The sequence below is a fragment of the Larus michahellis genome, chromosome 1 (genome assembly GCF_964199755.1).
Source record: "Larus michahellis chromosome 1, bLarMic1.1, whole genome shotgun sequence".
NCBI lineage: Eukaryota > Metazoa > Chordata > Aves > Charadriiformes > Laridae > Larus > Larus michahellis.
Genome location: NC_133896.1, coordinates 57,132,510 through 57,183,831, shown reverse-complemented (window position 1 = coordinate 57,183,831; position 51,322 = coordinate 57,132,510). Strand labels below are relative to the sequence as shown.

The 51,322-nt window shown below is 56.0% G+C and overlaps 3 protein-coding genes across 6 annotated transcripts; 2 read left to right on the top strand and 1 right to left on the bottom strand.

The window, feature by feature from the left end:
- The first annotated feature begins 14,438 nt into the window (after positions 1–14,438).
- Positions 14,439–22,457, top strand: CDC42EP1 (CDC42 effector protein 1). Its single transcript, XM_074579528.1, has 3 exons — positions 14,439–14,652; positions 18,075–18,960; positions 20,004–22,457. The coding sequence occupies exons 2-3, from the start codon at positions 18,519–18,521 to the stop codon at positions 20,795–20,797; spliced, it is 1,236 nt and encodes a 411-aa protein (XP_074435629.1). The 5' UTR covers positions 14,439–14,652; positions 18,075–18,518; the 3' UTR covers positions 20,798–22,457.
- A 1,241-nt stretch (positions 22,458–23,698) lies between these two features.
- On the bottom strand, positions 23,699–39,919 carry LGALS2 (galectin 2). Of its 3 annotated transcripts, XM_074579516.1 has the most exons (6): positions 39,777–39,890; positions 32,463–32,564; positions 28,216–28,442; positions 25,437–25,519; positions 25,013–25,169; positions 23,699–23,924 (listed from the first exon to the last, which is right to left on the bottom strand). In XM_074579516.1, the coding sequence occupies exons 4-6, from the start codon at positions 25,490–25,492 to the stop codon at positions 23,778–23,780; spliced, it is 360 nt and encodes a 119-aa protein (XP_074435617.1). In that variant the 5' UTR covers positions 25,493–25,519; positions 28,216–28,442; positions 32,463–32,564; positions 39,777–39,890; the 3' UTR covers positions 23,699–23,777. The 3 variants fall into 3 exon arrangements, with proteins under 3 accessions (XP_074435617.1, XP_074435611.1, XP_074435600.1); XM_074579510.1 differs by lacking the exon at positions 32,463–32,564 and having other exon boundaries at positions 39,777–39,919; XM_074579499.1 differs by lacking the exons at positions 28,216–28,442; positions 32,463–32,564; positions 39,777–39,890 and adding an exon at positions 25,988–26,063.
- GGA1 (golgi associated, gamma adaptin ear containing, ARF binding protein 1) lies at positions 39,758–51,023 on the top strand. Of its 2 annotated transcripts, XM_074579480.1 has the most exons (17): positions 39,758–40,182; positions 40,759–40,843; positions 41,136–41,211; positions 41,724–41,822; positions 43,092–43,215; positions 43,733–43,833; positions 44,883–44,963; positions 45,383–45,520; positions 45,661–45,742; positions 46,161–46,268; positions 46,568–46,723; positions 47,493–47,557; positions 47,701–47,879; positions 47,989–48,272; positions 48,486–48,655; positions 48,903–49,013; positions 49,188–51,023. In XM_074579480.1, the coding sequence occupies exons 1-17, from the start codon at positions 40,014–40,016 to the stop codon at positions 49,296–49,298; spliced, it is 2,139 nt and encodes a 712-aa protein (XP_074435581.1). In that variant the 5' UTR covers positions 39,758–40,013; the 3' UTR covers positions 49,299–51,023. The 2 variants fall into 2 exon arrangements, with proteins under 2 accessions (XP_074435581.1, XP_074435589.1); XM_074579488.1 differs by lacking the exons at positions 39,758–40,182; positions 40,759–40,843; positions 41,136–41,211; positions 41,724–41,822 and adding an exon at positions 42,063–42,257.
- The last annotated feature ends 299 nt before the right edge of the window (positions 51,024–51,322 follow it).

Below are 51,322 nucleotides of genomic sequence, written 5' to 3'. Positions count from 1 at the left end.
AGGTGTAGGACTGGTTCTGGACTGGGGCGGCGGGGTGGGGGGGATATTAAGCAAGGGCAGAAAATGTGGGTGGTGAAAATAAGCCCTGTCCAGGCCGAGAATAGCTCCCCCAGGCTTAATTTTGGCCCCCAGTCCTGTGTAGTGTCTGTGGGTGGAGCTGGGCGTGGAAGAACCCCCGGGGCAGCCTGGCTGAGCTGTACCCAAGGGCATGCAGAGGCTTGCACTAGCCCGCCTGACCAGGCACTGAGTCCCCTGGGCCAGGGGCAGATGCCAAGACGCCTTCCTCCCCCAGTCCAAGTGGCCACAGCAATTCCAGGAGCAGATCTATCTGTCCACGCAGCATCCCAAAGAGCTCACACAGGGTAACCCCTACCAAATCTGTGCATATCGCTGGGACGAGGAGGGGTCTGTGAGAGATGGAACTAGAGACCATGACTGGGTCCTAACATCATACGCCTCCCCCTCCAAGGCTAAGGTGCTTTTCATTTTCTCTAGCAACCCCATTTCACTCTCATTTCTTGACTCTTAACCGTGTCAAACCTCAGACCTCAGTGGTCAGGATAGACAGCACAGACTCTGTGCAAGATATTCCCAATGCAATATCAAGCTCATAAGTAAATGGGAGTTCACCTAATTCCCCCCACCCTTGGGATCAAACCACAGGGTAGCCCAAAGTAGTGCTGTGCATCCCTCCAGGGCTCTGGACACAACAGGAAGGAGACCTACATTGTTCCTGCCCCTGCCAACATGTTCCCAAAAGGGAGATGCCCTCAGCATCCCGCCACTGCAGCTTCTAGGCCCCACCTCTGCATGGAAACCTTTCTCTCCTCCTTTGGGTAAGTGAAGAAACCAAAGCGGGGGGAGTATGAAACAATCTTGAGGTATGAACTGGGCTCCATGCCCTCAAGGATTCCCGCTGCACCCAAAATGAACATCTTAATTTGTTTCTTCTCCAGGGCCAATGGCAGATGCATCCCCTCTGGATCCCACAGGGCTCCTGCACCGGCTTCAGCAAGGTGGTTTGAGGGAAGGGAGGCTTTAGCAAGACCCTTTCCCCATGCTGCTATGTTCTTTTCAAGATCAGATGCAACTCCCATCTGGGAATTGAGACTGTCTCTGTGTGATGCACAGAGCATCTCACAGATACATAGCCTTTTTGTTGCAAAACACACACAGGTATTGAGCAAACACCAGGCACACGGGCGCACACGGGGCTTTCAGCAGACACCACCTCCTCTCGCATGGCATCCGTCCCAACAGGCACCGGTTTGACACCCTGAGTGTATGAATTTGCTGCTGACTCACCCTCCCTGCATGGGGTCCCGACGGCCGCCTTCTCCTCCCTTGTGAGCCCAGCTCTGCACAGCTCCCTCCCAAAGGTATGTGCTGACCCAGGACCACCAGCAGCAGGGCGCAGCTCTGGCCTCAAGTCCTTACCTCCAGCCAGAGGCGTCCAGTTGAGTGATCAAAAGCAAGTACAAGCAAGGCTGCCTGCAGGGAACCCATTCTGACTCAACCTGTGTCAATTTTTGCCTGCTAGTTATTCTCTTGCAAAAAAGCCAGGTCTCTCTCTCTGTCTAGTGAAAAGATTTCCTGAGCAGGATATTTTGTGGTGATAGCAGATAAGATCTTCACAGTCACGATAAAAGCCCCAAAACAAGGGTTGGTTTCTCTCATTCACCCAGAGAGATGAACTCAAGGCTGATGTCAAGGAAACCTCTCCTTCCACCCGCCCTGACCCCATGGGCAATGGCTGCGGTGTTTCGTGACTCAGAGCGCGCAGACATCAGACAGAGCAGGTCCCACATCAAGCACCATCAGTCGCTCTCCTTCAGGGAGGGTGTCTTCTGAGATCAGCAGGTACCCCAGGAGCAGGCAGACCACCCCTGAAAGCTCTGAGCTGGGCGGATGATCCCAACAGATCAGACAGACGGCTCCTGAGAGGAAGGAGATGGTCTGTCCCTCATTTTTGGCCAGGGTATGGAGGCACAGAGATGAAGAGCTCGCCCTTTGGAGGGAAGCTGCAGTCGTACAAGACAATCCCAGTTTGTCTGAGATGCGCTATCCCACCAAACCGCACGTGCTCAAAGCCAGGTATTACATTTCCAAAATAGCTTTACTGGTAGCAGCTACTTTTGTGCTGGCACACTTGAGTTCACACTAGGAATGACATTGGGGTGTTTGGGTGGAGTTTTTTTGTGGTGGGTTGTTGGCTCGGTTGTGCTTTATTGTTTTTTTTTCAAATCCTAACCAAAATAGTCGCACTGGTAAAACTTTCCAAGCCACGCCGGCTCACACAGGAAATCTATGACAGGCCAGCAAGTGGTGAGCCACGTGTTGTTTCCATCGCCAGAGGAAGGGCACACATGGCCCACAGAGTGTGACAAGCAGCTGGGTCTTCTGCAGGACCTTGCGGTGTGGATCCCACCAACCACTAAGAGGTCGGCAGGATCCCTCCGGGGCGAGGGAGCCCATGCTGTGCTGGGGGGAGCAGGGCTGGGTATGCCATTAGGAAGGTCTGAGGCGTGGAAGGAATTCATTACATTCCTGATCGTGTGGCTAAAAAGCCGTGAGTGTAAAGCTCAAGCTGTGGTTACAGATGGTGACCTTAGATGCTTTGTAAAGTGCTGCCCTGTGTTTTGGGAAGCGTGGTATCTTTACAAACCTGCCCTGAAACCTCCTACCCACACAGTGTCCTTAATGGGAGCTGGTCAGAATGTCTTCAATAATATATTTCTTGCTTGGTCCTCTTTTTTTTTCACCAATCAAAATATGCAGCCCAGTGATTTGCAAAGACCTACAGCTTCCAGTGAAGTTTTAGGGGGGAGGTTTGCTAAGGTCCAGGGTGGTGGTCTCCCTCGACAGGTCGTGGAAAAGAGTTTGAAATACCCCCCTAGTAACAACTTTCACTCTGCAAGAGCTCTCACAACACGATTTGGTGTCATGAAAAATCTCTCCGCGGTTTTTGTTCCTGTGTGGAACAAAAACAAATGCTGAAAAGGCAAAAGAGGTTGTGAAACAGAATTATCGGCTCCAGCCTGATCTAATCCGCTCATACGCTGGTTCGCACCAGATTAGTTAACACGTACAGAAAAAAAAGCAAACCAAACCACTTTTATTTTCCTAATGACACTCATCAAACTCGGTGTTTATATTAACAGCCTTTGCAAGGACTTTGACTACCTGCTCATCTTCCCCAACACTTTTCACAGCCGACGTAAGACTGCCCCAGCACACTGACGGCGTTTGTTCCCTTCATGGTAATGGCAATGACTGCAGAAGGGGAGGAGGAACGAGGGCCCCCCCCAAAAAAAAGGGACAAGCGGCTTTCATGGCAGGAAGGAAATGCATGTTATCTGTGTGTGGGGATAGCAAAACAAGCAAATATTTCCTTCAGCATTCCTCCCCCTCACGAACACACCCATTGCCTGGAGCTACGGGGAGGCAAAAGTGTGTGGGAGCCTTTTGGTAAGGTATTGGCAACACATCTCCGTCCTCTTTAGCGTGTTGAGGTGCGCAGGGTGGCAAGGAAGACCTGAATTAGAGCAGGCTGACGGGATTCGAGTCACTGGGATGAGTTTCCTCGCTCCAAAGCTGCCCGTGGCAAAGGGGATCCACCTCAACAGGGCTGAGCCTGGAAATCTCCTGCTTGGCTCCCACCTCAGCCTTGCTCGCAGTTGCCTACTCTTAAAGCATTATCCCTGTGGGATCAGTCCCAGCTTTTTTTTTTCCCCTCACTCTCCACGAAATGCCCCAACTGAGGGTCCGTCTCGCTGCTCATTGTGAATCCAATTTGGGGCTGCTTCTGCAGCAGGCTTTGCAAAGGGACTATTAAAATCTGCCCTCCGTGGCATAAGAAGGGTCCGAACACTTACCATACAGAGGTCACAGTGACTTCAGGGGACCAATATCTGCTCTCCCCAGTATGACCCACTCTGTCTAGAAACTGGGAATGAATTCAGCTCTCCAACAAAGGATCCACCTCTGGTTTTTAGCACTGTGCATGCAAAGAGAATTTGACTCTAAGGGAGGAGAACCACATGGACTGAAGATGTACACACAAAGAGGGGGTAGATCACACCTGCTTCGGGCAGAGAAGAAATGACTGTCCAAGAGGAAAGGCGATGGGGGAGGGAGCCCAGAGAAGAAACAAACTCAACTGCATTTTAATTGCAGCAGGCAACAGCTCACCAAACCCACCCGCTTTCCCTTAGTGCTTTCCTTGCACGCTGAGGCTGCAGCCACCAGAGGTCAATGTGACCACGTCAACCTCCGCCAGCTGTTGCTTGGTGCTGCACAGAGCCCTTTTGAAACTCTGGGACGACAGAAACATGAAGTAGCTAGCATTTTCCACCTCTCAGAACATAACTTTGGAGTAGATTTGCATGTAAAGTGACATTCAAAGCATTAATTCCAATGTGACCTCAGCACTATCCTGGAAAAAAGGGCTTGAGAATGACAATGTCCCCAGTTAGCATCCTGCAAACACTATGAATTGAGACCCTGTTACTTGACCATGGTCCTACAGGACCCCACAAGTTCTCCAGTCACTCCAGGCATGTCTCATACTGCTGGTTTCAGTGTCACTCCAGTGTTTTCATTAGTTTCCATGTTAGCAACAGGTGGAAATGGGCTATCTGTCCTTCCCAGAGTCCCACTTCTTCTCCCTGGGGCGTAAGGTCCATCACAGTGAATGAGGTCTGCCACAGATCCAGGCTGGCTGAACAAAAGGAGTAGCTGACCTGCAGCCAGAGGAAGGCAAATGGGTTAAACGAGCAGGGTCATTAGCCTGGATTAGAAGTCAGACAGGGAAGACGGCACTGTGCAGAACAGAAATCAGTATGCCTAGATAGCTCTGTAGCATCCAGCCATTCCTCTGTACTCCCACGCATACCAGTCACCTCTTCTCCATCCCACCTATGTCCTCATCTAGACCTCCTCAAACAGTCACAGAGAGGCCATTTCCATCCTAGCCTCCCAACCCCTTTATCATCTATGTGGACACCCACCTAGTCAGAGCAAAAAAAATACTCCTATTCCTGCTCCAGCAGAGCTCCAGCCTCATCTCCAGCCTTGTGGGATGTCAGGTTTCCCTAAACAAGAGACATCTTCTTCTCCAAGAAGACTCCACTGGACTACAGGATCATCAGCGGTCCTCTGCCCAAAGCTGGCCAAGCATGTTTCCACCATCTCATGTGAGCTCTAGCTTAGGATGGGAACAAAGATAGACCAGATGGTAAACTCTGCCTTGTGTTTGCAGGGCAGCTGAAGTCGAAGACAGGAAGACAGTGAGAATCACCATCACCAGCTCAGATGCTATCATGCAGATGAGCAAGCTGACTGAGCAGTTTGAAATCAGAAGAACAAAGTGTCACCAGGAGATTAGCTACTTCACTGAGAGCGCTCTCTGCCCACTTTAGAAGTGCCCTGGTCCCCCATGCAGCTTTGACAGTAGGGAAGGAAGGAGCTTAGGTGGAAAACATCATTTCCATCTTCCCTTCCTCCTCCCGGAGATGACCAGTCCCATATGGCTCCTCTGCTGAGCTGGTACACAAGCATGGCCTAGGATCTCTGGCAGCCAGAGTCCCTAAGAGTCACTGTCAGGCTGAGGCTGGCCAGATGCTGATGGAGGAGGAGCAGGAGGGGGCGATACCATCCCGTAACACCCATGACAATGAACATGTGCCGTGTCAGGGAAAGGGATAGGGTTCATGTGTTGAGGAAAGAAGATGCTGCCCACCAGCAAATTTGCTCCATAAAGCAACAGAGAACATAAATTAAGTACCCAAAATGCCTCTTCTGCTGCAACAGTTGGGGCTTTGAGGGCACAGGCTGGTAATGTACCTGGGAAGGCATGTTGGCATTTCAGCCTGCAACCCATCGGAGCTCCAAGAGCATCTGTCGGAGGACAGATCCTGGTTCACCCGTGCACCTGGCATTGCAGTTCATGGTTTGGGCCACAAACCCCAGCCTGGTGGTTTTCTAGCCCCAGAAGTACCTGACTGTCCTAGGGCCATCAATGCAGCTGCAAGAGAGGGAGGCATGCTGAGACTTTGCTGGGATTTCAGTAGGCCAGGACCAGGCCAGAACCTTTTTTCCATGGCTGGAGAGCAAACTTGCTGAGGACACAGACAGGAAAAAGAGCTGAGCTCATGCAAAGTCTCTCTGGAGAGGGCAATGAACAGCCGTTGTTGCCAGCACTTGTAACACTGCTGCAGAGCCATAGGGTGGCACCAGCCCACCATCCAACCCTTGGGCAATGAGGTGGCTGGGGAAGTTCCAGGGCAAGGCCCAGAAGCCGTGGGTCAGCGTGGCCTTCGGCTGGAGCCCATGCGAAGGGAAGGATGTGGGAAGCCAAGGGCTGTGCTTGTTCCTGCTGCAGGTCCACACCAGACCCAGCTACTCTTGTCCTACAGTTGATTGGAGATCACTGCTGCCCTGAGCAAGGCCCAGGCTTACCTGGAGGACAGCAAAGGGGCCGTAACTCCCCTCTGCTGCCATGAACGCTGCCTAATGGCGTATACTCCAGGGAATCTGTCAGAGGTGGGTCTGCACAGAGTACCCCTCAACCCACCTTCAGCATGGGCCAAGGGCTGCAAACCAGAGCTGAGACCCAACAAGCTTGGTACAGATGTGACCTCAGCCAGAGCAGTTAGGTGCCAGAGGTGAAGGCAAGGGCACAACATCTTGGGCCTCATTTCCTTCTCCGCATACCACCATGACCACACCAGATGCCCTGCAGGATGTGACCCTAGATAACACCGGAGGTCTTGCAGCCCTTCTGCCTGCTGCCCAGGCTCTGGGCTGGAGCCGCCGTGGCTGAGCGTGATGTGATTTGTAACCTTCCCTTAAGCTCTCCTCCGTGCCTGGTGTTCCCAGAGCTCCCCATTTCTGTGTCCCAAAGCCAATATACCCAGCTACCTCCTTGGCTTGGCCCTTTCCCCTTCAGACCGTCCCACAATCAGCCAAAGCCGGAGACAACCGTGGGAGGAATCAAAGCCTGGGGTGCAGCAGGAGCCGTGCCTCACTTTCCAGGAAGCTGACTCCAGCCTCCCCGCTAGACCAGACCTTCGCAAGCACCGGGAACGTAAACCCAGCCCCCTCCCTGGGAGCTGGATGCCCATTTTCCCCCCCGGGAAGGAGTCGCGCCCTACCCCAGGGATGCGTTCCTGGGGCTGGAGAGCCACAGACGGACGCTAGCTGGAGCCCGCCCAAGAGCTATGAGCTTTCCAAGTCCTTTCCCTTTCTTGGGGGGTCTGGTAGTCACATAAACAGGAAAAGCCTGGCCCTCTCCCCCCTCTTCCACAGCTCTGCCTCCCTCCCCTCCTCTCTAGCGTGATAGGAGCCGCAGCTTGGGCTGCTTGTCCCCCACGGGAGGAGCTGCCGGCTGGCCCCTGACCTCCAGGCTCCGCATTTCCTGTGGCAGCCGAGGAGGGAGACGAGGCCCCTTCTTCCAGACGCTGGGGCTGGGCGTAGAGGGGCCTCTGCGGGCCAGCCCGGGGTGGGGAGGAAAGGTCGTGGTGGTCCTTTGACAGTAACCCGAGGTCCAAGGAGGCAAAGATGCCAGCTGCCCCGGGAGAGGTGGGAACATCGATGGGACAAGGAGCCTCGGGCCGAAATGACAGGGCGAGGGCCACTCTCCCGCCCCGGCCCTGCAGCCAGCTCTGCAAACCCTTCTTTATCTCCTGGCACCTATTTTTAAAAGCTTTGTGGCCTTCCCTCCTAAAACCAAAGGCGGCCACACCAGGTCGGGGTGGCTTCCCAGGAGGAACCAGAGCTGGTGCCTGCAGGAGAAGGGTACAGCTCCTCCTCCAGCTCACACAGTCGCCCTTGCGGAACCCAATGCTGTTAACCCTCGGCAAGCTAAGCCCAGCCACAGGAATAGGCGCCCATCCTAAGATGAAAAAGCTGGGACGACTCCCTAGGAGGGTGTTACCCCTTTCCCCCAGGTCCCTCTAGGGATGACTAAGCTAAGACAGGCATCCCCTGCTGCTCCGCACATCTCCCATGGGTCAACACGGGGCGCAGGACTGAGATCTCCGGAGGGGAGCGGGGAGAAGAACTGAGCCTTGATGAAGGCACTTGGCTTGAGAGGCAGATCCCTGTCCCCGGGGTCCCGGTCCATGTCTGGGCTCTGTGCCAGCCCTGGCTTGTAAAAGCCCAGGACGCTGGCCAGATGTGGTGCCCGCTCTTCACAGCCTGGCAAGAGGTGCCGGATGCCTGAGGAGAGCAGGGAGGAGGGGGGGGATGGCATCCTGGATGGAAACCTCTGGCATGCCTCTGCGCTGATCTCCACTCTGCCCTGGAATGCGCCCGCCAGCAGCATGTGGGAAAGTGGAGTCAGCAGAGACCTTGGATGTGTCAGCTCCCCGGCTGAGTAAACAAGAGGAGCCCTGGCAAGCATTCAGCCCCAAGCATCTGAGACCTTGAAAAAAGGGGGCTGGAGACGGGGAGGTTCTTCTGTCCCCTCCTTGCTCAACCCCTGAAAAATGTCTCCTAACCTCTCCCCTACCTCAGGTGCTAACGCCACCTCCTCTCACCCTTACCACGTCTGAAGAAGCGTGGGGAGAGACTCTCCCTTTGGCGTTTCCAGCACCCGGCTGTCAGATCTAACATCCCAGGAGGAAAAGGCCCCTGGGAGAGACCCTGCCACAAAAGGAGAGTCTGGAGAAGAAAGAGGTGGGATAAAAGGATTTATCACTTTCCAATCCCCGCCATGCACACCCATCCATGCTCCTTGGCCGTCTCCCAGGCAGCGGGGAGCACAGTGCATGGAGAGACAGCTTCCACCGGCGGTACTGGCACTGCCTCGGTGAGTGCAGTGATGGCCGGGACAGAGAGGCATGGTACAGCTCCCAAATAAATACCTCCCTGGCCCCAGCTGGGGACATTCCCACCGGGGGATGCCAGCTCCAGCCACCCTCCCCGCGGGTTTCACAGGCTCAAGGAGAGGCTGCGAAACAACAGGTTTCCCCAGCGCTGGTTGGAGACATGCTCCCACCGCTCTTCAGGTTGCCAGCGTTTCCTCCCTCATCTCCTCCACAAAGTGCGCCCACGTGAGACGGCCCCTCATCCATTCTCCACCTGGGCCCGGGAGCCTGGTTTCGGATCTGGGGAAGAGGGATGGGCTGGAGGAGGTCCCCCCGCATCCCACCGATGGACCCCATCGTCTCCTGGGGGGGCGAGCTCCCGTGGCGGCGGCAGCGCTGGGAGGCTGTGCCTGCCTTCTGGCCACCGTCCCGTGTCCCCTATCGCTCCTCGGCAGGCGCGGACTCCCAGAGAATGAGCCATTGTTCCCCAGCCCCGCGGCCTCTTCCTGTCCCCGTAGGGCTGCGAGACAAACAAAAGCAGAGCCAGACGCCATGGGGAGGAGGCTGGGCTTGCTCCCCTCCTCCAGATCCCGCAGCAACCCCGCAGGCAGGCAGGCAGACAGACGGATGCCCGCCTTGGGGGAATGGGCAGGGACACCCCTATTTTTAGCTGCCTCTGCATCCCCACCCCCTTCCTTCCGTGGGCCAAAAATACGCTGGATGGACAGGCAAAATCATTATGATAAAAGAGTTGTCCAGGCCTTGTGTCCAACCGCTCCCCTGGCTTTCACCGCTTCCCTTTGACCAGGACAGGTTCCTCGCTCATGGTCTCCCTCTACCCCCATGGGTCACTTACCTCTTCATCCCCATCCCTTGCTCCTTATATCCCCACATCCTCCCTCCGTACATCTCACCCTTCCTCATCCCCACATCCCGATCCCCATCTGCTCCATGGATGCATCCCCCATCCCTTGAGAGTCCTCTCTCCCATACCATGCCAACCATGGGGACCTACTCCCTTCTCTTGAGACCCTCCAGCTTTCCCCAAAGCACCTGCCTCCACCTCCTCACGAAATTCGTCTCCAAAAGGCTCTTTGGCCCCTAAGTCCCCAGAGTTTCCTGCTCCTCTCCCCCATCCCCTGTGCACCCTCTCTCCCTGCTGCATCTCTCCTACTCTCACCATCTCCCCTTTTCTCTCCTCACCCCAGCAACCTCCATCCCACCTCCCTCCCACCCGCACAGGCTGTAAACTCCTGCAGATGTGCTCCCCTCCCTTATCCTGCTGAGAGAATGTATTTGGGGTAGGGCAAACAGACCCCCAGATGCCCCCCGACACAGAGAGCAGCAAATTGATATCTGAGCCCCCCAGGTCCCTCCTGCACCTCCTTAAGGTCTATGAAAAGGAACCGGAGAATCATGTGGTGTTTGAGGGGGTTGTTCTGGGGAGACGTAATGTACATACATACATATAAATATATATATTTACATCTCCTTTTCCAGTGCCCGGAATCGCAGAGGTGTTTCCAGGCCACAGGCAGCTCTTCCTGGATTGCTTCTGGTTTATGCAACATCCTCTCCTCATTCCCAGTCATGTCCCAAGTCCCCCCTTCCATCTCCTCTGCGCCTGGGGGAAAGTCAGAGGGAGAGCACAGATCAGGGTCTGTCTCGGGGTCTTTCCCTCCATCCTCCCTCCCACAACACCCCCCCAACATGCCTACAGCACCCCACATACCCGTCCCTTGAACAGGACAAGCATAGGAAGCGGAAGCCAGGGAGGGTGGGGGGAGGAAGAAAGATGAAAACATTTGGGATAGGAGGAGATGGGCAGAAGGAGGGAGGCAGCCCGCCAGCAAGCCTGGGAACACATCTCTACCGCCTCCTGGGCTTTGGCAAACCCTGAGGCTTTAAGTTCCCAGCACAGCTCCTCGGGGAAAAGCACCCCCACCCCACTTTTGCAAACCCCACAAGTGGGACGTGGTCAATCCCATTCCTTCGGCCTCCCACTGATCCAGGGAGGGGAGCTGGAGGAATCATCAGGGAAAATGAGAAATGGGCTTTTTACAGAGGTCAACCCACCCTCTTCTAGTAGGAGTGAGTATAACCCGGTGCTGCTGCCTCCCCGGTGGTGCTCACTGCAACCCACCTGCTTTCCTTTCCCAGTGCAGCAAAAGGATGCCGGGAACCACACTGGTCTCATCCCTCTCCCCAGTTATCACAAAGGGTACAGGCACAGAGTGGGGGACCCGCAGCACAGCCCCGAAAATGGGCTGAGCCTGGCACAGTACATCCCTGGAGGCGCCATCGGTGGAGAAATCCTCCCCGTGAAGAAATTACAGGGCATGAGGGATCCAGTGCCCACAAAGCCAGCACTGGCATCAAACCAGGGATGTGCTGGGCAAGCGCTGGGTGCCTCACACCTACCCCTCGCCCTGGGGTGTCACCTCATGCCACCACCCCAGCTTGCTCATCCTGAAACCGGCTCTGTCTCCAGCTCAACCCCAGGGCTGCGAGACGCAGGCTGGAGGCAGCACTGAGGGCCACCGGAGGAGAGCCCTGGAGTCACCAGGGTGATGGGGTGCTGGATGAGGCCATGTTGGGATGTGTGGTGGGGCAGGGGGCCCTATGGACCCCCTTCCCCTTCATGGCAGGGGTCTGTCCCCGACTCCGCTGCCGGCAGTAATTCCCATACCCGTGTGGTATGCGCCCTTGCGGCCGCTGTGAGTAGAATGGAAACATCTGGAAGTCACCCGCAAACGAGCGGCGCTCCCAGTTAATGAGGAAATATGAGCCAGAGACCCTGGGCAGCAACAGGATATCTGCTTCTTGTGCGCCGAGCGAGGCACCCCCTTCCCACCTAGCCACCCGCCTGCCCTCCTTCTCCAGGATATTTCCAGGGATGGGGCTCCAGGAGCACTGCCCCATCCCTGGAAATTTCCCAGGGAAGCAGGGTGGACGGGAATGCAGCAAATAGAAAAGGCAAGGAATAGAAATCCAGGTGTGAGCACCCCATCTCCAAACTGGGCTGCCCCCATCACCCTCCCTCAGCTCCCCCCAGGTGCTGGGGAAAGGGAGAAGTGGGTTTTTCTTCTCCAGAGGAGAGTCCTGCATCAGCCACCTTCAGGCATCGGGTCTGTGAGCAGCAGGGGCTGCAAAGCAAGGTGGGAGGAAGGGCCAAGGACCTGGAGGTGTGAGGCAGAGACCTCAACCCCACGCCCAGCACCCTCCATCCCTGTTGTACTCAGCCACCCATAAGACCTTGGCCCCATGCTGGAGGGATGAGTGCCGGGAAGAAGGTGGGGGGCACAATTTGCACAGCCCGGTCTTTGATGTTGCAGGAATCAAAGCAAATCCTCAGCCAGGAAGGCTGCAGGGCCACTTGTCTGCTCCCATGGTAAGCCCAATGGCCGGTCTCTCTGTAATGGTGAGGCTGGTACCGCTGCCTGGGGCACAGGGTTACGGATGGGATGAAAGCTTGGGGTGACTGAAGGTAAATGAGGTAGCCAGGCGTCTGTAGTGATGGGGCTGGGAGGGGTGCGGGTATTAGCTCCCGCCCAAGGCACCCACGGGTGGTACAGTGGCTCTGCAGCACCGTCCAGGCCCACAGCCACCTCTCATTTATCAGCCGAGATGGATAAACAGGCTGGGAGGCAGGATTGTATGGATTTGCATTCCAGGCAGCTGTATATGAAAGAAGGGGGTCTCAGGAGGGTGCAACCCCTCCTAGGGAACAGCCGGAGGGGCCGCACCACCTCTGCCCCTACCCAGGCAGCCAGAGGCCAGGATGGGTACTGAGTCGTGGAGCTGGCACGTACCCTGGAGGTCTGGGGCACCAGCCCCAGAAAGACAGAAGTCACAGCCCAGCTGGCATGGCCGCAAGACCACAAGGTTTGGGAAGGGGTGCTGAAAAGGGGGGATTTCCAACAGCTTCCTGGAAGCAGAGCCCATCCTGGCCCGGAGCACAGAGATGCTTGGAGCAGGGGTGAGGAGGAGGAGGAGGAGGAGGTGGTGGAGAGCCGGCTGCCCCATGAGGAGTGGAGCGTGGCCCCTGTCCCATCTGGAAGAGATTTGTTCTGCATTCCCCGGCGGAGGCAGTTGCCGTCGCCCAGGCTCTGCTCCCTGCCGCAGCCCCTGCTGCAGGGCACAGGGATGGGGGTGAGGGGAGTGAGGGGGAGCCCCTCAGGCCGTGGGGGGACATGCTCTGGAAGGCCATCCAGAGGGAGGAGACCCAAAGAAAGGGCCTTTTCCTGCTTCTCCCACCACCCTCTTGGCTTCCTCTGAGCAGGAAGTGGGGGAACCATACCTCTGGCAAGCAGGGAGGATGCCGGTAACAATTTGTCCTCCTTTCCCTGCTAGTGGCACATCCCACCCCACCTCAGACCTAAGCTCCCATCTCCCTCCATGATATATATTCACTTAGAAGTACCACTGAAATACATGGTCCATGTACTCTTAATCCCTAATGGAAAAGACCTCCACAGAAGGCAGAAAACCCAAGTATCCCATGTCACAGAGGAAAAGCCTGAGGCCGAGGGTGCCAAAATCCTACTGCTGCTTGGCAAACCTCTGAGCAATGAGGTGTTCCTGCCTGGGCACCCCAGCATGGGCCACCTGAGCCTAGCAAGAGGCCAGGCTCCATTTTGACATCTCCTCTGCAGACATCTTGTCATCCCTTCAGCCAGGCCCTGCTTAACCCCAACAAGTCTTGTCTCGTCTTTGCCAGCAGAGACACCTCCCTTCTCCTCCACAGGGCCCTGAATAGCTGCTTGTGCCTGGCCAAGTGCTCCCCAGCAGAGCCACCAAGTCTCACCTGGAGGTCGTGAGGGTGACCGATGGCACTGGTGATGCCGTACCCACCAGCAGGTTGCCCCTCCTTGGCACTGATAGGGTCTTCTGCCCTGTGACCATCAAGGGACAAAGCAACAAAGCGTGATACCAGAGGCTTGCGGTGTCCCATATGTGGGCACAAACCCTCCCTGGTGCCACTAAGGAGCACCTCCTTGAATTTACCCAGTGCCACCCCCTCACCCTGGTCTGATGCTGTGCCGCTGATATGACGCTTGCCCTGACCTCGTAATTCTTGTCCTGACCCCGTAACTCCCATGGGGCCTACGCAGCCTTCAAGGAGGCTGTTATCCCACGGCTAACGCTCAACCCAATGCTACCCACATGTCCTGGCATAACCGCCCACCCCCAGACCCCATTCCTTGTTGGTACTACTACATCACAGGCACCATGGACTTCCCATCCAAGGCGGGATGGCATGACTCCGTGTGATATGCAAGGGGGTCACATACAGGGAGCAAACTCCTTTCCTTTGCCCCCCGGCCAGGCTTCCCTAACCAGGTTAGCCGATGACATGGGCTTCCCCCTTCCCCCAAACTCATTGGAGCAGGCGCCCGGGAGCAGGAGGCAGCCGATGCTGGAGGACGGGAAATGGCACTGGGGAAGCAGGGCGGGGGGGGTTGGGGGGAAGCGGCAAAGAAGTTCCTGAAGTTTTCTGTCCTGGATAGTTGGAATAAATCTCATTTTCTCTGGTCTCCTTGCCGAGGCGAGGATTGGCTCGGCGGTGCTGCAGCCCGCCCTCCTCCTTCCCACGTCCCCTCCCCGCCAGCTTCGCTCCCTCTCTCCTGTGGCATCGGGGCGTCAGCCTGGGAGAGCCAGCCTTGGGGGGACAGCCGTGGGAAAAGGGGGGGGTGGGGGGCACGCCTCCCCTTTCTCCCCTCCCTGCTTCAGGACACAGAGCTGATAACCCTCGGAGCAAGTTACAGGGGCCCACGGAGAGCGGCTCCCAACTTTTCGGCTGGAGGACGGGAGAAAAAAAAATAACCCCGGTTCAGAAGAGGTAAATCCTGAAAGTTTTGATTCTTCTGTGTGGAGAGCTGGGGGGATTTCGGGAGCAGAAGGAAAAGGATGGAGAGGGTGGTAGGAGAGGGGAGAAGCAGGAGGGGTGGCAAGGCGATGGAGACAGGGAGGATGGCAAAAAAGAAAGGGAGAAGAAGGCAGGAATGCAACAGGAAACTGGGAGGAAGGAAAGCGGGAGCGAGGAGAGGGGAGACAGGCCGGGGGCCAAGGAGGGGGGGCTGGTGTCAGGAGAGAAAGGGGACGAGGAGGGGGTCACAAGGATGGGGGAAAGTAGCAGAGCACCCCCGTCTCCCACCCTGCTCTGGATACACCTCGAAGCCCCACAGGCTTTCGGGCGCCTCGATTTTGGGGGTTTGGAGGAAGAAAAGGAGCACTTTTGGGCAAGGGGGCAGGGAGGGGATGGCTGGAAACCGCCCACCTTTGGAGCCCCAGCCTCCCTCCACGTCCCAGCGTGTCTGCTTGGAAAAATACCCTTGTTAGACAGAGAGATATAACTATATATATATATAGCAGCCGGCAGCACAGGAGTTGAACTTAGGCTTGTCCGCCTACTGCCCGGCACTGCTCCAGGGAAGCTGGAAGAGGCCCAGCCCGGCCAGCCGAGCCCCTTTCTCCCTTCCCCAAAACCCTGTCCTTGCTGGCTTTCCCCATCCCAGAACAAAGTGACCCAACGGGGGAGCCTCTGCCTCCCTTCCTTTGGGGAAAAGGGAGGTTTTTCGGCACTTGGGAAGGCTGGGAAAGCCTTCCCGGCCGCCCACAGCCGTTTCCACCCGCTCTTCCCCCTGTTGAGACCACCCCAGACATGTCCTCGCCCTCTTTCGGAGTATGTCCCCTTTGGGGGGGGGGGGGGGTGTAAGAAGAGGAGGAGGGAAGAGGCTGCTTTCAGCAGCTCCAGCCAACTAGACATCTGGATTATTTTCCCCCCCTTTCTGGTTTCCGCTCTTCCCAGCAAGCAGAACAGCTCTGGCCATTCCTGGCGAGTGGAAAACCAGTGGAAACCAGCTGAACTCGGGGGGGAAACAGGGGAGGCCAGGCTGGGAGGAGGAGGAGGAGGAGGTGCTGGCAGCTGGTCTTGGAGGGCAGGGGGCTTCCCGGAGGAGGTGATGAGGGAGCCGGGGAAAGGGAGGTCGGGACGAGCCGCGGGCTCTTCGTACCAGGGCTGGTGAATGCGGTGGGCTGCTGGACAGAAGTGGCATGATGACAGACGGGGGGGTCCCCATGCCCAGTGGAGGAAAGGAGAGCGCACGGGTCACCCTTTGCCCGCAGAATCACGAGTTTCCCTGGCATGGAGGAGTCCGCTTGGGCAGAGGGGAGGGCTCAAAGGGGCACAGCCAGCAGGGAGACACACCGGGGCAGAGGGAAGGAGGAAAAACGGGGAAATTGGAGGGAGAAAAAGCCCAAAAGGCCTGCCAGAAACCTGCCATCCAGGTAGGGTTGGGCCTCCTTCCCTCCCTCCCTCCCTGCTCTCCCGGTGCCTGCTGCCTGCCAGCAGGCAGGGAGAGCCGGAGGCCAGGAGGTGCTGGCTCGTGTCCCTGTGGTGGCCAAGGGACAAGGAAAGGGAAACACTTTCCTCCTCCTGGCTCCCAGCTCAATAATTCTGCAGGCAGGGAGCAGGGGGATGCTCTCCTCTAGCATCCCCCTTTCCCTTGCCTCCCCACCCCGTTCCCAGGGTGATGTCAGGGGTCTGCAGGGCAGCTACGCTCTGCGGGGGACCTGGGGAGGGTGTGGAGTCCACCTCTCAGATTAGCCCTGGATGGTGCCGCACGTGCCCCACGTCATGCAGGTGCCACCGCTGAAGGACACAGTCCCAGCTTTGGGCCCCGAGCCCCCCATTGTGCTACAGGGACCACCCCAGTGGCTTTCCTTGTGCCCCGGGAGTGCCCTGACCCAGTGTCTATGGGTGGGCTTCTGACAGAGAGAGGCAATTGCTCCCCGGTTGTCGTCCAAGCCCGGTTGTCCTCCCACCCCAAATCTGCCACATGCCTGGCCCATCCCAGCTGCAAGGCAGCACCGCACCAGCCTTCGTGAGCAGGAGGCAGACGCGGGCAGCGCAAGCCAGAGAGCTGGGGGCCAGCAGGAAGCCAACCTGTCACTGTCCCAGCTGCCACCAGCCACTGCCACCCCAGGAGGTAGCCAATGGTGCTGGGAGCCTCAGGGGAGGTTTGTTTTCCCTTCCCCGGGCATTAACCCCTGGCAGATAAGAGGGGCCCTGGGTGAGTAAACATGGTCAGGGCAAGGCAAAAACACGTGTAGCCAGCCAGGAGAGCAGCTCCATGCCCAGGGCTCCCCCTCACCAGAGGATTTGCCTCCCTGGCACCACCTGCCTGCTCCGAGGTGACCTGGGGACAGGCAGGGCAGGCAGGAAGCAGCGAGGAGACCCACGTAGAGATGGAGGTCCCAGCACACCAGGAGCAAGGGATGTGAGGCTTCTGCATGGCCTCTTGGCACGCTGCCCTCCGCAGCTGGCCCTGCTGACGGGACCCAGCTCCATCCTCTTCCCCTAGCCCCTGAGTGGGGACTGAGCCCAGGGGGGCACATGTCCCCAGAGGGGCACCCAGACCACTGACGCTCTGAGCTGCCCCGCACCCCAATTCCTCTCCTTTCCCCAACCCACCCTCTCCCTCTTGCCACACACCCCGATGGGGCATCTGCTGATTTAAGTGTCCTCCCCACTGACTGGGAAGGTCATCACCGTGCCATTTTGTGCCCAGCCGCTGCCTCCCCACTTGCCCCCCAGCGCTTCCAGGACCTGCCTGAGCGCAGGGACCCATCCCACCTTCTCCTCCGACCTTGAGCCATCACCTCTCTTGGCCTGCCTCAGTTTCCCCTGCCTGCAAAGCAGCTGGCCTCCCCGCACCCCCAGCTCCCTGCTGCTCCAACGCCTCTGCTCAGCGCCTGGGGACCCAGCCAAGGGAGGACAAACCAACCAATATATAAATATTGCATTTTCCCTCCCTGCTTTCCTTCCCTCCCCAAGAAGCACGCAGTCCCCAGGCCTCACCCTCTCCCCAAGGGTTCATCTGAATAGCAAAAAGAAGGGAGAGGTTTCTCGCCCCGGGAGCCCGGACAGCCGGGCAGGGCACCGCTCCGGGAGGAGGTGCTGCCTGGGAGGGAAATCCTCAGCCGGGGTTGCAGCATGGGTCTGGCAAAGTTGCTCTGCAGGCAGGGGAAACTGAGGCACGCCGAGGGAGGTCAGAGGGGTGAGGGAGAGCACATGTTTTAGGGGGAAATCCTTTTTCTTCCTCCCCAAGAGGAGGGCCAGGCAAGGGGGACAGCCGGTAGCAACCTCCTCACCGTTGCTCATGCACCGCCTTTAACCTCCACAGCCGGTCCCAGCGGTACAGCCGGTGTGGTCGGGAAAATCCTCTCCAAGAGCTTCACTGTTCCTCTTGTCTTGTTTAGGTGGCCAACGAGGGGTCCTGCCAGCCCACCCCAAGCTTCCGTTACCCCCTGCTCCATCTGTGACCGGCTCCCACTCACTTAGCAGCAGAAGACGGTGGATTAACCCCTAAACCCACGGCCAGACGCAGCTTCCAGCAGCCGCCATAGCACCGGGAGCGACCCCCAATCCTCCCCAGGGACACCTCCGCTCTGCCACCATCCTCACCACCGGGGACGTACCCACTGCGGGTGATTTCATGAGCACAACGTAGTGCAGGGAAGCAGGGGGACAGGCACCGCTCCCACCCGCTGAAAGCCAAGGTGACGTGAGCTGTTCCTCCAAGACCATCGTAGCAGGAGCGATGGGGAGGCCAGGGATGTGACAGGCCACTCCAGTGTTGGAAGCCCAGCAAGGGCTGTTTTGGGGGGCTTTTTCAGAGGTGGGGGTGAGGTGAGGGGTGCAACATGAGCCTGGGGAAGCTGCCGGTGCTCAGCTGGGTGTCAGGCTCCCATGGCAAGCGGCGGCTGAAGTCGGAGCTGACGCCGGACATGATCAGCCCACCGCTGGGGGACTTTCGGCACACCATGCATGTGGGGCGCGGGGGCGACGTCTTTGGGGACACCTCCTTCCTCAGCAACCACGGCGGCACCGACACAGCCAAAGCCAACAACTTCTTCACCCGGACGCTGCGGCACGTCCGCCGGACGCCGCTGAGGAGCCGGGGCAGCGGGGGCCAAGGAGGATCATCACCTGCCCCCCCAGCCATCTCGCCCATCATCAAGAACGCTGTCTCACTGCCCCAGCTCAATGAGGGGATGTACGATGGCAGCAGTGGCCGGGGCTTGACCAGCAAGTTCTCCTTCAAAAGTGCCTCCAACAGCTTCTCCAAAACGCACCAGGCCTACGGTGAGTGAAGCGCGGGGCAGGGGCTGGCACCCAGGCACAGCGCTTCCTCTGCAGCCACTCTCCATTGCTCTGTGCCTCAGTTTCCCCACTGAGGGGCTTTAGGCTCTCAGCAGAGATAGGACATTTAAGAGTTCCCGTGAGGAGATAACCCTAACCTTGCTTTCAACTGCTGTCCTTCCTCTTGCACTTGGAGGGTCTCCTCCCAGGGTACCCCCCAAAGTGGGGCAGGGGTGGTTTCTCCTCCACTCCCTCCCCCATAGACCTACACAACTGGCAACCTGCTTGGAGCAGTTGTAAGGGGATGCCCCCCATCTCCCCCCAGCTCTATTGCCTTCCCCATGAGCAGCCTCCCTGAGGAAGCCAAGAGGGTGCTGGGACAGGGGTGCAATGCCCATGCCAAGGTAGCAAGGTCAAGGGGACCCAGGACACGGCCTTCCCCACGTCCATGCAGATGCCCCAATCCTGTCCCTAGCTGTGCCAAGCCCTCCATCTCCATGTGGTCCTCAAGGGACTCCATCCCCCCTCCCCTTTCCCATTGTGCCCAGATCCCTCCCTGCCGACCAGGGTCCTGGAGGGACCTTTGGGGCAGGGGTGTGGGAAGGACAGGACGGGACAGCTGAGTGGCTCTTCTCCGGCCCCGCAGCACCGGGCTATGGCTCAGCTTTTCCCCGGGGAGGTCTGGAGCAGAGGGTCCCGGCAGGGGAGGGATCTGGGGAGGATGCAGCGACGGGGGGGGGAGGTGGCTGGGCTCAGAGGGAAAGGCAAGCTGAGGCAATGCTGCCATCTCCTGGTCCCACCTGCCTGGCTCAGCCCCCACCGGCATCTTACCAAGCCCAGAGCCCACCTGGAGACCCTCCGCTGTAACTCTGGGCTTTGGAGATGTCCACACAGACACTGGCCTGTCCTCTAGAGATCAGTGCCGCCGATGGGAGCATGACGTGCCCCACCGCGGTGGCAGTGTCCCTTGTCCCTCGCAGATGTAAGGCAGGCTTCCTCCCACCTAGTTGTACCCCCCCTCACCAGCCATCTCTTCTGTGTCACAGGGCTGGAGTCTGGGTTTTGCACCATCCCTCGTGTCCCTCGCTTGGAAAAGGCCCAAGAGAGCACCTTCCCTGGGGAAGAAGAGCTGACGCGCTCAGACTCCCTTCTCTCCTTCCGCCTGGACCTGGGGCCCTCCCTGATGAGCGAGCTCCTCCAGGTGATGAGTTTCTCTGAAACCAACGGGAGCGAGGCGGGGGAGGATGGCCCAGACCTTCTGTGCGGTGAGGGGACCAAGGATGGGGTCCCTCCAGCATCAGCTGCATCCTACGGAGAGGACAAGGCAACATCCAGCTTCTGGGACCGCTCTGGGCAGAGCAGCCTGTCGGGGGCCAGCTCGCTGCCGGGACTGTCGGTCCATGCCAACGGTGAGGCACACGCCATCGAAGGTGCTGGAGAGGACTCTGCCTGGGCTTCGGGGCCGGGGGCAGCACCCAGAGGGACCCCATGGCAGGGGCACTGGAACGACTGCACCATCGAGGCGGGAGAGTTTGATCGGGCGGCCCAGGTCCTGGCCCGCCACTATGGTGGGACCAGCACCCCACGAAACTCGGAGAAGGGCGAGGGTCCCTGGCAGGCCCGGACGCAGACCCTGTGGGAGAGCCCCAGCAGCAGCTCGTGGCGGTCGCAAGTGACAGGGGAGACACGGTCCCCCGAGGCCACCTGGAACCAAGGCGAGGAGGAGGAGGAGGAAGCCGAGCTCTCCAGCCTGCAGGAGGGGTATGCTGGTGCCCGGGGCGGGCACGGCAATTCCTTCGAGTACGCTGACGATGAGGAAGACGATGAAGTCAAGGTGTGAATGGCCACCCCTACCATCACAGCCCCCTGCCAGAGGCACTGGTGCCAGCGTCTTCACCATCCTCCCTGTCCCCCTCCCTCAGGCACCACCTGCAGACCCAGTGGGCAACCTCTTTGCCAGCCTGGGGGGACTGGGGGGCAGGAGGGGAGCCCAACTCCCGGGGGGCTCCCCAGGGCTGGGCCAGGCTGCTGTGGGGGGCCAGTGAGGGCTGTGCATCACAGCAGTAGGCATCACAGCCCTTCTCCAGCCTCACTGCCATTAGACACCAAAGGGACATTCCCATGTGCCAAAGAAACCCCAAACCCCTTCCTACCCCATTCCGTTCTCCCCGGCGCCCTCTCTCCCATCCCTCAGCCTGGTCCTGCCAGCGTGTCTGGGGACGTGCCCTGTCCTCCCACCAAAGCCCCCAGCCACCCTCTGTGCTGGCACAGGTGCCCTCCCAGAGATATTCCCACCCATAGCTCTGGCACATAGGGGATGGGGGCTCTCCCCAGCTCCAGCTGGTGCGAGACCCTCCTGTATGGCACATCTATCTACCTAGAGAGGTCAGCTAGGGGCTCAAGGGGCAGGCAAACCCCACAGAGATGAGCTTTCTCTTTTCCCCTCCCCAAAAAAACCCAATAACTCAGTGTTGAGGAGATGAGAGCACGTACAGAGATAATCGCAGGGGTCTTTCCACTTGCCTCCTGCTGCTGAGTGTCACTTAGGATGGCTCCTTTCCTTAGCTCCACCTCCTCGCAGCAGGGAGGGGAGAAACTTCTTGGCTGGCTGGAGGCAGAGGTGAGGTTGTCAGGTCACAAAATTCTGCAGTTTGAGCCCTAAAAATCCTTTCCTTTCCCCCCGCCTCAGAACAAGGAGTCTCCCCCTCTGCAGCCACTCGGTCTGTGCCACCTCATCTCCATCCTCGCCCCTTCTCCCCATTTCCCATGCACGCACCCCTCTTTCCAGCGCACCCCTTCCCAGGGGTATGCGCAGAGGATGGCTAATGCCCCTCGCCAAGTGGCCCTGGGCGACGCGGCTTCCCTGGAACGAGCTGCTCCCCACGCTGCCCCGCGTGCAAACCAGCCCTCACAGAAGCATCTTTGTGCCACACTGTCGAGCCAAGATGCTCGGGGGCTGAGGTCACTGGAGGGACCCTCACAGGACACCCCTTGTTCTCCAGGACAGGAGGGGGTGTGCGGCAGGGGGAGATGCTGGGCCGTGGCCACAGGGCTCTGCTCCCACGCAGCTCACCCGCCGCCCGGCCAGCTGCTTCTGGCAAGGAGCTCTTCAGGGCAGAATAAAGAGGCTCTGGCCTGCACGCGTGTTGTACGTGGGAGTGCCGCTCGCAGTCAGGCCATCGAGGTTACGGTCAAGCCCATCTCCCACAGCCTCCCCGGGCAGTTGCCTCGTGCCGGCCAGCAGCAGCAAGCCGGGGCAGGCAGCAGCTTCAAGGAGTCCCCAACTCTGGCCACTGGCACCCAGCAGGATCAGCCTTATCACCCCTGCATCCTCTGGGGCGGGGATCCTGGCTCTCAGGACGAGCTCCCCCCATCCTCTGCTTCCCAGACCATAACACAAGCTCCAGACCAAAGACCCACATCCGTGGAATATCCTTTCTGCCTCCACTCTGTATCCCATGCACTTATTATTGTCCTTATTAAAGCAGTTTTGATACTAACTTCTCTTCTGGTGCCTCCCCTCAGCTGCAGCGACCTTATCATCTGCCTTGCTATGTCTGCTGGTGCCCCAGTCACAAAATCCCATCCTCTCCACTCTCAGCAGGATTTTCCAACACCTCTGGGATCCCTAGGTTAACTAGCCTGGTACTTTGCCGCTCACCATGGCTAAAATGCAAAGCAACCTCCTAGCCACGCAGCCCTGCGTAACACGCAGGAGGGTGCAAAGCTTCCTCTCCAGCCTGGCAACAATTCATTTGCAGCCTGAAGTAGATGGGCAAAGCTGGCCTGGCTACCAGCCCTCCCGGCCCAGCAGACATCAGCAGTGTGTGGGCTGGGCAGCGAGGAAGTGGAGAGGAAGGGCAAGGGCGCTGACACCTTGCCTTGGACCGGGCTCTCCGTAAAATGCTCTTCTACTCCGCTCTCCTCCCACCCATCCTGTTTGCTGTCACATACCGGTCTCTCTTAGGGCTGGCGAGACACTTTTTAATTAGAGCTGCGGCATCAGATAATCAGCACTACTTGCCTGTAGTCCCGTGCGAGGGACACCGACTGGGAGGTGCTGAGCCACGTAAACCAGCCCAAGTCTATCCTCTCTTCCCACTGCCTTGCCCTGCCTCACTTTCTCTGAGTAGGGTTTGGTGTGGAAATGTTGGAGTAATGGGTAACCCGGCTGGAATGTGCCAGCAGATAAGTGAGGTGAGATAAGGGGGAAAGCTGGAGGAGACAACTCCTTATCGATGGCAGGAATGCTGGCTCAGGGGCACACCTGTGCTCCCTTCCCGTGCCACCGCTTCCCCTGGTACCGCTCCTGTGGGAGGGCAAGGCACCCCTTCCTCCTGCCCGCTGGCTGCGAGAGCAGCCAAGAGGAACCTGTCAAACCTATGCCCTGAGGTTCCCAAACCTACCCTTTAATTGTGCACTTTTGTGGCACCGAATGCCACATCACTCACGTCAATGCTTTTGTTCCCTTCCCTCCCAAAAACTCGGGTTCGGGAAGAAATGGTGCATTGTGAAGAGATTACACAACCATTCCCCAAGCAATCACATAGCCTCCTCCTCCTCCTGAACCCCACCTACAGCCTGTATTGCCCTATATACTATCTGTTTAACCCTACATCCTGATCTGGAAAAGCACCTGGCGTTATCTGGGAGCTATTTCCATCCAACAAAGGCTCCTTTCCTGTCGGTGGAAAAACCTTGGGCTTCACGAGTGCCTCGCACAGAGCCACGGAGCCAGAGATCTCACAGAAGCCAGAGCAGCCGGAGCAAGGAGTCTCCCAACTGCTTGGGTTTTTATTAGATCTAGGAAGCGACGCCCATCAGTCCAGCTTGAAGGAGGTGACCCTGAAGCCTCCCTTGACGCTCATGTAGCTGATCTTGTCGTAGCAGTGCCGGTTGGGGAACTCCACTTCATGCCCATCTGGTAGTTTCACCTGGAATTTGTCTGCCAGCATTTCAATGGTGATCTGGAAGAAGAGAGGGGAGGAAGGGCAGGAATTGGGGACAAAGGGGAGATTAGGAGGCGAGCATCCAGGAGAAAGGCCTGTCTGTTACACATGAGGGTCAGACCCAGTCATGACAGCCTTAAGCAAAGTGCTGGGGGTTGAGCGGAGGGTGATGCAGGAAATGAGCAGTTGATATTAAGGGTCTGAGCTGGTAACTAGGCTACGACCTGGGAACAGGATCTCTCCTGGGGCTCTTTCAGCTACTCAGATTGCAAACTCAGAGCAGGTAAACCCAAGCACGTCATTATATGCCACATGGCTTCGATTTGCTCTGAACAGGGCAGAATAAACCTGATGCCCCAATGCCCTCAGCAGCTCACCAGGACCTGGAAAAAGGAGCTTCACTGATAAACACACACAAGCTGACAGGACAAGAATGCATCGCTGATCATCACAAATTAAAGGGATCATTCCCCAAAGCTGTCACCTCGCCACCCCTTCCCCAAGAGCCAGCCACGACTCAGGAAACAAGCCTCATCTCCACAGCAATAAGAACAAGACTGCTTCTACATGCAGCCCTGGTAACTTCTCAGGACATCAGAAGGGGCGAGACAGCAATGAGGCCAGCATCCCTGGCAGGAGGAGAGGGAGGACAGATTGGCAGTATGGATCCAGGAGTGGTGAGGACAGAAGAGCTAAGGGAGAGGTTTTTGGACAATGCTCCCAATGCTAGGTTGCCTTAAAGCCTGTGTTTGAATAGGAGGGAATTAGGGAGAGATATAGCATAGAGAGCAGCAAGATCCTGCTTCTTGGAGACCTCCTTTACCTTCATACGTGCCCCCAGAGTGCTCACCTGCTGGGCAGGTACATGGGGCAGGAAGCACTTACAGAGCCTGAGATAGACAGGGCTCACGCAAAGTTCCCAGAGGATGCATAGGGGTTTTGAAGGAGGAGTGGAAATGTCAACCCTGAGGATGAGGGGCTGTTGGGAGGGAGCAGGAGGCATTGGATGGGACTGTCCTCCCATCCAATACAGCAGTCTGCTAACCAGGGCCTTCACCCCACCACACACACCCCCCACAAACCCCCTGCTGGCACTGACCCCTCACCTTGATAGTGGAGCCCTTGGAGAAACAGAGGTTATCACGATGCTCTTCCTGCCAGGCACTGGAGCACCTGGAGTTGCAGACAATGGCAGACTCATTGAAGCGGGGATTTAAGTGAAGTGCCAGATCTGTGGACCTGCATCCAAGATTGATGCTGAAGCTGTGGGTGAACAGGAAGAAGGTGAGTTGTGTGGGCAGGATGGGGTCTAGGAAGACCTGAGATCCAACACACAGCTCTGCACCCCATTAATGCCTCCCATTTCCTCACTCTGTCCAGGAACCAGGACAGTTTGCATGGTGGTGGCACAGTGGCTCCCCTAATAATGAACTGCGCTCAAGATTTTTGTACCTGGTGACCTTGGAAAACCACCTCCCTCTGCAGCCCACCTTCAGTCCTGGCAAGTTGAGGTGGTTTCTTTCTACTTACCCATCAGTATCTTCAGATATCTTGCCCTTGATCTTCAGGGTGTCCCCAGTCTTCATATCCAGGTTGAAGATTTCAAATTTTTCCTAAGGTAGAGAGAAAAATAGTCTGTGGGGCTCTCGGAGCCATTCCTCCCCCACCACTGCAAGTGAGACAGTGCTGCTTGGAGAAGGTGCCCCAGCCAGAAGAACATCTACTGCTCTCAGCTGGTGTTCCTCTCATGGCCTAAAACCCTCAGTGCTGGAGGTCTTGCATGGGCTTCTCACTCAGTAAGGGAAGAGTGGGCTGAGTGAAGCCAGGAAGTGAGAAAAGACATCAGAGAGAGAGGGGAGATGAAAACAGGCTTGTCCTCAGCAGAAGGAAAGAACATGAAAGCAGAGCTAGAAAGAGGGTTAAAGCAGAAAGAAACAACCCAGGGTTTGGTAGGCAGCATTTCCTGCGGCCCAAGAAATGCAAGTGGTGAGAGTGGAGGCAGCTGTGTCTTGCCAGTCCCTTGCTGAGCTTTGCTGAGCTGGGGACCCTGGGTGACAGACAGCAGGAGAAGCAGCCCTTACAGACATCTTCCTCAGAGAACAGAGTAACCAGGCAGGGAACCACGAGCAGTTTAGCTCAGAAATGCTTCACACAGAGGACTTTACATCCCTAGACTTCCTTGTGGCTTACACATTAACAGAACCCCCACCTCCACAAGGTCCCATGGAGTGCTATTAAGCCAGGAGACTTTGATCCAGAGAAATAGCTTCCCTATATATTTCCTCTCACTAGGGACTTCAGGAGATTTAACCAATTTCCAGCCTCTTCAGTGGGCTCCCGGTGGAGGGACCACCACACACAGTCCTTAGTGGTGCTACTCCAGCCACCGCATAGGACAAGCCTCTTCCCAGCTGGACACAAAGGTATGACTACCATGTTGATTTCTTTTCTGCATGTAACAGCTTGGCCAAAAAAAAGCAACCCAGCTCCTTCCCTTCTTGCAGATCTAGATTCAGCCCCAGCTGCATGGATTGCACTAGCAATCCACGGGAGCTCTCTGCAAATTCCCATCCAAGTTCCATCAAGACCCAAACCTTTTAGCTTGAGGAGCCATGGCCATCAGATTCAATAGCCCCATCCTCCCTAACCCTGAGACACGTGAATGTTCTCCTCACAGGGGAGCATCACCCCTGCTGTCTTCTTCCCAGGTAAGAGCTACAAGTCAGTAGACAGTGTCCCAGATTTGGCTGAACAAATTGGTGGTGTTTTGCCAGACTCTAGAAGTCAGTGGGAAAGTGAGAGGGAGGAGGCCAAGGCTCAGGAGACCAGCAGTCCCTCAGCCCCCTTCCCAAGCCCAGCAGAGAGCAGCTAAGTGCAGTCATCCTCCTGCTGCACAGCCAGCTGGGAGGCAGCTTCTGCCCTTCCCCAAAACCTCCTGAAGCAAGCAGAGGTAAGTGCTGATAAGCACTCCTTCCCCGGAGGTGTCTCCTATTAGCAGGGGGTCATAAAGCCCAGCAGGCTTGGGAAATTTGTTTGCTGTTGAGGTCACTCAAGCTGTTGGTGAAACCTCTCCGGGCTGAGCGTGGAGCCAGCAGGAGCAGGTGCTGGGGATTGGTGGTTTCTGGCATTGGGTCTGTTTCCCATCACGCTGCTGCATCCCACCAGCACACACCTTCTTGCCAGCCTGCTCCCCCACAGCCCTCCCAGAGAGAACGCAGAGCCCTGCTGACAAAACACTGGAGCATCCCACCGCCTGGGAGAGGTTTCTCTTTCCAGCACCTCACGTTGTCCCTTTGCAGGGACAATGGCAGGACAAAGACACTGCATAGCCACCATCAGGGTTAGTTACCTGAGCTTACGTTAAGCCAGCAGGGAGAAAGAAAGAATTCTAGTGCTCAAGAGATCACATCCCAAGACAGACTCTAAGTTTGGTGAGAAAAATCCTGTCCTACGTGGCTGGCGAAAGCGACACAGGAACACCGCAGCAGAGAAAAGACCCAGGTCCTGGGCCAGCAACGTAGAGGAGCCTTCACTTCCCACAGAAACCGGCGTGGAGCAGACAGAAACATCACTCTCACCAGGATTTATCCACCAGCAGAGCGTAAGGCTGCCCAGGAGGGAGAGCAGCATGTGTCTGAGGGATGGGGAAAACCACCCTCACGGAGAATTATGTGCAGAGCTGCAAGTACCACGGATGTGAGAACATGCAGGGAGGGAAGACAGGCAGGAAAGAGGCACGAGCTGCTCAGAGAGGGGCCGTGAGATTGTATCGAGATAACATTAACCCCCCTCCTACAATGCTCAGCGGGGGCGTTCACCCCCCTTTTATTTGCCACTGGGAACAATAGTGGGAAACCAGGCAGCAACTCTGCCAGCGCTGGCGACTTCCTTCGTCTGCAGAGCTGAGCCTCCACATGGTCGGACACCAGCCCTGTGCAGATGGCCTCTCTCATGCAGGGGGATGTGCTCCCCACGTAGGAAGGGTCTGAGACTTTACAGACCCCATAAGAGCTGAAATCTTCCAATGCAATTGGAGGTGGCGATTTGGATGATGAAGGGAGGGTGAAGGGGGCAGGTTGAGACTTCCCTGCAGACACTGCAAAGCAGAAAGCCTGAGGAAACGGTGATATGATGGGAACGTAAATCCCAAAGAAAGAGGAAATCCGGCTAAAGGGCATCTGCAAAGGAGGTGGAGGGTCTATGCAGTGAGGAAAATATAAGCAATGGTTGTGTAAGCTGGCAGCCACCAGTGCAAGGGATCCAGGAACCCTTCACCCCCAGAGAGTTGATCCTGTAATAGGGTACTTGCCTGGGATTGCTTCTCCAGGGCTCCATAGAGATGCTCATCCTGGCTGGAGGGCAGTTGGCCTGTACTGGTGTGGGACACCCATGGTCACACTGCTGGCATTGGAGGAGGCTTTGCTGTGCTCCCAGAAGGTACCTTGGGACAGCAGAGACCCAACAAGCATTCACTGGCGAGAGGATGGTGGCCATGCCCTGAGAGCAAGCTGAGCTTCCAACAGGGAGCAGGTAGGCCTGCAGTTTTGCATGAGTAAAAAAAAAAAATAATCACATTTTAAGGAGGGAAGACACTAATACAACAAAGTGGGCTTTCAGCCAGAAGGGTGGCAGGGCAGGTCCTCTGTAGAGTGCTTCCACCGCATGAAATGTGGCAGCTTCATTTGCAGAGGTCCCATAAGGTAGGTTTTGGGGTTAATAGTCCTTTCCAACCTTCCCTCTAGTCCTGGGGAGATCTCAGGCCACCAGGAGCACCCACGGGATCTCGGGACCCTCGAGGTGGCTCCAGACAGCAGCACCTCATGTACCGTAGCCTACAGCTGCCACCTCTACCACAGGGTACCCACATAGCTGTTAAGAACAGACTGAATGCCACACTCTCTAGAAGATTGCCAAGATCCTCGGCAGCACCAGTGCTGGCAGCGGTATTTATTTTGTTTTCTTACTCGCGCAGGAGATAAGCCAGCTAGGTGTGAAGCCCTGAGGAAAACCACAGGCTCCCCCACTTCCCGGCTAAGATAGCCCAACTGCCTGAGCTGCGCGAGGTTTCTCAGGGCCTTTTGTGGCAGGGGCAGCCCGCAAAATCCACACCAGCACACCAAAACGGTCCTCACCATCCCTCCCAATGGTGCTCTGAGGAAGGGCTCCAAGGGGCTCAGGGGAGAGGGCAGCCAACACATCCTCTCTAGACAACATGAGCTATGAACAGTCCCTTGCAGGAGTGACATGGGTCATCACCAGATGTGACACTCAGCCCAGAAGGGAAGAGGGAGAGAGGGGAACGCAAGGCGGCCACGTTGGGTGTGAGGATGCATGTGCTGCTGCCCCCGCATCACACCAAGCTCTGCAAGAAGAGGTGAGAGATCCCTTTAGCACCCTCACGGAAGGCTGTGGTTTCAGCTCGGTGCTAATTAGACACCAAAGAAGCAGAGGAGGACGCTGCAGAGGGGAAAAGGAGCCTGTCCCACTTTGCACTGGAGGCACCAGGGAGTCTGTGCCGTGAATCGGGCATCGGCGTCCTCTCAAGGCAAAGGGAGCGGGAGAGACCAACCATGCATTCTTTCTTGGAGTAGCAGCTGCTCACTCTGCTATTATTTCCTACTGCTTCATATAATTTGTACTCCACAGCAAGCTATTGTCCCTTTCCACTGGCTATTTATTTCCTTGAATAGCCTCTGGGGAAGGATTTCAGTGCGGGAGTAAAGAAAAAAGAAAAACTCCACACAATAAATATTGAGCGGTGACCTGATTTAAACCGTGTTCTCTGACCTCATCTGGGCCCTGATTGCAGTTCCTCACAGCAGTTGCAATTAAGTCATGTTTCTGCCTTGGTTTCCCCCTTTTATGAAGCTTAGGGGGGAATGTCCCCTGCCTTAGAGGGCTGTGGGGTGGATTTCAAGAAGCTGAGCCCTGGATTTTCAGAGGCCAGGGCTCAGGACAGGACCATGAAGAGGCTTCCATCACCTCCTGATGGAGCTGCTCAGTCCTCCACCTGGCAGTTACAAAAATTCCCACATAGGTTTGACAGGACCGGTTTCCCCTTTAGTCAAAAGGTGCTGGTTTGCCTCTCAGCAGATAATGCTGCAACCTTCACCCAACCGATCCCTAAGCTCTGAAAGGCAGCCAGCTGTCTATCGGAGGAGGACCAAGAGAACAAAATGTACTTACCTCAGCCAAAGACTGAGGTAAGCAGGAGACTGGATAAGCAGGTCTGTGGATCTTGAGGGTGTGTACAGGAGAGGATTGTCCACAAGATGCAGGAGAAGCCAAGGCAATGATGAACACAAGGAGCCTAGTGCCCATGAACACTAACCTCCTACCTAAGAGGTTAACCAGAGCGGGATGGTTCCTCTGGGAACCACACTGAAGTCCCTGCATTCAGATCAACTAAAATGGAAAGGAACAAAGGACTGGAGGTGTAATCCCCTGCCACCCTTCCTGCCCCAGCTCCCTGACAGTGTGTCATCTGGAGCCCCTGTGGGAAGTATGGAAGCAGCATCCATGCTCTGAACCTGGGGGCAAGGGATTAGAGGCCATCAGCCTTTGGTAGGCTCTCTACCAGCATCACCCCCCTTCACCTGTAGGGTGCGATTTCTCTTCCTTAGGATGTGGGGAATAAGGAGAAGGAAGGACAAAGCTAGCTGAAGAGCTAAATTGTGGAAAAAAACCCCACCTTTCTTCAGGGCTAGGGGCAGCAGGGAAGGAGGGAACCTGCACCAAGCAGTGGAGCAGATCAAGAGGTCAGGGAAGGGGTGTAACCTCAGATTCCATCTCTCTCCCTAGAGGCCATAGTGCCACAGTGACTGGCATCTTCCATCTCCATGGGGAGCTCAAATGCGCTCTGATGGTTTCCATTCCCAGGGCCAAGTTATGTCCTTATACCTTTGCAGGGGACATCTCTCTTGAGCAGCTCTGAAGTCTGTGGCAATAATTTTGTGTGGTACAAGTTATGCACAGAGAGGGGAGGAAGGTAGTTCATGTGCAAGGAAGCTGGCTCAGGCTTCCTGATGCTTGAAATGGCATCAGGGCCATTTCATCAACCCAAGCAGCCAAATGAGTCACGTCTTATGGGTCCCCAACTTGCCTGAGGGAGAGGAGAATGAACCAAACAGGCAGAGGGTGGGGAAGGGAGGTCAGAGGACTGATTACATGCCACCTAGTTCCATTTCCAGCCTTCATTTCTCTAATTCTTTCCCTCATGGGGACACGCCAGGAATGTGGGTTGTGGGAAAAGCTTTCAAAAACATGCCAGGAGATAAAAATGCATTTGTGTTGAAAGCTTCCCTACTGGCAAAGAGAAAATGCATAGAAGACTCATGGCTTCCCCTTTCCTGGACTTTTGGGATCTCCGAGCTTTACCCAAACTTGCTGGATGAGAAATTATTAGCCTAATGGGAAAAAGATCTTCCAAAGAGCTCTCCACAAAGGATCAGCTTCATGAGGTCTTATGCTCCACTTGCATCTTGCACCAAAAGTTCCAACAGCTTTACCCTATCGTTAAGGAAGATGGCATTTCCCTCATCTTGCACATGGGGAAATTGAGGCACAGATACCCAAATTCACATCTAAAAAACCCTCCTCTTGTTTAGATTCTCATCTTAAAGACCCCATGGACATATTTTTAAAAATAAATAAATAAAAAATCCAGCTTTGCAAACCCATCATAGCTAAAAGGAAGCTGGGCTCCCCTAGCTAATGCAGCTTGAGTATCAGAGATGCTGATCTCTCACCACACCATCTACTATCAGTAGGAGGTACTGAGGCATTCAGCGCCTCTGAACAAAATTAGCCCTTGGGTTGGTCCAATTAAGTTCGAAAACCAGAGGCATTCAAAATGAATGGATGCCTTCCAACGCTGGAAGCCAGGGGACTTCCGAGATGCCCCAAGCCTAACTCCCCTGACTTCAAGGGGACCATTTCCCACAACAAAGACAGCGTGACGCCAGCTGGCTGGAACTCGAATAAGCAAAAAAGAAATGCAGCATTGCGCCATACACAAAAGGTCCGCGTGGACCTCCCTCCATTGAGCTCCGAGCAGCAATCCCAGATATAACCCCACAGGACAGCAAGGGCATGCAGCGAGAGTGACTGCCGAGTCCCGGTGCGCCATGGTCCATCCCGCGCAGGGAGAACAAGGCTGCTGACACTGCGCAGCTCCCTTTGAGGGCATTTCTCACGGGCTCCAGTGCTGCGCCCAGGCGGGTTGGACAACTCTGAGGACTTGCAGGAATCCTTCAGACAAGCAGAAACTGTCTGAGTCACACGCACGAGGCACGATGCCAAGGGTGGCTCATTCACTGGGGGGAAAAGGGAAAAAAAAAAAAAAAAGAAAGAGAAAGAAATGCTAAAGGAGAAATAGCAAGTTTTGAAAAGCCACAAGAATTAACAGCTCATGGGCTGGAAAGAAGGAGAGCAAAAAATAAAAAGGACTGCTCTCCCATGCTCACGTCACTAAGCCAAGTACCCCTCACCCCGCTGGGAAGCGGCAAGCCACCTTACCACCCATCAGCTTTGAGAAGGTCTGAAGGGGCAACTCACCCTGCGTCTAAGGCCATGGCTGAGGTCTGCAGAGGAAGGGGTTGTCAAATCAAAACTATCTGTTGCTCCAAAATCAGCTTGAACAAACTCCCTTTGATGGCCCTGCAAAATGAAATGATAAAAACCAAACCAGATGGAAATTGGAAAGAAAAGCTGCCAAAAAAAAGGGAATCCAAATCCCAAAATGACTGACTCAGTGCGGGAACTGCAGGCATCTGAAGGAGACCTAAGAAAAGACCAGGCCCACACAACCAACTCTCCCTGTTCCTCTCCTCCTCCCTCTTCCAGAGGAAACGGCACCAGAAATGTATGAACCCATGGACCTTCAGAGTGAGCCACAGGGAGCCTGACCTGCAACCACTGCAGGAGCTCCAGGGACAGCCAAAGCGCAGAGGTCCCGGCTCCACTCTCATCAGCACAAGGAGTGCTAAATTACTTTTTCCCAGTGAGGAACTACAGCCACAGCCTTTTTTAGAGTTGCCACCAGGTGAAGGAGCTTTCAAAGCCAGCACCTGAGCCTGCCGGGTCATGGCACTGCCCAGAGACGTTTCATCTCTGCATGGTACCGCAGGGAATGGGGCTGCAGATGCTTTGACCAGCTGGGACTCTCTGTCTCCCTTTCCAGCATTATACTGGGGACTAAGGGACACGCCGTGCATTTGAGGACACCTTGTTTTGCCGACCAGTCCCATGGGCATCCTGTCCTTCCTCTGGACTGCTCCTGTGAGCCTCTGCTCCCGTTTCTGACACATCCCACGTAGCCAGTAGTACATAAGCCCTCACTTGACCACAGTAGATGTTTATTTTGTGTTCCCAGCGGTCATGCTACGCTGTTTATTCTCTCTGGCTCTCTTTCCCTTCCCTCCAGTTTATGCCTCTTTCTGCTGTCCTTATTTTCCCCACCAAACCTGTCTCTCTGGCTGCCCCCTGGTTGCTTCGTGCTGCTCCTCTCAAGAGCCCCCCTGCAGCAAAGCAGACACACAGCTTTAATGCAGTCAGATTGCTTTAATGCAAGCAAGAAGGCTTGCTCCCAAGAGGGGAAAAGGGTATTACAAACCCAATGCTTTGAACACGACTCACACCAGACAAATCTTATCATATCCCGGGATGGATAGCCCCAAACACTTTGCCATTCACAGTGCAACAAACAGAGTTGCCAAGCCAGGAGATCCGATCAGAACAATGAGAGGAGGACCGTCGGCTGCAACTGCCAGGCAAGTTCCCATCAGCACGCAGATACCTTATCTATTCTGTCAAGATGGGACATGCATCAACGTCTGCTGCACAACAGCAGGGAAAAAGCTAGTGGAGACCTGCTCTCTGGTCCTGAACATGCACGTAGCACTCCTTACAACACCGTCCCTGAGGAACATCTCTATTACTCACTCGGTCTCATTAGGAAAGGGGTGGGAATCTTTCCTGAACAGCTCCGGCAGAGACGCAGCTCCCCAGGGACCTGGCTCGGGATGAGCTGGAGTGCCTAGTGCCTGCTTTGGACACCATCAAGCAGCTGGCTGGCTGCAGGAGCAGTGGACAGCTTGAGGATGGCTGGAGGGAAGAGGTCTCATAGCCCACCGGTCAAGCCATGCCGCGACACTGTTGCTCTTAACCCCTCTGGCTCTCAGCATGCATCATCCTCCTGAAATTCAGCCATAGCGCTGCCACGGGCAGGCGAGCTACTCAAGATGCAAAGCTGTTTTGTGGAAGGAGGGAGGTGAAAAGAGGAGCAGCCTCTGCCAGGAGCATGTCCTCCTTCTGCACAGAGGAGGGGGACTTGGGCTGCAGATCAGGGACGGCAAAGGTGCGACATGCTTGTGGTGAGAGCCAGGACGTGGACACAGCCTTCAAAACACCAGCTGGGCTGAGGGGAACAGCAGCGTGCTGCTCAAACACAGCCCCTCCAGGCAGAGAGACAAGGCAGAGGCCGTTCGGATGCACCCAGAGGTGTGTGCCTGATCCTTCTCCTGGCTGGGGGACTCATCTGCCAGCAGCACGTTAAATGGGGGATACACAAGCTTTGCCCCCATTCTGCTACCCAAGCAAGTCCCCAAACCTGATGTAGTCTGGGGTGGGGGGGGGAACAAGACAGAGTTGTGCATGCATGGGAAGCCCTTGGAAAATCATGTGCTCCATGGACGATGTGATGGGTTCCTCATTCTGCCTGCCCAAGGTAGGAGAGCCACAGGGGCATGTCTGTGCACCCAGGAACTGGCCCCCACACCCCCATGACCTCATGCGTTCGGGCAATGTTTCCTCATAGCATCTCTCCCACGCCACCAGGCGGGAGGTCAAAGACGGACAATGGTCCATCACACAGGGTGTAGGACACTTACTCACAACCCTGCATTCAGCCGTGCCCAGCAGACAGAGCCTTCCCCAGTTTCAGCCTGGCGCACACACTCCCACCCCACGCACACACCTACAACCTGTTGCGTGACATTTCCCATCTTCGGAGAGAGGAAAATGTGGAAAATTACGGGGTAAATATGCAGGCTGCAGGGGACTGCATTTCAAAAGCCTGCCTTCAGAGGGACCTAGGCTTACAGGGTGTAGCCATTTTGCTCTTGGCCCTGAGAGCAAGGAGCAGGGCGAGTTAAACTCTCGGCGACACCAAGACTCTGTTTGGAACAGTCCCCAGCCCGCCCTGTCCCCTAGCCGTGCCTGGGCACTGCAGCACCGCTAGCTGGCACAGCCCGAAACCACGGCAGGGAGGGTGCTAACAACCGCATGGCGTCAGCCATCGTCCCAAGGCAGTGTTTGGGCCTGGCCCCGCTCCTGTTGCATTTACTAAGACAGACAAATCCACAGGGACCAGAAAGGAGCCCAGGAAAGGCCAGGTCCGCCTTTTGAGAAATCTGCCTATGCAGACTCTGTGTCTCCCTCCTCCTCCTGGGTTGCAGTTTTCTTTTTATTCCTAACCTCACGTCCACCGTGCCCCGGCACCGGGTTCACTCCGCCCTGCTGCTCCTCGCCGCCGCCAAAAGCGGGGCTGAAGCTGGCTGCGGTGCCAAGCGGCTGAGATCCGAGCAGCCTGGCTGGAGGGAGAGAGCCGCCAGACTTGCCTCCTCCTGCCTTTTCGCAGCCCAGACTTAAGCCAGCGCCGAAGTTTCCTAGGGAACCTGAGGCAGCTGCAGCCAAAGCAGGACTGGCTGGCAATGGGGGACTTTCAAACCCGGGGCCAAAAACCATCTATTCAAGCTCACCAGCTGCCAGACCTGAGGCAGCTGCACAACCCAGAGCACGTGCATTCAGCGCCGGGGCACCCTGCAGCGGGAATGCCCCCTCCCTGTGCCGCGCTGTAAAAGAGAGGCTGCACACGGCTGCGCCTCTGAGCTCCCTCCCGGGGCTGCTGCTACGCTAAACATCCCCGGCAAACGCTTCACTAAGTCACACTTCGTTGTCGCCGCAATGCAGGGATGTATTCATCATCCAGGCCTGGGGATTTGCCGCAGCTGGGCTGCCTGATTTGCTCCAGGATGCCTAGTTTTGTGTCACCAATCTCTGCTCAGATCATGCTTGGATGCCTGTGAAAAATGCCTTTGCAATACGATTTTTCTCCTTCTCCTTCTCCCTCCCACTGTTCTTTAGAGCCAAACTGTATCTCAGCAAAATCCAGGCTCTTAAACCACTTCCCCCCAGTACTTGTGCTTTCTAATGATGCCGCTTCCATCTTTGAGCGATAACACAGCAAGCCAGGGGTAGAGCGAGAACAGGTGAATCCGTTCACCTTTTCAAGCACCTCTCTCTAGACACCTGAATCCCGAGCGCACTGTATCAGCAGCAGATCTGTTCCAGTCTGGAGCTGATCTCACCAGCAGTGCAGCAAATGACTTCATCCAGGCTCCCCCTCGCGGGCTCGGGGCCTTTGATGCTCACTTCAGCCCCATAAATTTAAGGAGCTCTCTCTAACCTGGCACTTCTTCCTCTCCCCGTTCTGTGTTTGGCTCACCCAGATACATAACCTATCAGCCCCCGAGCCATGGCTATGACTAGGGCTTCTGTCCTGTCGGTTTTCTTTCATCTTTGCCTGCTGCTGATACTGTTCCTCTGCAGCAGGAGCATTCCCGTGTTCTCAGAGCATCCCCTGGCTGTCCCAGACTCTCTTGGGAAGAGGCTATTGACAACATCAAATCCAGCTGAGCCTTCTCCAGGGGGTAACGAGGCACTGCCACCCCGCTACGCTGGCCAGGAGGGCACTGCCGCCCCCTCGGTCGAGGGATCAAGACACCTCCTGAGTTGCCCGGTCTGGAAGGAGGGCTTGAACACAAGGAAGTAGCAAGCTGCGCAGCTCACCTCTGACTCTGGTATTTGCTTCTCTCGCTTGCTTGTCTCGCTGAGCCAGTTGCTCTAATGACAGAACCAACGTGGAAAGGAAATTTAGTGTACAGAGGTCAAGGCAATTTCCCAAAGGAAGAAAGTGCAATTATCCCCACGCTAACAACCAGGGAAACTGAGGCAGCGAGCAGAGATATGCATTTCCTTGAGTCTTGCTCCAAGACATGTTTAATTGCAGAGCTCTAGCCAGCAGGTTTTCTGATCCCTTATCCAGCATCCTGTTTCCTCATTCTGCTCCTGTAGTTGTAGAAAGATGCCTTTGATCACCAGGGACAGGTCTTCCTACAGCGAAAAGGGAAATGCTGAAAGAAATGGAAGGGAGCAATCCTGGTGGATGACTGCATACCACAAGAAAGTGCTGCATATGAAAGGGAAGGAGACATTTCCTATTAGATTAAAGGAGCTAAAACCTGCTCTCCCTCTAGAGAAGTATGCAACTCTGTACTTGCCTCTCTAATTGCAACCCTCCGCTGGGAAAGGTGCTTAGAAGTATTGCAAAAGGAAGGAGATTAGTCAAGGTCAGGGAAGAGCAGGGCTGCAAATCCAAGAGGATTGCGTAAGAGGTGCGTGGTCCGAGGTGATGTCAGGAGAGGTGCTGCCAGCCCCACTCCAAGAGAAAGCAGTAGAGGTAAAACCGAGCCAAAAACCCAGGAACTGGCTACTGCAGTCAGCCAGAGCAGGAAAACAAGAAAAGGGAACAAAAGACCACAGTATGGAGCTTCAGGAAAGTGAAAGGTCTCTGGCAGAACGCCTTGCCAAAGAAAGAGGAATATGACAGGGGAAAGGGAACCTCACATCACGGGCCAGAGCCGACGATCCAGCAGGAAGCACACAAAAGCTCTTGCTGTCGCACACAAGCGCATCTGAAAAACATTGCAGGCTTTGCATAAACACACAAGGCAGAGAAACCAAACAAACGTCGGGACAGAGCAAGGGTGACGGGGTGGTTTTGGCTGTCTGAAGAGGACCTGGTGGGTGGAAAAACTACCTCCCAGGCGACCCGGTGACTCCTGCAAGGCCGCCTTCCCTTCCCCACGGAGGGGGTCTTCGCCTGTTTTGTGATCCACCACGACAGCACAGCGTTTGCTAAGCCCAGGTTGACCAGGCAGGAGGAGCTCTCCTGCCTGCTGCTGCCCTCTGCGGGACAGCCTGCTGCAGGGCCTGCCAAACCTGGGATCCCGCACCCCTCTGCCAGCATAAACTTTCCTTTTGCCCGCACACCAGCTACCCAGGCCTCCAGCTTGCACGTAATCACTTTCCTCTGCAACTGGCTACGAGCTAATTATAGTTCCAGGACTTTCATTCTGGAGCGGCGTTAATTACAACATGGAACATCTCACTCCATCCAAACCTAGTTTGGGATTCCAGCTGTCAGTAAAAATAAATGAAGGAACAGGAGAAAGTTTTTTCCTCACACATCATCTAACCACTATTACAGGGGGGCAAAATCCAGGCTCAGATCTCTTTTTTTGTTGTACCGAGGGTCCTTGTTATACAGAGAGCAGACGTAACCAAAGGGGAAAGAGACTCCTAAATCTATGAGAAGTAACAGCAAGGTTTGCAAGGTCACTGCTGACATGACTGTTGCGCATGAGTTCTCTCGACATTGTTTGCAACCCGCTGAAAAGAGGTGCAGCCTTCCATTCATCCTAGACTTGCTAACCACTGGGTGGTTGCGAAAGAGAGGAAAACAAACAACCTCCAGACGCAGACAGATCGAAACCCGAGCAAAAGGGTGCTGTGAAGCACCGGGCTGAAAAACCACTCCTTCAGAGGCATCGCTTTGTGGGTTGGAGAGAAGAGACGCATGCCTTCTACACAGATCATACATGACCTAGAAGAGCAGTATCTAGGCCTCAGTCTCCTAAAGATGACTTAAGGATTCTCAGAAAAATCAAAGAGGTAGTAGTGACAGGCAAGGCTGACTCATAAGATTAAAATAACTCCTGTAAAACGTGCCTGAACACAGCAGAGGGAAGGATATGGCAATTTTCTATGAAAGGCACTTAAAAAAGGCTTTGTGATGCAAGGCAGTTAACAGTTAAAAAAAGAACTACATTCAAGTGCCAAAAAGTACCTTTTAATGGCCAAAAAAATCCCCCCCAAAACAATGGCTATCCATACGGAAAAGACATTAGGTGTGACATCAGGGCAGTTCCCTCGCCTGCCATCTGTGGGATTAGCACTGTAAATGAGTAACCCAACACAGGGCCGCTCTGACTCAGACATCTGTCTCCAGGATTAGACACTGTAAGGCTGAATAACTCATGCTCTTATCGCGGAGGCTCCTCCGGCAGGGCCTGCCCCAGCGGCCTGTGCTTTTGAGCAGCCAGCCCTGATGAGGTGCACTGGGGACTCTTCAAACAGGTGGAGGCCTGCGCTCCCTAAAGGTCATTGAGTTGGCATCTTTCACCGGCATTATTTAAAAAGATGGAAAAAAAAAAAAAATAAAGAGCAAACAACAAAAGCAATAAATCACCAGAGGGACACAGACACACTGTTCCTTCCAAGACCCACTGGAGCAGAGAGAAAAACAAGCGATATTAAGTGTCACAGCTAGGGCTGGCCTGGATTACCAGAGCCACAAGGAGAAAGAGGACAAACGGAGCTCATACTCATGGAGCTCTTAGTTATTTGCAGGCCTTCACAACCTCCCGCCCCCAGCCAGGCGGGAGAAGGCCAGGCCGGGCCGGGCCCCGCCAGGGCAGGCCAGGCGGCTATTTAAACATAACTCCCACCGGGGCACGGCACGTCGCTTGCTAACGTTTATAACGTCTCCTAAGCCACCGCCCGCCGAGAGGCCGCCCCCACAACAAGGCAGGGGGGAGCGCTACGGCCGGGGCCCGGCGCCGCTCCCCTCCGGCCAGGCCAGGTGGGGCACGGGCGGGGCCGGCGGGCTCGTGTCCTTTTAAAGGACACGCGGCTCCCCCGCGCCCGGCGGGCGGAAGTGCCCTGTCTCCGCGCCGGAAGTGGCCTCACCTGCCAGCACAAGGGCTTTTCCGGGAAGGGCCGGTTTCCGCGTAGCAGGCGGTTTCCGGTGCTCTGTCTCACCCCGCTCTCTGTCTCCTTCTTCCCGGAGCCCTTCCGCTTCCTTCCCCGTCCCGCGCGCCTTTCTTTCCCCTGCGCGGGGAACTCGATGGTGCGCCGGGGTGTGGCTCGGCAGGGGGCGCGCTGGGCGCGGGGCGGCGCCCTGCGCCACCGACTTCCGGGCGCTCTATGGTTGGGACCCGCCGGAGCGGCGCTCTAGACGGTTCGGTGCGCTCTCGATGGCTCGGCGGCGCCGGGCCGGGCGGCTGCGGGGAGACGGCGACGGCGAGGCCCTGCCTCGCTGAAGAACCGCCGGGGCCTTCCGCCATGGAGCCCGAGACGTTGGAGGCGCGGATCAGTGAGTGCGGACGGGACCACCCTACCCCCCCCCCACCCTTCCCCTGACAGGGCCTGGCCTGGCCCGGCCCGGCCGCCCCGCCAGCGGGCCCCGGCGGGGGAGGGCGGGAGCGGCGGGTAAATGTGGGGTGTGGGGGCGTATTTGGGGGGGCACTGGGGTGTGAGGGAACGGAGGGGGCTTTGAGGGGGAGTCTGAGGGTCGCATGTAGCGAGGTGTCAGGGTGGGCCGTGCGGAGGGGGTGGCTTGGGGCAAATGGGGGTGTCGGGGCCACGCGTGAGGGTGGCCGGCCGTGGGGATGGCTGTGGGTCTGAGGGTGCAGCCCTGCGGTGGAGCGTGGGGCAGGGAGTGTGTTGGGGGGCAGCCGTGTGGCGACAGGGGAGTCGGTGTGCACTGCTGGTAGGGGGGTGGCAGTGGGAGAGTTTGTGCACGAGTGGACACGAGCGTGTTTTTACCTTCCACACCGTCCTCCGTCGATGGTGGAGTTGGCAGGGAGGTAGTGGGAGCAATATTGCCCCTCACCTCCACAGGGTGGGAGCCTGGGGAGATGTTCTCACCGCCTCCTTCTCCCACCCGCAGACAAAGCGACAAACCCCCTGAACAAGGACCTGGACTGGGATGGTATCAATGCTTTCTGTGAGCAGCTCAATAAGGAGCTAGAGGGGTAAGTGCTTCTTCCTTCCCCCAGGCTGTTCCAGGTCACGGGCCTGGGTTACGATTGCCTAGTAGGATTCAGTGGGGTTGTCCTGAGAGCTGAATAGGCACAAAGCTCCTCAAAGTAGGGGTGGGTGGGGTGTCCTGCTCCAGTAACAGAAGGTTCCCACAGGGTTTTAGTGTCTTATCAATGCCTTAAACTTGAAACGTGCTTTTAAACCCTGGATTCCCTGCTGAAACACTGGTACCAGGCTTTTCATAAATAACCAGCCACCTTTTTCTTTTCGCCTCACTCCTTCCAGTCCTCCCCTTGCTACCCGACTTCTTGCCCACAAGATCCAGTCTCCACAGGAATGGGAAGCTATCCAGGCCCTCACGGTAAGGGCATCTGCAGGCTGGTAGAACTAGATGGAGGGCCAGGGTGTTGGGTTGCTCCAGTTTGACTGGAGGAGCACGGGAAGCTTTGAACTCCCTCTAAGAAAGCCCCCAAGCACCTGAGGGTGGGAGAGTGGCTGAAGGTAATTCTACAAGAGAGGAGGGGTGACTGTTAGGGAAGGTCTTGTTCCTGTGCAGGATCATAGCCTATTGAAGTCGATGGGAAGCTTTTTCTTCCTTTAGTGTCATTGTGGATCTATGCTGTGAAATGCTGGTATTTGTGAACTCTAAGGATATCTTCTCCCATGGACTGTTGTTGTTTCCTCCAAAGAGGAAAATCTTCCTGCTTCCCTTTGGAAGGGTGATTGGCCACCTGGGAGGGAAAGGTGGTGTCCCCCGGCACTGCTGTGAGGATAGCTACAGGCTCCATGCCTGGTGAGGGGGGAGCAGGAGGGAGCTGGCTCTTGAACCTGCTGCTGACCCTGTGCGGGGGCTCACCCGCCCCCTCTCCCCAGGTGCTGGAGTCCTGCATGAAGAGCTGTGGCAAACGCTTCCACGATGAGGTGGGCAAGTTCCGCTTCCTCAATGAACTCATCAAAGTGGTGTCACCCAAGGTGGGTCTCAGGGCATCGTGCTGGAGGAGACTGGAGCCTGGTGGCAGGAGGGCTTTGGGAAGAAGTAGTGGCTGAGCAGAAAGGTCAAATGCCCACTGGGATGTGGGGGAAACAGGACAGTGCTAGAGATTTAGTCCCTGTTCCCTGGTGGGTTTTCCGGTGGAAAGGTGAGCTTTCACCTGTCTGCTCCCAGCTGATTCTTGATGCAGGAAGCTGAGGGCCAGCTAGACATGATGCAACCAGCGCTTGTGAGACTACTGAGCTCATCTGCGTGCCTGGAGTCACCTTCCCTGCATCTCTGTTGGGCCCTGTCTGTACTGCATGTGCTCATGAACCTCCTTCAGCTTTGACATCGTGACCATGTCTCTCCTGGGTGTCCCAACCTGGTTGAGACACTCTCAGAGGGCAAGCCCAGGCCTGGTCAGTGGTGCTCTGGTGAGTACACCTGAAGCACCAAGTCATTACCTGCTTCTCTGCTGATGCTGCTGTTCCTGCAGCAGAACAAGCTGTGCGTGCTGTCCTGTTCAGTCAAGGCAGTTAACACCAGCAAGTATGGAGTTAAGGGAACACAAAGTAAATATGACTAAGGAAAACCTTCGTCTGCCAGTCACAGCTTGTGATCTATGATGATGAATAGCCAGGGACAGTGACAGCAGCACCCTAGAGAAAGTCCTCTACCTTAAGCCGTTGGCCTCTGGTGACATATCACCATTTCTACCACCAGCGCCCCCAGCAGACCCACAGGAGAAGGCTGAAGGATGATTGTACTGCAGGGGGAGAGCAATAAGATTTGGACATCTTACCGCTGCGTGCTGGGTTGTCTGGGGCTCACCCAGCTGTAAAGGGTGTTGGGGAGTGCCCCTGAGAGAGGGCTGGGCCCTGCCCCAGGGACTGTTACCTACAGCCCTTCCCCTCCCAGCCCTGCTGCCTGCTTATTCCTGAAGGGCTGCCTTGCCGTCAGCTTCTGTAAGCAGTACCCTTTCCTTCACAAGGTGACAGAGACCTGCCTGAGCCTTGCCACCTGTCCCTGCATGTCATTGAGGGGCTGCTGGTGCAGCATTTCTCCTACCTCTTGTATTTGCTGTGGTGGAAACCAAGCACAGCATGGGACGTGTTGCAAGGGCCTCGTGAGCTTTCCTACTTGCTTCCTCTTTCCTTCTCCTTGTGCCGTTGGGAACGGTCTCACTTCTCCTGGGGGAGGGGAGAAGAACAGGCCAGGCTTGCAACAGCTCAGATCAGCTTCAAGCCACCTCTTCTCTCTTCCTCTAGTATCTTGGCAGTCGGACACCAGAAAAAGTGAAGTCAAAGATCCTGGAGCTGATGTACAGCTGGACGCTAGGGCTGCCTCACGAGGTGAAGATCTCAGAGGCCTACCAGATGCTGAAGAAACAAGGTGAGAGACAGTGCTCTAGAAGGAGAAGGTGAACAGATGGTTTGCCCTCCTTCCTTTTTTTGTCTGAGTAGAATCTGAAACAGACTCTCCCTTTCCTGTGCCCAGACCCAGCACATCCATCAGTCTGCCTGATTCAGCAGCAGGGGCAGGCAAAGGAGCAGGCTCCTGGGGGCTCCTAGCTGGGCAGAGGGGGTTGCTGGTGGTCTGAGGAGTTTGGTGGGTTGGAGGAGACATCTGCTTGCTCCTGGAGGAGATGGGGCACTGGAAGGGGCTGGGGCTGGAGGGCTGCGAGTGCTTTGGCAGTTAATGCTGGATTTTTCTAAGGTAGGATATTAATGGAGAGCGGGGGGCAATTCTTGCATGAAAACACAATCCAGGATCATGAGTAGTGGGAACAGACCCAAACACCCTCAGTCCCAGCTGGGTTTGGTGGTTTGTTAGGGAAGAAATGACGTAGGTGGCAGTGCCATCCCCAGTGGGTGAGGCTTCCTGACTTCTCCATTGGTCTCCACTGCAGGGATCGTGAAATGTGACCCAAAACTGCCTGACGACACTCCTTTTCCGCCTCCTCCCCCTCGGCCCAAGAACATCATCTTTGATGATGAAGAGAAATCCAAGGTAAGGGCTCTGTGCAAGGAGAGGAACAGGAGGCAACATCTTCCCTGCGCCAGGATCTCCTGTCCTGTTGGGGTGGAGATCCAGAAAGAGTCAAACCCCCTGCTCCATGTGTTGTGCTTCAGAAAATGCATCACAGGAAAGATGAGGGCCTGCTCCAAAATCATGGCAAAGGAAACACCCAGAGGTGGGGAATGTGGGTCTGTTTGACCTTTGGAGCTCTTAGCTGCAGGGTGGTGCAAAGGGTGAAGCGCTGACATTAGCCCAGCAGATTCTGGGAGGTTTGCTGCTGTGTGGTCTCCAGGCTTCTGAGTTATCTGGCCAGGAGGTTTAAATCCCAGCCCCAGATGCTGCTGCTGTTATCTCTTCCCCACCCCCAGCACTGCAAATTGCTTATTGCCTAACTACTTATACCCTCCTGGACCCATCTTGTATTGTCTTTCCATCAGAATTGCATCACCGCTCAGGCAAGCCTGCCTTCTGATACATTTAAGCAAGTATTAGGCTCCTCTGGGTCTACTTCTGCAGCAGAAGTTTGCCGCAGGGGTCACAGTGTGCAAATGAGGATTTGTAGGTGGCCAGTGGGACTGTTCACTGACTACAGAAGGAGAGGGAAAGTGGGAGCTCTCCCTCTTCACCAATTGCACTGGCAAAGAGGCATGTGAAGAGGTCTGAGTAGGAGTCCATTACAATCACGTGGCAATTGCTGCGTTAAACTAGACTTTCTCTCTTTCTCAGTACTAGTCCTGCTGTGCTCCGGGGTCTCCATGGTGCATAATGGGCTGGCAGGAGCAGGTTTTGGATGGCAGGGGTTCTTCAGGGAAAGACCTATCTTACATAACCAGAACCACAATAGGAAAAGGAAGACCAGTTGTACTTCTTCTCTCCCTGGTCTCTGATAGCCCATGGGCTCTTGTGGCTGGGCTTTCAAACAGCTGGCTTTGTCCGCTGCCTCCGTGAGATACAGGTTTGGGGCAGGGGTAACTCCACTCGTTCTAGTGTTGCAAGAGTGACTCTGGCTTGGGCTCAAGAGATAACCTTCTCTTTTGCAGATACTGGCTCGTCTTCTGAAAAGTTCCCATCCTGAGGACCTCCGGGCTGCCAACAAGCTCATCAAGGAGATGGTTCAGGAGGTGAGACTGGGAAGAAGGGGAGCTGGGGGGATCATGGTCTGGGTGGCAGTGGTTAGCACCAAGGAAGCAGTGGCTCTCTGTCCTCATGCAGAGGAGCTTCTGCCAAAAATTTTGTGGTAGCAGCTGTGAAAGAGTCCTTGTGTGATTTCTGACATCCCTTGGCTACCCAGAGAAATGCCTCTGGGTGCTTTCGGTGGCCCAAGCCCTGCTGTAGCACTAGATCTGCTGCAATGCCACTCATGTTTGGCAGGTGCTGCCCCAGAGGTGATCTGGAGTTTTCCACTGAAGTGGGAGCTGTTTTGAGGGCAGTGTTGTTGTGACTCAGTCCAGGGAGTTGGTGTGTTGGCTGGCCCAGCCTTCCTCCTCTCCAAGTTGCAGAAAAGAACAAGGACATCCTTCCCCATGTGCTTCCCCTCCAGGACCAGAAGCGCATGGAGAAGATCTCCAAGAGGGTGAATGCTATTGAGGAGGTGAACAACAATGTGAAGCTGCTGACAGAGATGGTGACAAACTACAGCAAGGGGGAGACAACGGAGAGCAATGAGGACCTAATGAAGGTGAGGAAAGGCCATCCCAGCATCCATCCTGAGTTTGGCAGATGGGTGACCCTTATCCCCTCAAGTTCCTCCTGCGTCTTTTGCACCCCCAGCTGAGCATACTGCTGCTCGCCTCAGCCCCCCTTTCTCCTCTCCCTCAGGAGCTGTATCAGCGCTGCGAGCGCATGAGGCCCATGCTTTTCCGGCTTGCCAGTGACACAGAAGACAATGATGAAGCTCTGGGTAAGCATATCTGGCCTTTCTCATTCTGTCCCCTTCTCCCTCCGTCTTCTTTCAGGGACTCTGTGCTTGGGCTGATCATGGCATGGCATCCATCAGCAGCCGCTGCTCTGTTTCGGGTGGCTGTTCACTGTCTGTGGCTTGGCACTAAGCAGGGACACACGGCAGCAATCAGGAGTGTTGCGGCTTCCTCCACTTCGCTGTAGGAGCAAGGCTTGTGCTTGTCCTGCTGAGACTGCCATGGAGGTGTCGATGTACCCTCATGCAGTTCACAGCAATAATTGCAAAAATGCTATCTGCAGTGGGCTGCTGTCAGCTCCTTGGGCCTTGCTTTGAGGGAATAGACAAAGTTGGGGTATAAAAGTCACTCACTTTGTTTCTTTACGATTTTCAAGCTTAACTCCCACCTATTCCATTTCAGCGGAGATCCTGCAAGCCAATGACAATCTGACACAGGTGATCAACCTCTACAAGCAGCTTGTGCGGGGAGAAGAGATCAATGGGGAGACGGTGGCTGGTCCCCTTCGAGGTGAGGAGACTTGGGGAATGGTGACAGGAAGGTCAAGCAGAGGGGACCCTGTTGCTGGTTTCCAACAATGTAAGAGAAGACTGAGAAAAGTGGAAAGGTGAAACCTGCAGGTCAGAGTGGGGCTGGTGAGATGAGGAAATGGCTTGTGGAAATGACTGATGCATGAAGAGAGAGAATTGGAAGGAAGAGCAGAGGGGGAATTCCCTGTCCCAGATGTGAGGAAGGATGGTAACTGGCATCAGTACACCAGATAAGGACTGGATAAATTTTCTGTCTTTCAGCTTGTTCTTTCTTTGCAGGCAGCACCTCAGCCCTTCTGGATCTGTCGGGCCTGGATCTTCCGGCAACAGGCCCATCCTACCCAGCCATGCCCACCCTTTCAGGTGGCTCAGCAGTCCCTGTGCCTGACCAAGCTGGCTCTGTCTCCTTGCTGGATGATGAACTCATGTCTTTAGGTGAGAAGGCCAGAGCAAAAGCTCACTATTCTCTCCTTGACTCTAGACGGTCTGCGTAGATGTATCTCCTTGTGGCAGGAGCACAAATGAGGAAGAGCTCTGGGAGAGGTGAAAGACTGAGAGGTAGCCTTTACTTAGTGTGAGGGAGAAGGATGGAAAAACCCTACTGTGACTCTGAACTTGAGTCCCATGCTGTTTTCCTGGCTAGTCAGAGAGAGCCTGCAGGGACATGTCCTCTGATTTGCTCTGGGAAAACTGACACAGCAGGTAAATCAAGAGTGATGCAATGGCCATCCCCAGATGGGATCACAAGGGTGGATCACCCCCAGCTCCTCATGTTTACTCCATGCAGTTGAAGTCACAAGCATCAACAGATGCATGGGACTTCCAGAAGTGCTCACATGGAAGTCTTGTGAGGTGCCAGTCCTAGAAGGGTCTAGAATCCTGCTTTTTCCAACAAAGAGTCTGTTTCCTAAGATAGGTGCTTTGAGTACAACAGCATGAAGTAGACCGCGTGGTCAGTGGGGCTTGTCAGCCCAGTAGCATTCACTTCTCTGCCAATTGCAGTGAGAACTACACTGTAAAGGAGGATCTCTGGGCAGAAAAAAACACTATTGCCCTCCCGGCTCTCCCCTGTGCAAGGATGGGGGCCAGAGTTGGAGACCACGTTGGTGGTTCTACCCTGCTGCTTCCGTGTCTTATTCAGGCCCCGTTTAACGCTCTCACCCACTTGGAAGCTAAGCTTAAAGTTTGCTTTTATCCCTGGCAGGCCTGAATGACCCAGCACCACATCCTGCCCAGACTGGTGACAACGGTGGCTGGAACAGCTTCCAGGTAATGTGCTGGGAGCTGGGGCAGAAGGTGGGGACGGTGGTGGAAGCGACAAATGGAGTATGCAGGGAAACATCCCAAGTGTGATGGCTGCTGCTGATACACAACCCTACTTGGGGGGGCTCTCCTGTGCGCTCTTTCTACAGTCATCAGATAGCAACGAGCTCAGTATCACCCCTATCATGGCAACGCCACCAGTCAAGGCAGATGCTGGCGCATCCTCCCCCAAACCTTCTCCTTTCACCAGTGGCCTGGATGACCTGGACCTCCTGGGCAAGACTCTGCTGCAACAGTCTCTGCCTCCAGAGTCCCAGCAAGTGCGATGGTAAGCAGAAGAAGATCAATCTTGCATATCTCCCCATCCTTTCCTTTTCTGGGGTGCTGGACATGACATTTCCATACCCCATTCCACTCCTGGCTCTCTCTTCCTACAGGGAGAAGCAGCAGCCACTCCCCCGGCTCACCCTGAGGGATCTCCAGAACAGGAGCAACTCTGGCACCACGGGTCACAATCCCAGCGCTCTGCCTGTGCTCCAGAGTGTTTCCCCTAACCCCACGTTGCCCCTGACCTCAGAGCTGCCTGCCCCTGCTACGGTTCCAAAAGCTGCCACCACGCCAGCAGGAAGCGCTGCAGTCCCGCCACGGCCTCCTGCCACCGCGCTGCCCCAGGAGATCTCACTGGCCAACATCACTGTGCCTCTGGAGTCAATCAAACCCAGTGAGCCAGGGCGAAAGAGGGGGGACAAGCATGGGGGGGAACAAACCATGTGCACGTGGAAGGGAAGACTGCGAGGAAACTTCTTGCTTGTTGGATTTTGTCGAGGTTCAGGAGGAGTAGTATCTCTTGTCACTTCTATAGAGTTTGGGTGATGGGGAAAGGTTGCTGCAGGGCCACTTCCCTCCTGGCTGACTGTCCCTGCTTTTCCCACAGGCAGCATTCTCCCTGTGACAGTGTATGACCAGCACGGCTTCCGCGTCCTCTTCCATTTCGCTAAGGATGCCCTGCCTGAGAGACCTGACGTGCTTGTGGTGGTGATTTCTATGCTTAGCACGGCCCCGCAGCCCATCCGCAACATCGTCTTTCAGTCTGCCGTCCCCAAGGTAAGGTGGCTGCTGGGGCTGAGTTCCTCAGGCTGGGCTGAAGCGTGATTCTCCCTTTGCAGGAAAGGCAGGGTGGGTGGAGAGAGCTCTGTGGGGCTGAGAGCGAGTTGTGTTACCTTCAGGTTAGCAGGAACCAGGACAATGGTTTTCTCTTTGACTAGATAGTGGAAGCTCCCCAAGTATGGGAGCAGGGCTTCTGCCTGCCAAGTCCCCGTCAGGAATGTAGGATGCTCTTCTCTCTCCCTAGGTGATGAAGGTGAAGCTACAGCCTCCCTCAGGCACAGAGCTGCCGGCGTTCAACCCTATTGTCCACCCCAGTGCCATCACACAAGTCCTGCTGCTCGCTAACCCACAGAAGGTAACAGCACAGACCCTGGGGTGTGAACAGGCTGGTCTTGCTGCCTGGGCAAAAGCCTGGTTACCCTGTCCCACTTCCCTCTATTCTCTGCAGCTTCCTAGAGACCTGAGTGGTTTGTACCTCATGACTTACTTTTCCCCCCTTCTGACTGCTTATCCTTTCTCCCGTCTCCAGGAGAAAGTGAGGCTACGGTACAAGCTGACCTTCACCATTGGAGAGCAAACCTACAATGAAATGGGGGATGTGGACCAGTTTCCCCCACCGGAGTCCTGGGGAAACCTCTAGGGCTGCCGCACGTTGCAGGCACTACACTTGCAGAGTCCTTGGGAAGCCAGCCCTGCCGGGCTGGAGCAGCCCGAGGAGATGGGGAGGGTGGGTGGGGGGCTGCTGCTCACGCTCTATTCTCCAGATGGCCGGGTGAGGGCCAGAGGGAGCGTGCCTCAAGGAGGAGAGCAGAGACGCCAGGAGATGTTCATCCCACAAGACTAGGAGTGGAGTGAAAAGCTTCATGTGGGTGAACAGTTGCCTTCCCTGCTCTTCCGAAGGCGTCACTCCCTCCCTAGTCTGTCCAGCTTCTCTTCTAACCCTGCTTTCCCCCTAGGTGCAGTGGGGAACAAGGATGAGGAGCTTAACAGCCTCAGCCTGGGGCAAGGCCTAGCAAAGGAAGATCCTTTTCCTTGTCTGTCCCTGCTGTTCTTCCCAGCCCTTCAGCTGCTTCGTGCTCTGCAGTGCTCCCGCTTGTCCCCCTTGTCCCCTCCTTGGAGCTGGGCCCCGGTGGTTCCCTGTCTGGTGGGATCGCACTGGAGCTGGTGTGGAACAAGGTTGGACAGAGACTGTGTGTCTTTCCAGCACCAGAGAGCAGGCAGCTGCTCTTGCTCTGGGGGGGATCAGGGGAGAGTTCTTCCCATATGCCCCTCCTGCCAGCTACCAGCAGAGCTGGTGGTGGGAGGTGGGCCCTGGGGTGGGAGCTTGGGGGCTGGGAAGGTCTCTGTGTCTTCCCATCCCATCTGCAGCTGGAGCTCCTGAGCACTGAACCCCCGCAGTGGGAGCCCACACTCTCCGTATGTGCTTTTATCTACCACAGCGAGCTTTGGGGGCTGCTGCTGGACTTTGTCCCACATGCCAGCCCTGAGAGGGGTGTGCTGGGGGGGCTGAGTCTCCCCGCAGCCTCCTGCCTAACAGGGAGAGGAAGCAGCACATGGTCTTCCTAGCCCTGGCTGGGCTGGAGAGTGTGGTGGGGCAGGGGGCTTTCTCAGCTCCTCAGTGTCTTCTCACCGTGGGGTAGGTGATGGTCTGGGAGTCGAGGAGAGACTGGAGCCCAGCCCAGCACCAGGGGGCACCACCAAGCTCTGCACTGGGAGCCCGGCTCTGTACTGGGGGGGCCTGGGTGGGTACAGCTGTGCCTTGCGCACCTTCACCCGCTGCCGTGGGCTGGCCTGGCTCCCTGCGGCGGGGAGGGGGCTCGCCCCAGCCGCCTGATCACTGTGACACAAGAGCGGGGATCTGCAGGCACGGAGGAGACCAGGGGGTGGCACATCCCAACCGCTTCCCCATCCCTGTGGGACTCGAGACCACAGGAGCTGCTTTCCCATACCTAAGCTGGTTTTAACAGGGCCTGATTTTAAAAGCAGGGGCAAGCTGTGCCCTGCGTTGGCTTGCCAGAGCTAGGAGGAGTGTGCGAGATGGTGAGCGGGGTGCCTCATGCTCTCAGCTTGGGGACAGCGAAGATGAGGTGTCTTGGAGCTGGGCGCAGCGAGTGATAGAGGAGAGGGGGAAGGAAAGTCTTTACGCTGGGGTTCTGCTGTGTCTTACTTCCCTTTCTGGTCTCTTTTCAGGGTTTTGTATGGGTTTTTTCTTTGCAGATCTTGTTTGGTTCTTGACAGACTTGTATATATTTTCAGTGCAAAATTCTGTAAATGGAAGAAAACAAAGAAACAAAAAGATTTAAAAAGAAAACGCCCGGCGCGAAGAATCTGCTGTATTTATGGGAAATAAAGTGTTCTTTCCTGATCCTCTCCCTCTGCCCTTTGACCCAAGAAATGCACGTTCCCCTCGCCTTCCCTGACTGTGGAGGAGCTGATTCCACCCTGTGGAGGGGTCGTTTCCAGCTTGAATCCTGCATAATCACCCGTTGGTCCCCTAGGGCCTTGCTGCGATGGTTTCCCCACTCCCATGAGCAGGGAGAGGGGACGGTGGAAGTCCCCCAGCTGCTCTCAATTCCTGTTTGAGAGCAGCACAGCCGCTTCCAGGCTGCAAGCTGCCTGCTGCCTGCTTCCCCCCTTCCCCCGGGGAGAGGCGGTGGGCAGGGG

What these genes read in the sequence shown, in the direction of transcription:
- LGALS2 (XM_074579499.1), bottom strand. An exon ending in ATATCTGAAGATACTGATGG is followed by an intron (nt 25,170 to 25,436) that starts GTAAGTAGAAAG and finishes GTTCACCCACAG; the next exon opens with CTTCAGCATCAATCTTGGAT. An exon ending in CCAAGGGCTCCACTATCAAG is followed by an intron (nt 23,925 to 25,012) that starts GTGAGGGGTCAG and finishes CTCTTCTTCCAG; the next exon opens with ATCACCATTGAAATGCTGGC.
- GGA1 (XM_074579480.1), top strand. Translation starts at nt 40,014, where the DNA reads ATGGTTGGGACCCGCCGGAGCGGCGCTCTAGACGGTTCGGTGCGCTCT. An exon ending in AAGCTATCCAGGCCCTCACG is followed by an intron (nt 41,212 to 41,723) that starts GTAAGGGCATCT and finishes CCCTCTCCCCAG; the next exon opens with GTGCTGGAGTCCTGCATGAA. An exon ending in TGATGAACTCATGTCTTTAG is followed by an intron (nt 46,724 to 47,492) that starts GTGAGAAGGCCA and finishes TATCCCTGGCAG; the next exon opens with GCCTGAATGACCCAGCACCA.
- CDC42EP1 (XM_074579528.1), top strand. Translation starts at nt 18,519, where the DNA reads ATGAGCCTGGGGAAGCTGCCGGTGCTCAGCTGGGTGTCAGGCTCCCAT. An exon ending in CAAAACGCACCAGGCCTACG is followed by an intron (nt 18,961 to 20,003) that starts GTGAGTGAAGCG and finishes TCTGTGTCACAG; the next exon opens with GGCTGGAGTCTGGGTTTTGC.